This window comes from Aedes albopictus, chromosome 2 (genome assembly GCF_035046485.1).
Source record: "Aedes albopictus strain Foshan chromosome 2, AalbF5, whole genome shotgun sequence".
NCBI classification, from domain to species: domain Eukaryota; kingdom Metazoa; phylum Arthropoda; class Insecta; order Diptera; family Culicidae; genus Aedes; species Aedes albopictus.
The window spans coordinates 42385735-42442359 of record NC_085137.1 but is presented as its reverse complement, the minus strand read 5'-3'; the positions used below and the strand labels follow the sequence as shown (position 1 = coordinate 42442359).

The window sequence follows — 56625 nt, the reverse complement described above, 5'->3', positions numbered from 1 at the left end:
GGCTTCCTTGTAGGCATAATCAAGTTGGCTACCGTGTAAGCTCATCCACTCCTCCACAACTGCAGACAAGTGGACTTCAGTCAATTCCACTTCTTTGATCGATTCAGCATAGATCTCCGGCGTAATATCGTCAGCAAAGCCGGCGATGGCCACGTCCACCGGGAACTTTAACCTCAACACCTCGTCAAATATGACATTCCAAAACACCAGACCCAGGATGGAGCCTTGTGGGAGTCTTGAGGTTATGTGAAAGCCCTTCTGACCCACCTCTGTGCCGTAAACTAGTACTCGATTCTGGAAGTAACTTCCAAGAATCTTGTTCAAGTACCCGGGTATTCCCACCAGTGTCTTAATTTGTCAAATTACAGTCATCCCAACCGACGCCCAGAGGCTCTTGCGTCGTAGATTTGTTTTTGTTTTGATTATCGCCTCGACAACCGATGAAAAATTCATTACCTCGCTGTCTGCTGAATTTTTACCACGGACTGATATTCAAAGTCAGAATATTCATCTTCAATTGATATTTTTGGTTTAAGCACGATTTAAAAGCAAAAAGTGCTGCTGGTGCATACCATTCACTTAAAGCAAGCATAATTACTAAAATTAGGGCAACATATCGACATTTGCGTGCTCTAAATAGTCCAAAATCACAAAAAGTCATTTCCAAATTAAAAAAATCATATTCATATTCACCGAGCTCGGACTGAAGATCAAAACAGAACTTCAGCTACAGTTGATTACACTACGAAGCGTCGCTCTCATTGTCTTGCTTTCTCTTTGTCATGTTCATTCTCTGTGTCATGTTGGTGGGAGACTGCATTCGTTTATTTGTGTGCGTTTTCGCACTGATTGAACATCATTGGGCTGAATTTTTTAGGCACTGATTCCCACACGCAGGAGCACATCGGTAATAGCCGTCCAACTGGCGCTATTGAACGCGTACCTTAAATCCAGAGTCACTACTGCACAGAATCCAGCTTTCTCGGCGGCCTTTGTAACCGACAAGATAGCGGCTACGGTCCACCTTTTTTTTCGGAAATCGAACTGGTTACTCGAGAGATCATTAACGTTTTTTTTTTCGAGCACCTTCCCGCAATGTCGATCAAGCATATTGATATATATGCCGATGGGTTTCCGGGTTTCTCCACCTTCGGCAATAGAACCAGGTTCAGCCGCTTCCAAACCTCTGGGATGAGTCCCTCGTCCAGGCATTTCTACATAGCAGACCTGAACATCCCGGGCAATCCGTCTGGACCTGGGGCCTTACCTACGCTAAGGGACTTTGCTATCCCCGCTAGTTCCTCAACACCAGCTCCAGCTCCCAGCTGTCTTACGAAAGATGGCCAAGGACTAGGGTCTTGACTCGGAAAAAAGTCCCTCGATAATCCCCTCCAACATCTCTGATGAGACTACTTTGTAGAAGTCATTAAAACTCTTGTCTTGGCCATCAGGATCCTGTCGGCATCACGCCACGGATTCGCATTGGCACTCTGACAAAGACCCTTAATGAAGGCCTTTTATCTTGCTCTTATCTAAGTCTTCAGCTTGACTTTGGCGACGGTGAACACCACCAGCCGTTCGTTTCGCTCTTACTCAGTTCGTGTTCGCTGCATCCTCCACCTAACCCGTACATCCCATTTCTAAGGTGGACTTTTGATATAAAGAATTTAACTGCACTACTCACAATTGTAATCTTGTAATGACGTGTCTCACAATTGTAATCTTTATAAAAATTGATTACTAGCATGTCCCTTTAAGAATAATTGAAAAAAAAAACACTAGTGGAATCATAGGGGAAATTCCTTGAGGAATGTCAATAAACCGAATAGAATCTTTGAACGGACCACAGTAAGAATTCTACCATGAATATCTGAAAGTCTTCCTCAAGATTTCCTAAGGAATCTTTGAAGGAATACTAGGAGGAATACCTGAAGCAATCTTTGCAAGAATCGCTAAAAGAATCCTTTACAAAATCCCGGAAAAGATTCTTGATAGACTTTCAACAGTAATTCCTGAAGGAATGCAGACTAGAACATTTGTCAGTTCAAGATTTTTTGAAGCAATTAAGGCACAAGTCCCTAAAGAAATCGCGGAAAAATTTCCTAAATCTCTTAGAATTTTGAGAGGAATCTCAGCTGGAAGCTCGACTGACAGAATCACAGAAGAAATTCTCGGAGGAATTACTGAAGAAATCCTGAGAGAAATCCCAAGAGAATCCCATGGAAAAACCGATAAGAATCTTTCAAAGAATACCACCAGGAATTCCGGCACATTTACCTGAAAGAATTACACTAGGATTCTTTAAATATCATAGAAATCTTGTAAAGAAATCCCTGATAAAACTCGGGAAGAAATTTTGAAGGAATCCCATCAGAAATTCCGGCACGAATTCCTGAAAATCAAAGATTGCCTGAAGAAATATCGGCAGAAATCTAAGCTCTTTCATATTCCTTTTCGGGATAAATCCGTAATGGAATAACAGCAGGAATTCCAGAAATAGTCTTTGAAGGAGTTAAATTCCTGAAAAATGCTAAATAGAACAACTAAAAGATACCTTTTAGGATTTTCTAAATCAATCCCTGCAGAAATCTTTGAAGAAATCTCATGAGCAGAGCCACAGCAGTTGAAAAAAGGAAAGGAATGCCTGAAGAAATCCAGGAAAGAATTCCTGAAGACATCTCGAGAGAATCCCATCTTAGGAGCCGTCCACAAATGACGTAACGCTCTAAGGAGAGGGGAGTATGGCCGAGCGTTACGGTCTATACATTTTTTTATGATTTTCATACAAAAAAGCGTTACGGTGGAAGGAAGGGGGTTCGAAAATGTTGAATTTAGCGTTACGTAATGAATGGATGCTGCCTTATCTAATCCGTACTGTTTCACCGTCCACCTAACCGTCTTTTCTGTCATCTATCCCAAACCTCTATTCTTTATTATTTTACTGTTGGGGTAATTAAGTCACTGCGTCCAATAAACTGAACTTTTGGGGTATACGCTCTATCCTAGTAGATGGTAGAGCTTATGGTGAAGGATCAGGTCCTAGGGCAAAAAGTAGAGTTGAGGACTATAAATTGTTAAACATTGTCAGGATTCCAAAGCAATATTTTGTTTCGCATAGGAAATGAAGCTCATAGGTCATAATAATATGTAATCGTTTATAGCCACCAAGTAAACCAGTCACAAACTATATTGTCCACTATGAACAAGGTATTGATGTGAAGAACATCTTTTCTGAAGGAAGTATTCTAAAGTATTGCTTAATTCTGAAGAAATCCACATCAAAAGGACTGTCCTCCTATTTATAGGACACTGAGCGTTCGGAGCAACTGTCCTATTAATAGGACGCTAGGCGGATATGGGTTGAGTCAGATTTGATCCGCGGTGTACTTCATCGCAACTGTGTTGCTGCTGTTCATGAAAATATTCTAATAAAATAGTTTTTGTTAAAATGACAATTAACATCCTTAGCACATCAAGTTACTGAAATGATCTTCTAAAATCCTCATAGTTTCAATAAAGTTCCGAGAAGCATATTGGAGCATATCTGGGAGTGTTGGAAATAGGCAAACGATTTCCTTCCGTGTTTAGTGAGTCTCGAGTTCTCCGTTGAATAGTATTTGGATTTCGCTATATTCTGTCACTGAGAACAGATTTAGAATGGTTGAAGATAAACAATTGTTATGTGATGTCATATAGAAAAGTTACTTCGTTGAATATTGTAACGAAACTGTTGCTAATGGTGTAATATTGAAGATGTCAGATGAATCGCGTATTGGAAGACATATAATGGAACTAAAATGTAAGTTTTGAAGCAAATGTTAGTACTATTTAAATGAATAAAATATAAACTATTTTCAGTCTTGAAGCTGCCAAAACAGTATGCTGCTTACGAGGAGTTTCGCTCCTTCCAATAAATCGCGTTTCTAACAGGGAGCATATCCATACATTGTTAGCCTCTTAACCAGCCAGAAAGTTTCATTTGTGATGGGGAGCGGAACTTTTGATTACTTGGGTAGCATCGTTTCTCATCGTCTTAAAGGCATCCGAATACTACGACACTCCATTGTTAATGACAAGTCACCCTTCTCGCGCTCGGCACCAATCTTACTTTGACTTCTCATCTTTTCCTAATCCACTTGGATCCAGGGATTCACGGGATGTCTTCCCTCTGACCCACCGTAACCTGTGGTGGCTGAGGACTTACCAATGGCATGTGTGTAAACTACAGAGATTTGATCCTCCAGCTCCAAAATCGTGCACGCTGGCACTAGCGTTGGGCAATTTTTAATCGATGTTCGCAACATCGATGTTTTTGTTCCGATTAATCGATTTTTTGAATCGATGTTGAAGCCCCACAAAATCGACCGAATCGATTTTTTGCATTCGATTTTTCTTTCGATTAAAAAATATTAAATTTCTTTTTTTTTTCAGAATACACTGTATAATTTTACCATTAAAAAATCTAAAAAAATGTAAATATAAATCGAGGTAAAATGTACATGAAATCAAAGTACATAAAATCGAGGGTCTATATAATCTAGGGTCCACTTAATCAAGGTTTACCTGTATGTCTCAGGTTTCTTGGGAAATCCCAAGACTAAGTGAATCTTTCTCAGGAATCCTTCTTATGGTCTAGAGAGTTCCTTTCAGGGTTCTATCGCATGCTTCTCAGGGTTCCGTACTTTTTTTTTTGAGAATCCCTCTCAGGGTTCTGGGGAAATCTCTTTCAGGATTCTGATGGGATGTCTGTCAATACTGTAGAACAGACGCGCCAACTTGGTAAAATTATTGGGGGGGCAAAGCCTGTTTTTTCGGTAATTTTGTATGGGAAAATTCAAAAATCGTCAAATATTGGGGGGGCAAACCTATGCTTGCCCCCCCCCCCTAAGTTGGCGCCTATGCTGTAGAAGAATTTCTCTTAGGATTCTGGATGTATCCACTTGGAAGTTCTGGGAAAATCCCGAGGATATACTTCTCTCTGGATTCAGAGGCAATTCATCACAGGATTCTGAGACAAACCATCACATGATTCAGGGAGAATCAATCTTGGGAGTCTGAGGAAATCCCTCAGGATTCTGAAAGAATTCCTCTAAAGTTTCTGATCATTATTCTGAGAGAATCCATCTCAGAAAACTGGAGTTATCTCTCCAAGGATTCTAGGGAAATTTTAACAGAATACAGGGAGTATTCCATTGGGAGTGTCTTTCTCTTTTTACTGGGATAAGGTCTGTCAGGATGATCATTTTCAGCATTTTGAAGGAATCTCTCACAGAATTTTAGGGGAATCGTCAACATTATGGAACAGTCCCTTTGAAAATTCTAGAAGAATTTTTCTCAGCAGTATTATATGGGAATACTTATCAGAATTCTAGGAATCTCTGGATTCTAAGGGAATTCATTTCACGATTTTGGGGTATTCCATACCAGAGTTCCCTACCAAGGGTGAAATCTATTTCAGGATTCTAAGAAATTTCTAGATGATCTGGGTTGATTCCTCTAAGGATTCTGGAAGATTCTCACTTAGGATCCCACTCGGAATTGTAAGGAAAACTTTCTCAGCATTCTTAGGAACTTCTCTCAGACCTCTTGGAGAATCATACTAAACATTCTCAGAATTGTGGCGAAATTCCTCTCAGAATTCTTAGGGGAACCCATACAGGATTCTAGAGGCATCCTTCTCAGGATTTTGCATAAGACTCCTTTTAAGATTCTGAGGGAATATCACTAAGTATTCTACGGATACACTTCCCAAGATTCTCTGAAAATTCGGTTTTCTGGGGTGATCCCCGTCAGGATTTTAGGAAATTTTCTCTCAAGATTCTGGGGAATTTGTCTCATGATTCTGGAGAAATTCTTGGGATTCAAGGGCTGTATATTTCAAGATTCTAGGTCACTCTATTTCAGAATTATTAATTATTGGGCAGAATTCTCTAGATAAATTTGGGTTTTGAAGAATTCTTCGCAAAGATTTTGTGATTCCTCTTAGGGTTCGGAAGAAATCCTTCTCAGCATTCTGTTTTCTGTATTCTGGAGCAGTTTCTCCCAGAAATCCCTTTCAGGATTCTGGAACAATCCCTCTTAGTAATCAGGGAAAATCCTTGACATGATTATGGGAAGATTCTTTTGAGATTCTGGTGTAATAATTTAAAGTATTCTAGAGGAATCACTCTCAGAGTTCTAGGACAATCCCTTCCAAGAGTTAAGGGAGTCCTTTCAAAGATTCTGGAGCAGTGTCTTTCAGGAATCTGAGGTAATTTTTCTGTTTTATTTGGGAATACCTCCCAGAATTCCGGAGAAACCTTCTCGGGGTGCTGGGGAAGTCCATTCTATAAATTTTCGTAATCCCTTCCAGGGAGAATCCTCATCAGATTTTCGGAGAAATACCTCTTAGGTTTCTAGATATATTTCTTTCAAGAATCTGATGATGCCTTCTATGATGCCTCTCAGGATTCTGGGGGAATCACTCGTAGAGTTCTGGGGAATACCTTTTGGAATTCTGGTAGAGTTATTGTTAGCATTCTAAAGGAATCTACCCCAGGATTTTAGGGAAATTCTGGGAGAATACTTAAAAGGATTCTGGAGGCATTCTTCTCAGGATTCGGGGGAAATCCTATCTCCCAGAATTCTCAGATTTCTTCGGCAATCCAGTATTTTGAAGGAACCTTTCCCAGGATTCTGGAGTATTCTTTCTAAATATTCTAAGCTACCCTTTTCAGGATTCTGGGGCATTCAGCTTAGAAGTTCGAAAATCTTTTTTGTGAGAATCTCTCTCAGTATTTTGGATGAATTAATTTTAAGAATGTGGAAGATTCGCCCTTGGATTTCCGCTCAGGATTCTGGAACACTCCCTCTTAGGATTCTGGATCATTTTGAGAGAATCCCAAGGGTAAGCTTTTCTCAGATTTCTGAGACAATCTATCAAAGGATTCTGAGACAATCGGGGAATGCCTCTCGGGGCTCTGAGACGATATAGGTATGGAGTTATCACTTTCAGGAAAATCAGAGAGAATTCCTACCAAGATACCAGAAGAGTCTTGCTTTTTTTCGCTCATGATTCTAGTGTTACCATTTTCAGCATTCTGAAGAAATCTCTCTCGTAATTTTAGAATTCAGAATTCTAGAAGAGTATCTTTCAAGATCCTGGGGGAGTTTCTCTCAGCATTCTGCGGGAATTTATCTCAGTACTATATTGGTCCTCTCTCTCCTCTTCTTGGCGTAACGTCCTCACTGGGACAAAGCCTGCTTCTCAGCTTAGTGTGCTATGAGCACTTCCACAGTTATTAACTGAGAGCTTCCTCTGCCAATGACCATTTTGCATGTGTATATATCGTGTGGCAGGCACGAAGATACTCTATGCCCAAGGAAGTCAAGGAAATTTCCTTTACGAAAAGATCCTGGACCGACCAGGAATCGAACCCGTTACCCTCAGCATGGTCATGCTGAATACCCGTGCGTTTACCGCCTCGGCTATATGGGCCCTTACTATATTGGTATACTTCTCAGAATTCTGGGGAATCTCAGGATCAAAATATTTTTCTTTTGATTTCATTTGTTTTGCAGAATGCACTGTCTCATCGTTTTTTTTTTTTCATTTTCTAATCAGAGTCGCGATTCTCAAAAATCGATGTCTCAGCCAAATTTGCCCAATGCTAGCTGGCACGCGCACGTCATTGAAGCTGAGGGGCAAATGGGTTGTAGTTATGTGCATGACCAATGGTTGCAATCCCCTGCTCTCTTCAAGCGTTCAAGTTTACGGTCCATACAAATTTCGAAAATTTTGTGTTGAAGAAAGTCTACGAGGACGCCAAATTTGAGCCTACGTAGTTGCCTTGCGAGCGTTGCCAGGTAGCTCCTCACTACGAGGAGAAAGGCCAGAGGTCTGAGATGGCCAAAAATGAGTCTACGTAGTTTATAGACATGGACAGCACCCAAGCATTCGTATCTGTTCGTATCTACATATGTATTTATGATAAGCATTCCCATTGTTCCTAGGGCAGAATAAGTAATCGTTATTTCACAAACCCAACCTAGTTCTCCCATAGCTTGGGAGATCCCCTGGGATTTTCTTCGACTGACTGTTTCATTGAAACAGCATTCTCTTTATCGGCTCTTGTATTTGCGTCATATAAGTGGCTGATGGCGATCATGACATTTTATTTACATTACATTTGAAAATATGACCACAAAATTCAAGCTGGTATGAAGCCACCAAATAGCATGCATCCCACTTCTCTAACTAATTGATTTCCGTCGCGATGATGCCGCGGTTCACCCTGCATTCCATGCTTGAATCCATGTTTATTGCCAAATCAGATAGCACCGTCGTCGGCTCGACCGGCGTGATTGATTGCTTTTGAAGTCGTAAATTAAGCTATCGTTTCAGTCTATCAAGATCTAACGATCTCCTTTGTAAATTCCCGCGGTTGCTCATTGTCTTCAGCATATGTCTGGCGAGCATAGGGGAATAAGGCATAAAATGTAGACGTGGGCATTCGCTGGTAAAATCTTTTGTAATTGTGGGCAAACAATATTGAAAACTACTATTCCCATTCAAACGTTTAAAAAGGAATACTCACAATTTTGAAATAATCTGAATCAATCACCTTCCTACCCTACAAGTTCAAACGGAGCCAAGCGTCCCGAAGGGAAACGTTCAACTCGTCAAAGGTTGCCCCATTAATCTTTCCAGTGTAACAGACCCAATCTATCTATCGAGTATTCCTCTTGGAGAATATTGCAAAGAGATAGAAAGAGAAAGAAAAAGGGCAAGTGTCTCATTGTGCACGAAAGCCATTAGAATGCTAGTAAAAAAACACGCTGAGGTGTGGTTCCATCGTTCATCAACTACCTATCTACCTGCTATTCTTGAATTCTCAGCGTGTCTAGGACTGTGGTAGACGAAGAAATGTACACCGAATCGGCGAGAGAGACGGTGGTAACAACTTGATTGATTGCAATTTCGATTCAAACTACTTGTTTGGTATAATGGTAGGTGTCACTCCGGTGAGTGCGACATGACGCGAAAGGTGTTTCACTAATGACAGGTGTAAGTCAGATCTTTAACAACTATATATGCGTATAAAGACAGCCTAATAGGTATTTCCTTTGGCGGCTTCAATGAATTGGATGTTGTTTGATAAACACTAGAATTACTAACACTATTTTCATACCGAGCCCCTTGGTATAAAGTATTCGGTTCTACTTATATGGATAGAAATAAGTTTGAACTAGGAATCTTGCTTAAGAGTAGACCTTTGACCTGGTTTTCACAAACAAGTCCATATAAGTATTCTTATGCCTTCTAGCTGTATCGAATCTGCAAATAACTCCAGATCATTTGATCTGTCATCACAAAAACTAAAATACGTTAAATTTTGCGTTAAATATTTCTTGAAGTTTTACCTATATTTCATAACCAGATTCAAATCACAAAATTCTTGCATGGCCAAACATCCAGAGACCTCACACATTCACCGTCCCAATCTACCAATACTTGGAATATCCCAGTCCGTATCCGTATCCGTGTCCGTATCCATGTCCGTACGGGGCATAGTTCCACAGACCTCCATCGACGACCTTGGTGGTGGACACAACAGTCGGAGCCCAAGCATTCGAGTATCCGTAGCTCTTTCCGTAGGCTGGCCATGCACCGTATCCGTAGTGTGCGTTACCAGACCAGTACGGGGGCCAGGCAGCTCCAGTGGTGGCAACTGGCCATGCGTTATCGTACGCCACTACGCCAGCTGTGTAGGGAACCACGGGAGAAGCCTCGGTGGCAATGGCCATCAGAAGGGCAAGGGCTGCGATTGTGAACTGTTTTTGGGTAAAAATCATGTTAGAAGAAAATGTTTCACGAGTAATCGAACCAAACAAACCTTCATTTTAGAATGATACAATTTTCCACTGTGCGTTGGAAGCTCCAGGAAGTGTTTGCAGAAGCGTTGCTAGCTAACTGATACTTCTAACTGACTCCAAACTCGGTTTTATAGTCGAAAAATAGTGAACGTTACTCGATCACATCGGGTTCAACCCATATAAATTGACTATTTTTCGATAATTGAAAGCGGAAGGCATATATTTGGGTGAAGCTTGAATGATTCTTCAGGATTGGTCTATAGGTACCACGAAAACGTCGATAGTTGTGAAGTTGTTAAGTTCCCGACAATCTACACGTACGCATGAAGAAGACGGTGGTCAACGAAGCGTGAATCGTATTTTGATGTGTCGGTTTGCTGGACACAAGGGGCAAACAATAACGTTCATAATTAGTGAATTCACCTTTTGACATGGATGGATCCACTAATTATTAATTAGTAAGCACTTAGATACTTACTACTCATTTGGAATAGGGTTTCATTCGCTCATAGGTGTGGTAATAGCTGAAATCTGCTAGTTTTTGAATTAGAACACGATAGTACCAAGGATAGTACTAATCGTGCCTACATGTGTACAATATTTTATGAGAATCGGTTCAAAATTGAGCAAAAACCATACCCGTGCAAAAAAGAATCGGATGTAGTGTTTTTGAGATTGCAGGAAATGTTCGCATATGTTGTGTAGTTTTCTTCGTCAGTTAGATGTCAGCTAGACCATAGCTAAACAGTTTGGGAACGTCCAAAAATAACGTTGCATTTTTTAGCCGATTTTTGCCCCTCCCCCCTCGTAGCATATTTGTCCATGCCTAATACATATATGGCTCGCTCCCCTCTAAAAAGCTTCATCATTTATGGACGCCCCCTTACCTTACTACGCCACCAGTTGCCAACTAGAGGTACAAGATGATTCTGTTGGTAGCCTGGACGGGATGGCAATAAGAAAACAACGATGGACGGATTAACGGGCACGACGACGATGAGACAGGGACATTAAATGGTTTATGTCGCTGACAGAGTGTGAAGGACTGTTTGAACAGATCTACGATTCAGAATGCTAAAGGATATACACCAAGAATTTACCGAATACCCTAATAAACGCCTCATTGGATCCCCGATAGTGTTTCGTAAAAAAATACGAAGAAACTTTTGCAGGAATTCTTGAAAAAACTCCTAAGGAATTTCAAAACCATTTCAAGGTGAAAACGCTGGAGCTATCGCAGAAGAAGTTTTCAATGGGATCTTTATTTTGGGTACTGTTGCAGAAATGTATTGAAACTTTCAAAGAACTTTCAGAAAGAGTCGCTGGAGATATTTTGAAATAATTGTGGATTATTTGTTACTATTTGGGAGGTTTACCCTATAGCACTATTAGACCAAGCCCACTCGTGGGCTTCATACTACACACGCAACAGCACGTCGTTAACGATTTTTAATTTCGCTATCCACCCATTTTCGCACCGGTCGTTCGTTTCCATGTGAGTAAAATAATGATCGGTCGCCTTTGCGAACCGGTGGTCTCTATTCTATCCGTACCATTGGTTTTTTGCACTTCTGTAAATCATCGCAATATTTTGTGTATTTCTATAGTGTTATTGCAAATCTTATTCAGTACCGTCGTTGGGGGTGAGAATGGGTCAAAAAAGGATACTCAAAGATTGTTTGTTAAATAACAAATGCAATTGAAGTCGGAATAACTTTTTATTTGGTATGTATGGTAATAAAAGTTTAGCAAGAAAGTATCACATTATATGAATTACGTACTTAACTACAAATGATTGAAAATTGACCCAATCTCACCCCTTAGAGGGGGTGAGAATGGGTCAAAGTATTCGAAGTCACCTATCTAAGAATATAAGTTAATTTTATTGATCATAACTAGTAAATCTATTTAAAATACAAAGTTACCATGACGAATAATAATCTAGGTAATTTTAAAAGATGATAAATCCACCTAAGAGGGCTAATACAACCGAAAAAATGGTTGAAATTTGATAGAATAACGTTTGTATGTTGTATCGCCATTTTTAGCCACCATAATCATCCTCATTTAAGGTTTCAACCTCCAAGAGAGGAGGGAGGAAGATTACAATGAGGGAAGGACGCATTGAAAGATTGATTGAAAAAAAAAATGATATTTTTAGTATACTGCATAAGAAATGTTTAATTAAGTCCTCCGTTATAAACTCTTACACATGATCAACATGATCAACATGATCATTGGCCTCTCAAGATAGAGGGTCGTTCAAATATTATGTTATACAACATTTCACATTATTGAACCCTCTCTCGCAATAACATTTAAACGAATATGCAGTACACTAAAGGCTAGATGGTGATTAGAGGAGCTGTCCAAACGCATGAGTGTATTTTTATAAATGATTTTAGGCACTAAACGTATGAACACACTGCTTGACGCTTCTTCGACATATTTTCGAAAAAAAAAAGTGCTTTTATGAAGATACGGTAAACATGGCACCACTTTAAAGTCAATTGGGGACTGGATAACAAGTTGAATTTTTAGTTAAGGTTATGTGCAGTCGATAACTTGCTTGACCCAATCTCACCCCCATTCTTAATATTTAGACATAGGGTCGAAAATATTGAATTTTTAAATAAAAAGTGCATTGACAGCCCACTTTTTTCGTTGCATCAACCAGGTAATATCTACAGCTAACTACTTATAAGAAAATTTATGGTTAGGTGCTTGTGTGGAACATTGCGAAGGAGAAATTTTTTCAGAGTGATTTACTAGTAGTTTCATCACATAAGTTTAGCCACAAATTTAACAAAAAACGATTATTGCTAAACATCTTATTCTGCATCATGATGTTTAAAAACATCTCCTCTTTGAAATAATATAAAGTTTCCAATATAAATTAGCGATAGTTGACGAGTTATTTCAAATTTTATGTTTCTCCATTTTGACCCAATCTCACCCCCCAGACCCATTGTCACCCCAATCGACGGTATAATAATCTGTGCTCATATTTTGAAAGAAGGGGTTTTGGATAAGACTGAAAACAGTTAGTAAAAATTGAACTCAAATAAATAATTCCCTTGGAGATTTGTACTAGTTTTGGTGCGTTTAAAGATATCATTTTCTCAATAATGTATGATTGTATTTAACCCCGGAATTCAAGCCATCTTTTTTTAAATTATATGTTTGTTGCTTACTGTATGACTTGTAGGTTGAATTTTTATCTAAAATAATATCCATCTCTTCGATATCCATGTTGCCTTTCTCGCAAGAAATTTATCTGAATTTGAGATTTTGAGCATCTTTTTTAATAATTAGGTTTATTGAATAATTACATCCCTTGCATTTCCAACACATTTATAACATAGTTGTCTCCTTTACAACTTCGCGTAGGTCAAGATTCATGAATCCTGGTCATAGTAGAAACTGTCTTCTAACAGTCTGCGATAAGTTTGCGCAACCTTTTTTCATTAACGTGTATTTTAACATCAGCTAATTCTATACTCAGTCACAACCTTTTAGTTACAAAGCATCAATCGGAAATATTAATATATAATGCGATTTTTTGGATGCTGGTATATGAATAGGGCCCATATAGCCGAGGCGGTAAACGCACGGGTAGTCAGGATGACCATGCTGAGGGTGACGGGTTCGATTCCCGGTCGGTCCAGGATCTTTTCGTAAAGGAAATTTCCTTGACTTCCTTGGGCATAGAGTATCTTCGTGCCTGCCACACGATATACACATGCAAAATGGTCATTGGCAGAGGAAGCTCTCAGTTAAAAACTGTGGAAGTGCTCATGGAACACTAAGCTGAGAAGCAGGCTTTGTCCCAGGAGGACGTTACGCCAAGAAGAGAGAGAGAGATATGAATATTTTGTTAGAAGCAGATTCTATGCGCTTGAAGTAGACTGCGTATTTGTCAAAGTACATAATGAGCCCCCTCTCCTTTTTGGCACTTCATACAACAATTGTTGTATTGTAACATCCAACACCTTGCTTTTTCTATAACGAGGAACCTACAATATGGCAGTCCTGCACACCGCCTATTTTAATTGATGAAACTTGGCAGCTCGACTATTTTTTTTTAGATTTTTGTCGGTATTTCAATGACATCTGGATTGAGTAAGGTACAGTCAAAGCATCTTTGAAAAATCGTAACTACTCTTATCTAATCTCATACATACGCAGCCAGTACGGAATCACCCTGGAAAGCAATCGTGTTACTTTTCTTCTCAATATTGATGCTTGCAGCATATCAGAGATATGACACATGCATCAAAAGTGTGGAATTAGCATTTAAGTTAAAATACACGTTAATACAAACAAAAAAACATGCATTAAAGCGGCCAGGTCTACTGCGTTGTATTTACGCGCAAAGATGATTCTTCGAAATACTTGGAGTACAGAATATTTCTTTCGGCAAGGTACTTCTCGAATTTACAGGGGAGGAAGGATGCGTGGACATATTGTACTAAACGATCCAGATTACATGTTGATGAATATGTTTTAAATATATCAAAATGTGGATAATAGAGCTATGAATAAATGTGTAATATTGGAAAGATCTCCCCAATTGTTGGGTTGTTTTTATAGATCTAATGTCGAACCTCCTATTCTGTATGATCGGTGTTATTCACATGGGGTCTTCGCAGATTTTTTTCTGTTTTGCCCTATTGTTTCTACAAGGGTGAAGTTACCCATTTCGCACACTTTCTTTATAATGTCTCGTTTATTTAATTTATATTTTTAAATTTATATTTAATAAACCACCCACTGACGACCACCATTTTCAAAAACAGCAATCAAACCAAAACTCCTTTGCCTTTTTCGAAATATACACGACAAAATGAAAGGCGGGGCACAGCTCTTTCAAAGTGGGGGATCTCAGCCCGGAAAGTGAAGAAAGAAAACCTTGTGGTCACTTATTACCGTCAAATGGTATCTTTTCGGATTAGAAACGCACATCTTCTCACCGAAATCTGAAACGGATGACGATAATTTTGGAACTTGTCGGAACGAACTTCGCGAGTTATTTATTTGGATATTTTTCTGAATGTGCGAAACCAAACTTTACTTGCTGCGTAGAAACCACGGCTCAAACATGTACGTGTTAAAATAGCAAAACTCACTGAATCACTATACATTTCTTCAAATATTAGTTTCGAAACGATCGGCCGAATCAAAAACTAAAGGTGCGATTATGGACAATCGTGACTATTTTTAAGAGAAAATCAATACATTTTCGTTATGCATGATCCTAAAATTGGCGAAGAAGGGAAAACTTTATTCATAACATACTTGAGCAAAGCTTGTCAATTTAAACCTATTATTTTTCTGCGTTTGTATTGTCACTCTATCACAAATGTATGTCAGACAATTTGTTGTGTTATTCGTGTAACGATCTATGATATTATTTGGTTGAAAATTTCAAAGCAAGTAAAAATAAAAATTTTAATTATTTGATGCAAACTAAAATAAATTCCTACCTATACAAAACAAGAAAATCATTCTCTGGAACCTATATACCTGGCAACAAATCCATACTCATGTTCTTTCGTCTCCTCTTTACGCTACCCAGAGAGCTAAACGCGAGAGAGCGCACGAGCCTACGGATAGAGACCGTACTTTGCGTGTCTCTATATTCTAAGCGCTGCTACGAACCGTACGTAAACTTTTCGCTTTCGAGCCCTACTTAGCAGCGACCAGTGCGGTTCGCTTCTTTGCTCGGGGCTCTACTTAACGTTAAAACGCTTAATGGAGCCCATGAGTGGGCTTGGTCTTAGAGCAGCAAAGAGAACAAGCAGAGAGATTCATACTGCTGTTCGGCATGAACTATTTTTGCACGGCTACGCAGAAGTGCCATAAAACGATATTTGTTAATCCATGTTTTGTTTTTTTTTTTTTCAATCAGAATTATGTTTTATGTACTAGGGAATGGCGCCACTTGGGCGGTGGCATCTATAATCGTCTGTTTTCCACTATAACTCAGTCAAATTTGAACCAATTGACACAACTTTTTGAATGTGGTGAGATAGGTATAGTATCTACCCGTGTACAACATTTTAAGTGAATTGATTCAAAATTGACTGAGTTATAGTAGAAAACAGACGAATATAGAAGCCACCGCCCAAGTGGCGCGATACCCTAGATTAAGAATACAATTCCCCTGCGCTTCGATTCAGAAAAGGGTATGGGCGCGTTCTGTCAACTTGGTCGAGGCAGATTTCTTGTGAGAACAAGTTGCACACGGACATTCAAAAGTGCCTGAACGAAAGATGTTGCTTGTGAGGATCACTTGAAGATCGGCTGGAAGATCATTCTTTTTTTTAGAATATTTGCGCTCGTCTATTTGTTGCTCTTCGTGTTCGTATATTTTAAGTTTCAACTTCAACTGAGTTTGATGAACGCTGCTAGTCAGCAGGGATGATCTTCGCATCTGCATCCGTTGAACCAATCTGAATGGCCGTCGTGAAAGAATCACCAAAAGCGCTACTAATATTTCTTTTCTATTTTCATGTACAGTAAGGACCCGATTTTGTCAGCCCCATTTTGCGACGAACTTTTTGCTCTCATTATCTTACGGTCACATTTTTAGCAATTTATTAATATTTATCATCAAACTACTGCCGAGATGTAGAACATGAAGGAATAAAAAGTTTGAAAAACTGTTTGAGTTTTTGAAGAGAGCAAAAAATGTGTTCCGAAAAGGGGCTGACAAAATCGGGTCGCTTATGTATCTGAGTATCATGAGTGATAGCAGTAAGCAGGGATAGCAGTGAAAAATGGAAGTAATGCAGTACGACAGTGGTGCATTGCTGGTAAAAAATATCGCTGGAGATGAGCATTGTTTGTACTCAGCCATGTCTAAGACGTGCGCCGATGCCGAAGTGTCAGGAAAGGAAACATGCATAAAGCACTAATCTACAAAATCCCGGGAAAAAGTTGAAAGACCTTTTTTCACGTGGAAATCCAGCGGTAGACAAGCGGTGGATATGGACGGATGTTCGTTCACAGTAAAACCACTCAGCACTAAAATGTGTAAGCCCTACTCATAAGTGCATAATTTCCAGACCACACAAAAATGTGTTACAGCTACACATTCTCAAAAACAGCTCGTACACTCGTCTAGATGCGAAATGTCGATATTTTTTTTTTTGTTTTTCAAGGTCACTAGTAAACCTAGCTAGATTGCTGTACAAAATTTTTTTGCGAATTTAACGATTTTGCAGACACAGGAGCTGATTTTGTGAATGTGCAAGGGTTACACATTTTTGGTGTAGTCTGGAAATTATGCACTTTTGTGCTGAGCGGCGTTAGCGTGTTGGAATTGGAAGGACATTGGTAATAACAGAGCCGAATTTAAGAAAGCGACGAAGCGATTGTAAATAGCAGGAGATGGTAAAGTTGGACTACGAAGACGATTTGTTAGAAACCGCAGACAGCAAATGACATAGGCTTATCGTATTTCGATGGAGATGGCGATGAGGATGGAAGCAAGCGGGAACAACCCAACATAAACATCGATTCCATCAACTCAAAATTGGCTTGACGCATGCAACCCCGAAGTTGGGTGGAAAGAACTCACTTTTGGGTAGTTTCGTCTCTCCGTGTAGTAAGCATCGGTGAGAACAATCATCATGACGAGACAGTGAATGTGTTGCTGGCTCATTGAGGAGAGGAGCTTTGGTGGAGCCAGTCGCCTGTATTGCGAGGTCCCGTATCATGCTAAGTGATTCTACTGCAGTTTGCTAAGAATGTCGGAAACGGATTGTTATAGTGAGTTGCGTAATATTCACATTGGCGATCCTGCCAGGAGTGCATCATAATTTATTTCAAGTTAATCAAAAAGGTAGGTAGAATCACTTGGCATGTAAACAGTGAGAACAAGTGGATTGTTTGTGTATGTGAAGTGTTTAGTGCTACCAGGGATGGCAAAAATACTTTTTTCTCTTTTCCGTTCATCGATACTGGCAGTAAAATAAAAACAAAACAACGGCAGCACCAATACCATCAGACGCCGCGCCGATGGCAGTCAAGCAGACGCTTGACGGGTTTCGCTTCCCCACGAAAATATTTATGAGCAGTCAAGATGAGGCGGGTGATTGCGAAAAATGTCAAATATTTTCAACTGCTAATAACTCATTTGTTTTAATAAATAATTTTAATCGATTTCCACAAATAGCTAGAGCACACTCTTAGCTTTGTGAAGCATGTAAAGAAGTTTGTCTAGAAGCGGTTTGAAACGCATAAAAATGCGAAAACAGTTTCGAACAGTTTGAGTTTGGCTGAGCCTATGATGTTCGTGTGGAAAAATGTCAAATGTACAGCCGGTAACCGTTTTTTCCAGTACATTTCTCATCCCTGAGTGCTACAAACGCGACGAGCTGAGAATGCGGAGTAGTTTTTTTTATCGAGCCGTTGTGGATGTGTATGCAACGGTTTGAGCACATTCACATACACCCAGGCGCGGTGGTATGGTTGACTCTCGTTGTCGACTGATAGCACGTGATAGTCGTCAGTCGATCCCTGCGTGCATGCTTGATCATGTTATTGTTCGGCACTTGTGATCACGCTTTCGTAGTAAAGGCAAACAAACGACGTGGTGTGTGTGGCAGCAGATAAGGTAATCGGTAATTGGGAATGGAGTCGTTAAATACTCGCGGTAACTCGAGGCTGGTATGATTGGTAAAACAAGGTAAGCATAAACGGAATTTTCGCTTTGGAGCGAATCAATGGCATGTGGAACCGCCGAAAATAATTCTGCACAAAGAAAATGCAGGGACGTGTAATGAAAACCGTCCAAAGAAATAGCGTGTTGGACAACCGCCGAAAATTGTTCTGCATAAAGAAAATGCAGGGACGTGTAATGAAATGTCGAATTTAGCGTTACGTAATAAATAAATGTTCCCTTATGTCCACCACAAGTTTTACAAACGAGCACTGGGACAAAAAGGAAGTAGAAGTGGTCTTCATTTTCAATAAGCGGGTTTATAGATGCGGATTCCGGATCACCGGACAATTCGAGAGCTTTATCGACCCGCTAAGCAAAATACGACCGTTTCTAAAAACGGACCATTTGATTCTAGATTCAACAAAACATACCGCTGCAGACGACCAGCTTTTCGAGTTTCAACCAACAAATTGCGTAGTGATTCTGCCTCGGGTATTGTAAGTAGGCTATTTGCCTTTAATAGGTGATATGGAGCATGTGAGTGACTTACCTGAGTCTCATCCCAGGGGCACCTAGCCGGATGAGAGTGAGTTTGGGGAGCTACGATGGCCCACACCGTCGTTGGTCGCTGGGTTCTCTTCGTTGGCACTATTCACACACGCACTTTACTCAATACGGCGACCCTGCCGAGACGTCACACATCGGAGTACTTCCGGTTTCGGATCAGCTTTTCGTCATCAATTGGTCTTTCTCACTGCTTAACACACACGGTCCGCCGGGGAGGTCTATTCCACGAGGCCCATCGTTTCTACGGGGTATCAAAATCCTCACTTCCCGTTAACGCGGTTCACTATTCTCGCACTGTCGAGAACGCGCCAAAGGGGAACACGGATCTCTCGACACTAATCGCACACGCGGTCTGGTTGAGAGCCCTATATCACGAAGTTACTCGTCCCTCCGGGGGATCGCAATCTACACTTTCTAAAAACGTGGTGTCCTCTTCTTCCGGACACTGGGTTATCGCGGTCTCTGGGAACTCTACGGGCTTGGCGGAGCACCGGATCGAACACTGTCCCAAGGAGCTATCACCCACGGTCTCGGGTATATCTCACGTACTTCGCTTGTTCGGTTTCACACATCAAACTCGCACCACAGCTCAAGGCAAAAAAGACCTTGGCTTCGGGGTTGAGCCCGGATGCTGCCTTTTCAACCCGTCTAATTTTTCGGTGCACTTTCTCGTCTAATTCACACCGATTCGCCGTCCCATTATTGCAGCGAGAGCCGGCGTTTTTATGGAGATGAGTGCAGTAACGATGTTTGAAATGGGCAATTTTATAGGGAACTTTAACAATTTTAGGCCTAACTCCTAACACAAAAACAATTTACAAAATGTTTATATATATTTATCTTTATGGGACATGCACATGTAACAGTATATGAACAGACGACTACGAATGTTCCCAAAGTTTTTCTGGGCGACAGTTCACAATAGGGAACTTTCAGTGAAGTACTAGATTTTTAGCAGATTTTTTTATGGTTAGATGGTAAATTTCCGTTTTTGCTACGACATTAGGCAAAAAGCGTGGGTATTGTGATTCCTTGCCTTATTTAATGTTGTTAGAACAAAACTTTGGAAAAGTTTGTTGCAAGAAATGGAGAAAACAATCACACAGTTACCCAAAGTTTTGCTCAAACAGTATTAAATTAGGCAAGGAATCACGGTAGCCACGCTTTTTGCGTCATTTCATTGCAGAAATGGAGAATTCACCTACTCACCATACAAAAACCAGCTCGTTACAACAATCTAGTACTTCATTGATTGCGTCTTAATAGTGGAAATTCGTCCTGTTTTAGGCGCAAAATAAACCGAACATGTTTGTACACATGTCGTTTTTTAAAGTTTGGATCACTAACTTTGTTAAAAATTCAGAGAATAGGAATAAAATGTGATATATGCCGGGGCCCGTGGCGTAGTTGGTCACACGTTCGCTTCATATGCGGATGGTCATTGGTTTGATTCCCAGCCCCGGCACTTGCAATTTTTCGTCAGTTGCTTTTCCCCCGAGAGCAACTGACACTGACCCTCTTCTGAGCCCCATGGCTCAAACGGACCTGTATACTTGGACATCGGCGAACTGCTACTCATAATGGACCCCCAATCGGACTGGAAAGGAACAACGGCCATCCATCATCATCCTTGTGCTCATCATTCTACTAGGTACAATGTAGAAAAAGTGAAAAGCAGCAGAAAGGCAACCAGTTCGATAAAGTAGAATAGAATCTAGGCGCTGTACAAAATGTATGTGCAGCTGTCAATTGAAATTGCTCACGTAGTGCCCCAGTGGACAATAGAGCTGTAAATTAGGTTAAGTGATTAAGAATAAAAAAAAATGTGATATCATCTCGAGAAAAGTGCTCTCTTAGTTTAGGAAAATATGCAATTCCGAAGTGAGCCTTAATTCATTTTTATTTTCCATACTATCGTTACAATTTGCTGGGAACTGTATTAATATTCTATTATAGAACATTTATCATTGTGGAGCGGACCTGGTGTGATGGTTAGAACACTTGACTATCACGCCGAGGACCTGGGATCGAATCCCACTCCCGACAAACTCACAAAATGTGAGTTCTTCCTTCGGAAGGGAAGTAAAACGTGGGTCCCGAGATGAACTAGCCTAGGGCTAAAAATCTCGTTAATACAGATAAAAAAAAACATTTGTCATTGGGAAATCTGATAAATACAGCTTAAGATCTAAATTAACTCTTCACATTTCCATCTACAACATCCAGAAATCGAAAGATCTGAAAATTACTGCTGAAGATCAAAATCAGTTCTTTCACACATTCATCTACAACATCCGAAAATTGTAAGATCTGAAAACTACTATTTAAGATCAAAATTAGTTCTTTAAAGCACTCATATACAACATGGCGGGACCAAACCAACACAACTACCATGACTCGCAAATACCTTGGAAAATGTAGAACATGATGCTCTTGTTATCTCCTATTTTCAGATATGAGTCGTAGTGCAGTGGCAATGTCATTAATTATGCTCATGAATCACAAGGTCATAAGTTCGATTCTGGTCGTGGCCATTTTTATTTTTTTTACTCCAATCTATCTGTCAGATCATTTTATGATATTGGTTTGATGTGATACAGTCCAGATCTCCCCAGATAGTAGTCTGATCTTATAATATCAAAATGAGATATTATTATGTTCTTCCTCATACTAATTTTTGATCTTATTTTTGATCTTTTATGTCTTATGTAAAACAAATCAATAGCTAATTATGATCTTGAGTACTTCACTGAAGAATATCAAATGATGATATTGTTTTGATTTTTACTTCTACTCGGGTTTGGAGCCCATTTGAATTGAAGAAAGAACACATTTAGTAATTTTTGTGCAGTATCTATAAGAGTGAAAATGCCAAACCATCACAACTTCAACGTTCAAAAATTACCTATGTTTTCAGAATTTTGAAGTATTAATATATTGTTGATAATCGCTAAAAATTTCATTCATTTCGGTTCACTGGTCTCCGAAATATGACATTTGAAAAATTAGTTGTCTAAAAAATAGTGTTCTACAAGAACGATTCTAGCTTCGCGTAAAATTAATCAATCGAGCTAAAAACTTATACCAATGATGCACATATGATAGATTGACAAACAGTCAAAATTTGAGAATTTTTGATGCACTCTATGAAAAGTCACAGCATGCTGATTTTTTTTGTGGAAGAAAAAAAAGTTGCATATCCCAAACATTTTGGCTACCCCCTGTATGAGCAAAATTTTATCTGAATTGAAAAAGGTCGCTTGTACGCGACTCGTACGTTAAGCTGCGCAAATGCTGTATGTTTTATTGTTGAATTTTTTATTTTTAGCTGATTTCTGTTTTTTTATATGGTGGAGACAAGATGACTTTAGAGCGAGTATAGGCGCTTAAGCCTTAGGCATTAGGGCCAGGGCATACGAAATAAATGTCATTGTCCCATCCCTGGAAATTATACTACCATGGACTGTGCATTAACCATCTTAGCTACGCCACTCTCAACGGTTATATGTACATACCCCATCCCACTGTAAATAAAACGGTTGGTACACTTGTCCCCGTTTCTTCCTTTATCATATTAAAAAAAAATGCGTCAATTATGTTATTCATACGTAGGTAATCTAATTATCGCTAGTTTTTTAACCATCTTCAAAACCATTAGTCTGCACATTGGGCCTGGCCGTTTTAATATTTGTATCACATCACCCCTGATATGCTGCAAATATTAATATTGACAAGAAAATATCTGAAGCATTTCTGAAATTTCCAGGATGCTTTTCAATACTGGCTGTGCAAGAACTAGAATAGAATAGAATAGAATATGGTGGAGACAAGATGTCTTTGATCATAGAGAAACAAGAGTAAAACCATCCCTCAGGTTATTTTGAGTTGGGTTCTATACTTATAAGCAAAAAAAGCATCTGAACAAAAAAACAACTACCCTTCCTGGATCCATTTGATCTGATTTCATTCCGCTTCGTCACCAGTAATAGGTACCTACTAGGCGCCCGCGCTTTCGGACAACTGAATTAATCCAGTTTCTATCCCGCATACCTACCGGCGTGGCGGACGGGTGGCCCCCGATTATTGCGATCTCGCCGAAGTGCATGCATGCATGCGAGCTGCAAAAACCGATCGACGCGAAAGCCGCGCTACACTCCTGGAGGTAAACCAGTATGTTGGTTGGTTGGTTTGATTTGTTTGGTGTACGACAATCTACACATTAATGGCTGTGTTCGCGTTCTGTTGTTTCTTCATGTGCCAGGTTGCCAACAGGTAGTAGGTAGCGTTGTTGGTTGGTATACCTTTATCCAGTCCGGGTCCGCACTGCTGTGGTGATCGAGATCGATAAACTGATTGGAATTCCACGCCATCGTCGTCGTAGTCGTCGTCGTTGTCCGCCCGCGTTCAAATGGTTCTACCGGGTTTCACCAAGCGTGGCGATTTATTCTGGGTGAGGTTCAGAACGGCGATTCTATTATGATTGAGGGCAGGGTGAAAAACGACGCGATACATATCCTGTTTGGCAGAATTATATTTAGCGATGTGGTATTTTGATATCTAGCTCGATGACGGCGTGATTTCTTACGCAACTGTTTCAACACGTCTGAAGAACAGGATCCTGGTATGGGTCTTTATCCTAGATCTTGAAGAAGTGTCAAAAAAAGTGGACGCGGTAATGAGTTGCTTAATTTATTCCCCATTCTGCAGTTATCATTTCAGAACATTTCAGCAGGATTTTAAATGTCAATGTTATTTGAACACAAATCGAACTAAGCAGGTAGGGTCTTGTACCATTTGGGCAGGTGCACCTATTTTGGTCACTTATCGCTATAACTAAGTCAATTCAAACCGATTGACTTGAAATTTTGTATAGACTTAGGCTCGTACAGTATCTAACTCTGTACAAAAATTCAAGTTAATCGGTTTGAAATTGACTTAGTTATAGCGGCAAGTGCCCAAAATAGGTACCCCTGCCCAAATGGTACAAGACCCTAATTGGTATTTAACCACCCATATTCAATATGAGTTTCGCCTTCCTTGGCGGTATACCTTAAACTGTAATATAATTTGAAAAGGTTCTGAAAATCGTAATAAATCAAAAATTGTTATATGATGATTATTGGAACATCTTTTAATCCTTTTCAAGTGAAAATGTAACTATCTGTTGTCCAAAAATCAATCTACAAATCTAAAAGTTTGGTTACAGAGTTCCTTCACACAAAGAAGAGAAGTATCATTTTCTCGCAATACCTAGAATTGAAACCAACAGTTTATCACTCGCTCCCCTGAGTAAAATGGATTAATTTCAATCTAATTGACATGCCGATAACCACAAACAGCTCGGGAACAGGTATTGCCACCATTTTCTAGGCCACCCTCGCCGGTTGTTGTCGGTCGGTTTAATCTACATTCAGAATGCAACAAAGTTACCTCCAGGGTATCACCCGTTTTCGCATTCAGCTGAAGCTGGAGTGGCAACCTACAACGGGGTACAATCCGCACCCAGAACAGGTTCCCGCCTGCACCGCCAACAACCGATTGAACCATTTGAGCACACTCTTTTCTTCTATGTCCGATCCCTTGGGCATTGTTGAGGTTTTGAAATACTGCGGCGGCTAATCAGTGGTGAAAAGTTCAATCTGACTTTCTTGTTGATCTGGTTTCTGAAATGAAGGTGGTGGCGGTGGCGCTACGCCCTGACCTATATAGTGACCGCAGCAGAAGAAGAGGTTGTCGCCGGGTTCCCACGATAAATCCAGCAGAATTTATGTAACCGCACGAACGTGGGACTTTGAAGAACTGGTTAGGAACGGGTGTGGCCGTTGCATGATAAACGCCCATGTCACGAGGTACAGTTCTGGACTGGTCAGCAACGGACAAGAATATGATTACGACCAGTGACACAATCTGTCTTAGATGGAAATTTTACATGAGTCATATTGGTGGTTATGTAATTTTTACGTGATAAAACAGGTATGCAAATGGATTTTACTTAACATGATTCATGACACGATTCATGAAGTATGTTCACAGGACTTAAGAAGCTTCATCAATTCATCAGAATGAATATATCCCAAGTAACATTTTAAGTTTTGTTCGGTTCTGTAAGAGATCTTCATGACCAATTTGATAAAACTTGCAATAAAACTGAATCATACATCAAAACCTCTTGATAACCTCTTTAAGAGCATCTTCCGGCTAAGTGGACCACTCTCTGAGAGTTTCTGCAAACCGCATTAAGAGTAGCAATAAAACTGTTTTGAAACCCAATTGAAACATTTTCCATTTTCAGAAAGATAATGGTTGTTGTTTTTTTCTTCAACATGAACTATGACAGCTCAAGATGCAAAGAAGCTTCTTCGATGGCACGTAAAGTTCAGGAGAATATATCATTCGTAAGTAGAAAGTGATCATTTCAAAATAATATTTTAGTAATTATTGTGTTGGTAAGCTTATGCGCATTCAATTTTACCATGGATATTGGGGCTGCAGAAACATAAAACTAATGCGCTTCGAAATTGGTGAATATTCTCATCTTGGAATGAAATAAATCAATTTGGTAATTTAGTTAAATTATCCCGAATCATAATAAAACTCGGCTGAGAGAGTTAATTTATGTGAGCATGTTATGGAAATGGCGGCAAACTATCAATTCTTTGCTTATTTGAGCAAAATTAACTATGTTTCATTCACCTCAGCTAATTCTTCAATACGGCGACGACCAATTAGCGAAAATAAAACAAAAGCAAGTTTACTTTTATGATGACCACAATAAACCTAGCAGTGTCGTAGTTTCTGCTTTTCCACCAACAGATGTCGTTACTAATCGAACAGATCGCCATCTGTTGAGAGTTTGAACAGTTTTGTTGTGGTAATAATTAATGCCAGAAGGTTTACATATCAGAGAGTTTTCGGGTTAAGTACGGTTCCTTTGAATTCCACTAAGAATTTGCATCCTTTGACAGATACGTATTTCGACCTCAACTGTAAGGTCGTCTTCAGTGTCTTGTACTTGACTCGACTGAAGAGATCCATCGCATTCTAGGGTGCCTGTACCAATTATGGCACTACTTAAGGAAAACTTTTTGTACAAAAATAACGAGAAGACCAACGAATGTCAACACTATGTTAAAATATAGCTTAGTTTCCATACTTTACAGGAAAAATATAGAAACAGAGCCAAAACTTCTTTTAGTATTTATTACAGCGTGTGCCAATGATAGGAACCCTGTACCAGTTATGGCTACATTTTTAACTTCGGTTCCTTTTCGCACTATTTACATGCATTCCTTATGGGATTAGCCATAACTGGTACACTATGGCTATATTAGGTGCAAGGAAGCCGAAATTTTAAGGAAAATGATTTATTTCTATCATCATTTGAGCAAAATGTGGAGTTTAAATGAGTGCAACCATCTTTTGTGAACGTCATCTGTTGTTCACAAGTTTTTTCTTGTTGATTTACATCGTAAAATGGTGAAAATCAACTATGGCGAATAATTGGTACTATAGCCATAATTGGTACACTTACCCTACACGTCTCATACATCATAGGTAAAAATAATAGGTAGTTTTTTTTTTTTCCTCCCGAGCATGCAAAAACTTATATCTATATCTGTCAAAGGATGCAAATTCTTAGTGGAATTCAAAGGAACCGTACTTAACCCGATTTTCTTTTATTTACAGATATTCCCCTAACAAGCCCAGGTTAATCATCATCAGAGTTTTGTTTATTCTTAAAATCCGGATTTATGGATATCTTGGTATACAAACATTTTATCAATGGTTTTCATAAAAGTAGTCATAAAACTGTGAGTTTTTTTTATTGCTGTAATAAAACCATATTAAAAATTAAACAAAACCAATCAGCAATGGAATTGTTACTTGGGATGATTTGTAATCTATCGTGTTCAGCAAGTCTTCTGAAAAGTTAATAGACAATATCAAATTAGTCTGCATATCCTAGGTCATCCAAACTGTTCTTGAGTTTAGATCCTAAAGTCTACGGGTGTTACGGTAACTTCTATAATTAAAAGCTACGATTTGTAATCTATCATTTCCAGTAAGTCTTCTGAAAGTAACAGTGGCTGTTTTTATCAACTAAGCTTCGTAACAGTAAGGAAACCCGTAATACCCCAAAAGTATATAACATCACTTATTGTTCCGCTAACTACATTGCTAAGTACAGTGGATTAACGTAGTGGCAAAAGCTATTATCACAAGTGTAGACCTGAAGCTATGGTCTCAGGAGTAGTGTTGTTGATCTGGTATATCTTGAAACTATCTCGAAATGACTCATGATATGCCGGAGGGATTACAGATTACAGTTTAAAGCTCAATAGGGGGATTCACTTAACAGCGTAAACTGATTAAACTGATTAAACGTCGCGATCACCAAGGCAATCTTTGATTATTCCATTCGAAAAATCATGAAACATTTCAATTAAGCAGAAAATCATGGCTTACGCAGCATTTTAATCTGTTTAGTGAGTACCCCTATTGTGAGAATAACTACTGTTACTATCAAGAGTTAAACTTCAGAATAGTGTGGACGACCCTCGATGTTCCAAAGGTTCATAATAATATATAATAGACTCTAGGTTGGTTAAGTCACCGTGATTGGTTATAAAACGTTACTCAGTATGTCAGATATAGCTGATGTTACAAGTGTAAACCTGAAGTTCTGTACTCACAGGTAGTTTGGCTGACCTGGAACATTCCCATAGTGTCTCTAAATGACATTTGAGATTTCAAAAGCTTCGCGGATCTCAGCAGATTATGCAATGTTGTTATTAATGATGAAAACACATAAAGTTTTTCTTGTAGATTTGAAGGACTTCACTGAGCAGTTTGGACGAACCTGAATGTCCCAAAGGTTTAATATAAAAGTAAACTTAAGATTGGTCCTTACGGAGAAATATGCAACGTTACTCAGATTACACAAGTTTACAAAATAAAACGAAAGTCGTGAAATTCTGTCAACGACCAAAATTTTTGAAGCACAATTTAGTGCTGATTTCGAAACCGACCTTCAAAAAATTATTAGTTAAACAGTTTTTGAGTTTTAGCTCAATATCGAGTTTTACAACTTTTCAAAATATGTATTTTACTAAAATTCAAATATATTGCGTTTTGTTCAACCAATTTTAAATCTTTTTTCATCAATTGAAAGCTGAATACAATACCCTTCGATCATATGAATACAGGTTTTGCGTCAGATTGATGAAATTCAAGATATTGTCGAGCTTTAGGGACGATCTTCTTAAATTTTAGCCAAATTCCCAAAATGTTTTGAAGAAATGTATTTTTTCAATGAAAAAAAACGACTTAAAAATTCTTTCTCGACGTTTAGTTGACATATCATATGTAGGCGAGTTACAGTAAAAATTTCAGCTCAATCGAAGCATTGATTACGGAGAATGAGATGTTTGAAGTGAACAACTTTGCTTAAAAGTAGAACAAAAATCGATTTCAAATCATCAACCTTGTATGGAAAGTCGAAAAAATTTCCGCTCTACTGTAATTTTTTTCTTTCACGTTTTCGAACTCAGGGCATGATTCTACACCAAAAATAATCATCAGCTTACCGAGTTCAAAAATGCTGTAAACTAGTGTTATCAGATATGTATGGCTCTTGTTACGAGTGTAGACCTGAAGTCCTTAACTTCAAGGTAGCTTGGTTTTCCTGGAATATCCGTGTGGTGCCTCTAAATGACATTTGAGAATTCAAGAGCTTCGCGGTTTTTCTTGTAGATTTGAAGGACTTCATTACTGAGCAGTTTGGACGAACCAGAATGTCCCAATGATTTATCTATCTATATATATAAAAATGAGTTTGAAGTCCCTTTGAGGCAACAAAACTCAAGAACGGGTGGACCGATCAGCATGACTCATGCATGGTTCGATTCGTATTCATGGCGGCTGTGTTTATATGTACAAAAAGTTACGAAAATCCACTAGAAAAGTAAAAAAAATGATGAAATACGGATTTTTCATGAGCCGGGAACAAATTCAGCGTGATCAAAATTAAATCAATCTAGAGTGCGTTGCTGCGATGACCTCAACAGTTGTCAAACCACCACAGCTTGGCAAGACAAAGTTTGCCGGGACAGCTAATAATAAATAAAAATGGAATGGTGTTTGTATGTCACGAATAGGCTCGGGAACGGGTTAACAAATCGGCTTGATTCTTTCACTGTTGCATTCCGCCAGGGCTCCGACGTTTTCGTACGAAAAAATAATTAGGAAAAGTGACCGGGAAGGCAAGAAAAACGGGAAAATCTGAAATTCCATTATGAGGGGCATTTCTTCATGGAACCGGATGTCAAAAAACAGAGTAGGCAGGCAGGACGACGTTTGCCGGGACTGCTAGTTTATAATAAAAAGAGTAGACATCACATTAGTCCAGTAACCACAGATTAATATACAATAGAGTGGGTCATCGATTATATGGAAAAATGAAAAATTCGATGGTATCCCATCAGATCAAAGCATTTTTGATTTCAGGACCCAACTAAGTGTGCAAAATTTGGGCACGATCGGTTATGTCTACGTTTTGCGCATCGCGTTTGAAGTTTGTATGGGATTTTACATGGAAAAACATACTTTTTTGCATTTTTCCCATGAAAACTCGAATTTTTCTATAACTATGTAACCGATAAAGTAAAAACATAGCCTAGGATGTCCTGAAAAACTTTGTCGAAGACCGCGAAGTGATCTGATGATGTTTATGAAAAAAGTTATAGCGTTGGCATTGTTGCCGAAACAGCATGATTTTAATGCTATTGTTAATCCTTTACATGTTAAAACATAAGCACATGCATGCGGTTCGTTGGTTATAACTATTTTCACAACCACCGGATCGCTTTGCGGTCTTCAACAAAGTTTTTCAGAACACCCTACCCAGACAACCAGGCATCGCATAAGGATGCACGCTGTACATCGTTCTTCTTCTTCTTCTTCTTCTTCTTGGCGTAACGTCCTCATTGGGACAAAGCCTGCTTCTCAGCTTAGTGTTCTATGAGCACTTCCACAGTTATTAACTGAGAGCTTCCTTTGCCAATGACCATTTTGCATGCGTATATCGTGTGGCAGGCACGAAGATACTCTATGCCCAAGGAAGTCAAGGAAATTTCCTTTACGAAAGGATCCTGGACCGACCGGGAATCGAACCCGTCACCCTCAGCATGGTCATGCTGAATACCCGTGCGTTTACCGCCTCGGCTATATGGGCCCTGCTGTACATCGTATAAAGTACTATTTCAAGTCAATATCGCATATATGTACGGCTGAGGTCTAGGCTGAGGGACAATTTTCATCGTATATGATGTAATTTTTTGAACTTACTGCGATATATCTGGTAAAATCATATAAGAGTGCAAATTAACTTTCATAATGCATGACTACCCAGCTAACACAAAGTCTTACATGATGTTGACTAGGATGCCAAAGTGGAGGCCATATGCGTACATGCTTCCATTTAACCGCGTGTAAAGTGTGCGTATATCGCCTCCACTTTTGTATCCTATTCAACATCATATACGATCGTGTGTTGACTGGGAACATCGTAGTAGACGATATTCCGATGTTTTGTTGCGACGAACTTTGCTTATTCGCAAAAACGTGCGAGTAAATTGACACTTGAATTCGCATAATTGCGTACTACGATGATTATACGACTTCGCTTGGTGCTTTTCTAATTATGTCAGTTTAACTCGCATTGGTGTACAAACAAAATCGCATAAAAGTGAAATTAAACTCGTTCAAATGTACATATAAACTCGCATAGGCTAGAATCGTTAACGTTGGCATATTGCGATGTGATATGTGATAACAATGAAAGAGGTGCTGTTGGAGTGGCAAGAAGCAAAAAAAAAAGTGAAAAGTCATCATTATGGTTACAAAACAAATTACAAAGTCATCATTTTTGTTTTGTTGACCTTATAATTAACAATGAGTGGTGCTAGCAAGAGAGGAGTAGTGGTAACTGTGCAGGAAATCATGCTACATCATTTTGATTTCCAAAGAGGCTGCCAAACACGTACAGCGCACGCTATGTCCAAAGGGAAGTATTATGAAAATCGAATGTACCTCAAATGTTTTTCCATACGATCGTAGGTTTGGACCTCTAGTTTCAGAATCTGTGCGGTTTAAAAAAATGCATCTTGGGTTTTTCGATTTTTTTCGATTTGTTTGATTTTTTCTCCATTTTCCCATACAAATGGCGAAAAAAGTCATTTTAAGGTTAATTTCATCCCATATAAAAATGTATGGGAAAAAAACCCAAGATGGATTATTTTAATCGCACATATTCTGAATGTAGAGGTCCACAAATACGGTTCTAGCGAATAAACTTTGAGGTACATTCACTTTTCATAATACTTCCCTTTGGACATAGCGTGCAGCGCACGGAAACCAAGTGCATTCCAACAAGCACTGAGGTGAGTTAGAATGTCATGACATTTAATCAGTGTGTTTCATAAGTAGAAGGGCCCATATAGCCGAGGCGGTAAACGCACGGGTATTCAGCATGACCATGCTGAGGGTGACGGATTCGATTCCCGATCGGTCCAGGATCTTTTCGTAAAGGAAATTTCCTTGACTTCCTTGGGCATAGAGTATCTTCGTGCCTGCCACACGATATACGCATGCAAAATGGTCGTTGGCAGAGGAAGCTCTCAGTTAATAACTGTGGAAGTGCTCATAGAACACTAAGCTGAGATGCAGGCTTTGTCCCAATGAGGACGTTACGCCAAGAAGAGAGAGAGAGTTTCATAAGTAGTGTTTGGTGCTAAGTGTGAAGTGCGGCTCAATAATCCAAAGGTTACTAGTTCAATACTTAGGTGACAAGATTTTTTTGTTTCGAATATTTTTAAGTCGCATAAGGTGCTATATTACGTCGCAATAATACATACCGTACATCGCATAAGATATCGCTTCAAGTCATATAGCGTCATTATTTTCCCGTCAATGCACTATAGCGCCTCCACTTTTGTACGCATAAGGCACTTTTGCTGCATCTTATGCGATGTAACTTTACCGCATAAAAGTACGTATAACATGAACATAAACTTCATTATACATGTAAATTGGTTGTCTGGGTAGGCTATCATTTCACAGTACAGGTCGGACTCGATTATCCGGAGTCGCGTTCTGACGCTTCCCACATTAATATCTCGCAAATGGAATGCTGTAAAAAGCTGAAATTTTGACTGAAGAGTAATCAAACTTGCCGTGACAAAATGCGAAAATTTCAGCTTTGTAGAGCATTCGGTTTTCCATATATACGTTTGAGAAGCATCAGAACCTGACTCCGGATAATCGAGTCCGATCTGTATCGGTTAAAAAGTTTCAGACAAACTTTTTCAACTTATTGGGTCGGAAGTGCTTTCACATAACCTCAGGAGTCCCGCAAGGTTCCATCCTGGGTCCGGTGTTATGACGAGCTGTTGAGGTTGGAGTTCCCGGTGGAGGTGGAGATCGTCGGCTTCGCTGACGACATTACGCTGGAAGTCTACGGTGAAATGATCGGAAAAGTGGAGTCCCGGATGATGTTCAATAGCTCTGCTTCTGGCTAGTGACGCTACGTCTATATTACAGTATGGCGGCCCGGCTTGGGGCACGGCGTTAAGTAGCTGATAGGGCCAGAAGGGTAGTAATACCCTTACCTTCAGCAGGTCAAATCGTGTTGCACGTAAGCATCAGTTCTTGATGCTTGCGAAACAGTTGTGCGTGGGCGTGGGAGTTGACCGCCTTCCGAGGACAAAGGTTAGGATCACTCGGGAAACTGCCTAAGCATCAGCATGCTTTCTTGGTAGACTCTCCAAAGCAAGTCATCGATGTTCGTTGCTGCAAGCTACGCAGCTAGCCTTGGGGGTGTCATGTGAACTAGCCCCTCTCTGAAGCAATGCCTTCTTGGTGGTTCCGGAGAAACGTAGGCTTAGGCGACCATGGGAATGTGTGTAGTGAGTCGAAGAGAGAGTAGTCCTGACTTTTACTTTTGTTGTAGAAGATGGCCTTAGCCCCACACTACCTGTTCCTTCCCAGGTCACTTGATGTTCAGCTTATTAAATGAAACATGCATTTGGGTTTAAAGTAATTTTTAATACATTTCATAATTCTTTATCACAGAGCTAAATTTTACTCTCATCCATTCCTCGCATTTACCAAGTTTTGCCAACAACCACTTTTTCGCCTCCAACCGGTACCGCAGCCACATGAACTGATCCAGGAGTAACAGCCACCTGCTTGGACACTGGAACAACCGTTGTCGGCAGATATTCACCATGGTGGCCAGTCCATCCATGAACTCCAGCACCGTAGGTTCCCCACGGCAGTCCCCACGGGTACGCCGCCTTTCCCAAGTTGGCCTGCACTACAGTCTTGTGTCCACCATAGTGAGCTGGAGACCAGGCACCGGCGGCGCCATAGGGATAACCGTACCATCCATGGTCATCGTTGTTCCAGCTGTTCCATCCATTGTTCCAGGTGTTCCATCCAGCGGCGTTGTTCCAGCCGTTGCCCCAGCCGCTGTTCCATCCGTCATGGCCGTACGGCCAAGCGGAAACGGCACTCTTTCCATACACACCGTAGGCGGGCCAAACAGAGGTGGCAACGGGAACCGCAGCCGGAGCATATCCTGCTTCAGCAGCCGCGAAAGCCAGGGCTAGGAAGGCTATGAAGAACTGGGGAAAAGCGAATCAAAGTCATGGTTAGTCTTTTGTGGTAACAACGATTCTCAGATGTAACGAACCTTCATCCTGCAATGCTATTGGATTGTTTGAACTAAACTGACGTTGTTCTGAAAGGATGAGCTTGCTGTTCACTAATGACATCGTCTGAGTCTACTTCGACATTTATATCAAATTTCGGTAAACGAGATAAACAAGTGAATCAATTCAGGAATTGGACCTCACGAAGTTGGCATATTTAGGCAATAATTTGTTGGTTCATATACCCGCGGAGTCGGTCAACCATGACAAGGCGAAGGTGAAATATGTACACTGGTTCACTTTTCATTTTCGGTTAATTCTGTGTTGTTAGTGATTCTTAGCATATTGTTTTGGTGGTGTTTTACTTAGTTCAAGCGTTTTGGTGCTCGGTGGTTCATTTGAGTTTATATCTTAATAGTTTTTTTTATTATAATTGTTGAACTACTTTATCTAATTTACAGCTATTTTGCCCACTAGGGCACTGCGTGAGCGATTCTAATAGGCAGCTGCACGTACACTTTGCACAACGCCTAAATGTATTCTATTCTAATTCTACTATATCGAACTGGTTGCCTTTGCGCTGCTGTCACTTTTCTACCCTTTCCGTGGTAGAACGATGAACTCAAGGATGTTGATGTATGGCTCTTGATCCTTTTCCAGACCGATTGGGGTATCCATGATGAGTAACTGTTATCCGATATCCATGTTTTCGAGTTTAGGGTTCGTTAGAGCATATTCTCAGAAGAGGGTCGGGTGTCAACCGCTCTCGTGGGGAAGAGCAACTGACGAAAAATTGCAAGTGCCGGAGCTGGGATTGAAACCATGACCATCCACTTATGAAGTGAACCTGTAGCCACTACACTACGGGCCCCGGCATATATCTTCATTGTATACTATTCGGAATTCACAGTCTATTTTTTTATCTGTATTATCGAGATTTTTAGCCCTAGGCTAGTTCATCTCTGGATCCACGCTTTACTTCCCTTCCGATGGAAGGACTCACATTGTTTGAGTTTGTCGGAAGTGGGATTCGATCACAGGTCCTCGGCGTGATAATTAGATGGTTTAATTCACAGTTTATAATAGTATACAATTTATTTACAGTTAACTATAGTATAATATGCAGTAATCACAGTTTAAACCGATCTTCCAAAATAGTGTTCTAAACTGGCTCATTTCTCTAGGCTAGTCATAATTATACGTACATATCACTAATTCAATTGCATATTCAAACAAACCACATTACAATTTGCATATCCACCAAGCCGTTCCCTTCCCAACGCATTACCAGAACGTGCCTTGAGGCGATCGAATTTCTTACAATCGCTCGCAAAACAGCAATTAGTACTTGTTAGGTACCGAATAGCCCGACCTCTAATCCGGGTTCTTTGGACCCTTTTCGCCGCCGCTGCCGCCGTTCAAGAACCACCCGGCACCGGTCACTACCGGTTCTATTCAAACCTTTTATGTAGCTTCTACCCACCTCTTGCGCGCATAAATCAAATTCCAAACGAAAACAAACTAAAATGCCCAACCCAAGTTCGCCGTTTTGGCGTCACGTCGATCGCGGGCGTGCGCGCGCGGGAACGCTCACTCGCCATCGCGTCGTCGTACTCCTGCACTGACCATACTCAACATCACGGTTGACCGCGACCGAAACCGGAGCAGAGCAGCAGCAGAGCGCGAATTCAGAGGTAGGTAGAAGCGAAAACAATTTGACCAATGTGCTCGCTCGCGCGTACGGTAACAGTCTTTGTCCGCGATGGGTACAGTTTTCGTGGTCGTACGCCGCCATCCATACAGGGAGATAGAGAGGTGGCATATTTTATGGGTCTCAGATTAGGGGGGTTGGCTGTGAAGGCAGAGAGCAGAAGCAGAGCATGTAGCGCGAGAACGTTTCCTTGTTTCTTGGCGTGCTAAATTTATACAAGTTTGTGCAACAAGCTGGACTTGTTCACTGCCCAAGGAGAAATATTTTATGCCCTTCAATTTGGGACAGATTGCAGATTGGTGCCGGGCACTTGACATGTATGAAAGAGTTATGAACTAAGCATTGCGATAAATCTTGATTGTAACGAAGTGCCCAAATTCTAAACGCCTTAACAGCCTTAACAAAAAACCAAACTAGTATTGAGCAATTCCATCCCAAAACACGAAGAAATATACCATTTTCTACTCGATATTTTTCGATTTGAATAAGATTATGTGCATGCACTGAATTTCCTGAATTGATGATGATTACGATTCTTAATTCGACGAAATGCATTGTTATCAATTGTTGTATCGGCTCTACCCCATTTGGTATTAAAGCCATTTGGCATAATCAAGATTATGTAATTCTTCCCAAGAAGAGTATGCTTCGTATTACGCCAAATGGCCGTTGTGCGAAACGGCCTTTATGCCAAATGGCATTATGTTAGCCGGTGCTATGCCAAATGGCATTATGCCAAATGGGGTAGACCCGATTGAAGCGCTGTATGTTTTCTTTCTTGTTTTTTGTATTTTTTGTTAGAAGTGCGCACGCTCATGCACTCAAAATAAAAATAACGGAATCAATCGGTGCCGTAATTGCCAAGGTAATTGCTTGTTTTCGAATAGGATGAATATGGGAGCGTAAGATTATTCATGGAACTCGTACCCTATATTTGCTTCATTTCTGGTCAATTTTGGTTGGAATCGGCCGTAGATCGGGCTACATGCTACTTTGGCTGGTATGCTACAAATTCAAAACAATCGATAACTTCAAGGAATTTGATAAGATTAAACTAGTAAAAACATTGAAGCTTCTTGTTAATGCCTACGAAGCGGTCAAGTGACCAAAACGAGAAGTGAACCATGTACCCCGTGTATTTCACCTTCGCCTTCTCACGGTTGACCGATTCCGTGGGTATATGAACAGACGATTTATTACCGAAAAATGTAAACTTTCTGAGAAACAGCTCCTGAATTGATTCACCTGTCGATTTCGGTTACCAACATTCGGTATAAATGTTGAAGTAAACTTAGATGGTGTCATCAGTCTACTGCAAGCTCATCCTTTCAGAACATCATCAGTTCAGATCCACCGATCCAATAGCATCTCAGAATGAAGGTTCGCTACATCTAAGAATCGTTCATAACTCGAAAGACTAACCATAATTTTGTTTCCCTTTCCCGCAGTTCTTCATAGCCTTCCTAGCCATGGCTTTCGCGGCTGCTGAAGCAGGATACGCTCCAGCTGCGGTTCCAGTCACCACCTCTGTGTGGCCCGCGTACGGTGGCTTGTATGGAAAGAGTGTCGTTTCGGCTTGGCCGTACGGCCATGACGGATGGAACAACGGCTGGGGCAACGGCTGGAACAACGCCGCCGGTTGGAACACCTGGAACAATGGATGGAACAGCTGGAACAACGATGGCCACGGATGGTACGGTTATCCCTATGGTGCCGCCGGTGCCTGGTCTCCAGCTCACTATGGTGGACACAAGACTGTAGTGCAGGCCAACTTAGGAAAGGCTGCGTACCCTTGGGGATTGCCGTGGGGAACCTACGGTGCTGGAGTTCATGGATGGACTGGCCACCATGGTGGATATCTGCCAACGACGGTTGTCCCAGTGTCCAAGCAGGTGGCTGCTACCCCTGGATCGGTTCATGTGGCCGCGGTACCGGTTGGAGGTGAAAAAGTGGTTGTTGGTAAAACTTGGTAAATGCAAGGAATGGATTAGGGTAAAATCTGGCTATGTGATCAATGGAAAAGGAATTGTGAAATATATTTAAAATTACTGTAAATACCAAATACAAGTTTAATTCAAATTGAAGAACAGTAGGTGACCTTATCTCAGGGTCATCCACAACTACTTACTCAACAAGAAAAGGACTTTTTAAGTACCTTCATGCGTTATTCTTTCGGCTTCCATGTGCCTACAATATCCTTATGGCTCCACCATCCACCCTAGTCACGGTCGCTATGTGTTCCTAATTATCGAGTTCATCGTATCAGCGGACATCGAAAAACCGTGAGGTGCTGGTAACGGAACAGGATCAACCGCTGACTGTAATAGAACTGCGATTCCGCTCGCAGATCCTGTGCTTCGCCGTGACTTCTACGTGGACAACCTGCTAACTGGCTCCAACAATATGTCATCTCGTGCAGCTTATAGCGATGCCGGCTTCTGCAGGCATTTCGCTCCGGCAATGGTCGTCTAATAATAGACTGTTGTCGACGCCATTCCACCGGAGCACCGAGAGACTGAAACGCTGCACGATTTGGACCATAAAGCCTCCGTCACCACGCTCGGCTTACGCTTCGAGCCTGTTACCGACCTTCTGCCCTTCAAGCAGCCGGAGTGGAAAGAAACGGGAGATTCTGTCGCACATCGGCAGTCTTTTCGACCCTCTCGGACTTATTCTTCCGACCATCTCAAAGGCAAAAATACTTCTCCAAGGCTTGTGGAAGCTCCACCTTGACTGGAACACGCCAGTTCCTCCAGCAGGAGGATATTTAGCAGAAACTCGAAGGGTTTCTTCGGAGGCCACATACGGTTTCTCCATTCCATTTCTTCCTCTGGATCCTGCACTGTTTGGCTGCTCATGTCAAACTCAAAAGTGGACCGACTCTATCATCGTGCTAGACTGGCTCGCCGCAACACCGTCTACGTGGAAGACGTTTAGCTAAAATCCAGGTCTCACGCGGTCTGGAATTACGTTCCGTCGAAAGACAATCCGGCCAAACTCATAGCTCGTGGCAGGAAACTCGACGAGCTCTCTGGTAACACGGATCAGACTTGCTCGATGCATTACACTAAAACCTCCATTTAGGTAATGAGTCGGGACTGCCTAAATAGAATTTTTACCTAAATGGATTCATTACCTAAATGGATTCAGTTTATTACCTAAATGGATTACAAGGTTGCAAAGAAGTTCAACAAGCGAGAGTTACTAGGAGATTTAAAGGAGATCATGCGGAGTTTCAGATGGCTTTCAAGGAGTTTCAGGAGGGGGTGGGTTTCAGGAGGGGAGGGGCTTCAGGGGCGTTTTCGTGGGTTTTGAAGGGTCTTAGATCAGAATTGTCATTCGAATGACTAGCTGGGCACGAAACACGAAAAACCTTGCGAAAATCCCTGCAAAATTCCGCCAGACTGAAAAATGATTGAATGTCGGGTCAAAGTCGGGTCAATTTTTATCGTATGTTGGGCCATTGTTGGACCAACATCGAACAACTGTTGAGTCTATGTTGGGTTTGGTGGCCAAAATAAAAACAGGTGAATGATAGGTTGATGTCGGGTTTGACGTCATCAATGCACAGTGTTCGAAATCGATGATTTTGCGATCAAAATTAAATAACTTTTTTTTATGTTGATTCTAGAGGTTTGGCGTGTTCTACAAAGTTTTCCTGCATGTAAAAAGGCGCCTTCTGATAAAATGTAATTAATGATTAATCCCCCTAGAAGTGAGATAAAAATTTTATTTTTTCAAAAAAAAATTTTAGAGGTTTGACGTCTTCGGCAAAGTTGTAGCTCATAATAAGAGAAAAAACTTCGTAGAACATGTCAAAGCTCCACCTCTTACGGTTTTCGAGATATGGAGCGTTTTGTGCGAAGTACCCCCAAAACTAGTTTTTTTAGTGTCTCTTTAACAGATAAAATCCTACAGTTTTGTGACCTTCTACAAACTTGTTCAGAACGTCAAAATACACATTTCTTCCGAAGATGTCAAGTCATTATATTCTAAAACAAAAAAGTTATAGGCAAATTTATCATATTTAAAGGTGTATTTTACCTTAAGTAACTATTTCCGGCGCAAAATGGCGCAGATGGCTCAGTCGGTAGGTGAAAGATTAGACTTTTTGCTATCTCTTGAGGGTGGAAACCCTCGTGGGCAAAAGTGGGAAAGGTGTTTTAAATACAAGGCAAAAACGTATTATTATGCCTGTAATACTGTAAAAATATATAAAAAATATAATTAAGATGCCCGCAGTAATTTTTAATGCACTGTGTTGCTTCCAGCAGAATATTTACAAAGTTTTTGCAGAAAACAGTGAGTTTTTATCAGTAATAATTGGAAAATCAGTAGAAAATATTGTTATAATCCGAGAGTTATAACTAAAGCTAGTTCTAAATAAAAGTATTTGAATTTCTTCAAACTTATGACAACATATGCTCAAACGATTGACTACCTACCCAATAGTCATACAATTGAATGGCTATAATGGTTAGAATAGTAAATGCGTTTTGATAAATACCTTCGCAGTTCTAATTGGCTTGACACTTCCATATTCTGAATCTGCATGCCAAACTGAGCCGAAATTCAAATTTTCATTAATTTTAGTGCCCGGGACCCTATTTAAAAATCAATTTCAAGTTTGTATGAGAGCGATTTGTCGAATCACCCCTTGTCGCATTTTGTACTGGGCGGAGCAGTCAAGCAGTTGCCCAGCTGTCAAAAGTTGATCGAAATATCTCTTTGAAGTTGATTTCAAGTACCGAAATAAAGTTCTTAAAATCTGAAAAAAAATATAGTGGCTCAGAAAATGGTGCTCTTTCGTATAAAATAAAAAAAAAATCAATAATTTTTCCAATATTTAAAAACACTATTAATTGGCTTCTTTAGCGCTGTTGAGATAATTTCATATTCTAAATATGCATGCCAAACTGAGCCGAAATCCAAATTTTCATGAATTTAGGCGCCCGGGAACCTATTTTAAAATCAGTTTGAAGTTTGTATGGGAGCGATTTGTCGAATCACCCCTCGTCGCATTTTGTACTGGGCGGAGCTGTCAAGCAGTTACCCAGCTGTCAATAGGTGATTTAAAAAAATCTCTTTGAAATTAATTTTGTTGTGGTACCCAAAGTTCTAAAAATCTGAAAAAAATCATCGTGGATCAGAAAAAAGTGCTCTTTCGTATAAAATCAAAAAATCTAAATATTTTTCTTAATTAAAAAACCCAATTGTAATTTCGCACTCCTCAATTCATATTTTGTTGATTTTCTGATGAAAACAAAGCAATATATATTTCAATTGCTCCCCAGTTGAAAGTGAAATTCGTGAATTACCCAAAAAGCTGTTAATTTGCTATCGGGCGAATCAAAGCTTCTCCTGATATTTTCCGATACTGTGTCCGAAGTTGAAAAGTCAAACAACAACATATATAACTACATGAAAAAAATCTACTCTGTGTTTTGATGCACATCTTGAACTGTTTAATATTTCCTCTCTCCTATTCTTAGCGCTACATACACACTTAATTTTGATTACCGAGTTCGGTAATTTTTTGACGAGATTAAAACTGCTGAGCACCGAACTCGTTCAGCAAAAATGCATTGTTTACTTTTTCCATACGATTTTGACAGTTGTTTTACTGAGCCTCAGTAAAATCGATTACCGAAACTACCGAGATCGTACTGCTGTTATAATCTCGTCAAAAAAGTACCGAACAGGCAATTCAGAAATAAGTGTGTAACTTGAATATTACCTCGAAAAAAAACTTCAATCAGTTAATTTTAAAGTAACTTTAACAGAAATTACCTGAGCATCTGATAGTTAACAATATGAATTCAAAATCATCAAAAAATATTCTGTTTGGTAAGCACAATGCTCAAAAATGTTGTAAAATATTTCCGGAAATTACTCAATGCAGTAAAAACTACTGCGGGCATCTTGATTATTATTATTTTTATTTATTTTTCTTGTATTACAGGCAAAATAATAAGTTTTTGCCTTGTATTTAAAACACCTTTCCCACTATTGCCCACGAGGGTTTCCACCCTCAAGAGATAGTAAAAAGTTTAATCTTTCACCTACCGACTGAGCCATCTGCGCCATTTTGCGCCGGAAATGGTTACTTAAGGTGAAAGTACACCTTAAAATATGATAAATTTGCCTATAACTTTTTTGTTCTAAGATATAATGACTTGACATCTTCAGAAGAAATGTGTATTTTGATGTTCTGAACAAGTTTGTAGAAGGTCACAAAACTGTAGGATTTTATCTGTTAAAGCTACACTGAAAAAACTAGTTTTAGGAGTACTTCGCACAAAACGCTCCATATCTCGAAAACCGTAAGAGGTGGAGCTTTGACATGTTCTACGAAGTTTTTTCTCGTATTATGAGCTACAACTTTGCCGAAGACGTCAAAACTCTAAAATTTTTTTTTGAAAAAATAAAATTTTTATCTCACTTCTAGGGGGATTAATCATTAATTACATTTTATCAGAAGGCGCCTTTTTACATGCAGGAAAACTTTGTAGAACACGCCAAACCTCTAGAATCAACATAAAAAAAAGTTATTTAATTTTGATCGCAAAATCATCGATTTCGAACACTGTGCAATGCTGGAGCTAATATCAATGAAATGAAGGAAGGATGGTTGATTATCTCAATTTCAGCTGGAAATGACGCTGGATACTGGCACTTTTCAACACTGCATGGGGGGGGGGTGTTTAGGAGGCAACATTGCACCCCCCCCCCCCACACATCCCCCCATACCCACCCCCTAACACCACTCACTACTTCTTTCCCATAAACCAATCTTAAGTACTCCAGCTGATCTGAACACAATCAAATTCCATTTAGGTAACGTTACCTAAATGGAGGGACCTAAATAGATTTTACCTAAATGGATCCTACCTAAATGGAGGTTTGAGTGTAGATATTCCGTGGCCAGTCCAGTGTCGAAATCAACCAGTCTTAAAGGCCGCAAGATCGTCGCTCTTCACGCCATCGAAGACGACCCGTCCTGTGATCAAGTTCGCTGCTTCGGATCGGCGCCCTCATTCGTCGGTTCCGTGAGAACTGCCTCCGCCACAAGCAGCAACAGCAGCGTGTTGTAGGCCCTCTGACCGCAGCCGAAATCGACCAGACCCAGCTGGCCTTGATCCGTCAGGCTCAGCAGGAACACTTGGAGAAGGAAGACTGGTGGACGCTGTGACCCGCCTTGGCTGGGTTTTACAACGCTTCTATTTCGAACGGCGAAAAATACCCAATTTTTTACCGGCCAAGCTTCGTTTGACACTCCATGCTTGTCCTAGGTTGCTGCTTTTATCCCTTCGTCAGAAGTATTGTCCTCTTGGCGGCCGGAAACTGGTTCAAAAGATCGTCCACCGGTATGTAACGTGTGCTCGCGCTCGAGCAGCTGATGAACCAACTTCCTCCGGTGCGAGTCACTCAGGCGTACTCTTTTCAAAACGTCGGCATCGACCTCGCCGGCGTGCTCTACGTGCGCCAGTCCGCCAGAATCAGTAGCTCTCCACTAGCAAAGGTGTACATCGTCGTGTCTTTTTGCCTGGTGACAAAAGCTTGACCTTGTTTACGACCTCACCGTTCATCACAAGCCTCCGGCGTTTCACCAGCATGCATCTACTGCGACAATAATGCTACCAAATTAGTCGGTGCTACACGCGAATTGAAGGAGCTTCCTAAGTTGTTCCTGTCCCAACAACACCAGTAGTTCGTAGAACGCGAGTGTGGGGATGATGGGATCAAATTCCATTTTATTCCGCCGCGATCGCTATCATTCGGTGGCTTCTGGGAAGGTTGCGCAAAATCCTCGGCAATGCTCACCTCACGGAATCGCAGAAAACCGCCTCTCCCGCTAGTACAGCAGTTCGCTGGGCACTTCTGGTCTCGGTGGCACAAGAAGTACCTCGCCACCCTGCTAATTCGGTACCGCTGGACGGGCTATCTTGCCGTCGGTTCCATCGTCGTCTTCAAGGAGGAAAAGATTCCGCTACTCAATGGGCAGTTATCAGAACTATCCCCATGAGTTCTTATACAAATTTCTCATGATTTTATTTCAGCAATTTCTCCTGGGGTTTCCAAGAGTTGCTCCAAGGTTTCTTAAAAAGTTAATTTCAAAAAAAAAAACCCAAATTAATCCACCTAGAGGTGATAGTGCCTTTCTCGTCGTATATGTTCTCACGATCTTTCCGTCGACGTAAGTCAAAGTGTTCCTGAATCCTGATATTTTTTAAGAAAAGCAAGTATTTTATCAAAACCGACATTGAATTGACTTAAAACTTATTGATGGTACATACTCCGACGTTGTGTTCAGCGTAAAATCAGAGCTGAATAATATCAGATTTCTCAGTTGACTGCTTGAGCACCTTCACTAACATTGGGAGCTGATCAATATCAAGATGATACTAACAAGCTAAGGGGCTGTCCATTTATTACGTTAGGGGATTTTTACGATTTTTCGACACCCTCACCCCCCCTTGTAAGATTTTTTGTATGAGAACCCAAATATTTTTGTATGGAGCGTAAGATTTTTCAAACCCCCCCTCCCCCCATAAACCCTTACGTTATTAATGGAGAGCCCCTAAGTTATAAATTTTTACACATTCACAGATCACTTTGCGGTCTTCGATAAAGTTTTTTCTGCACATTCTAGGTTATATTTTATTGACCGTTAAAAACAAGATCGTAGTGAGTATAGTGAGACGTCTGTTTGTATGTGGGTTTAATATGTCAAGATTTCGTTCTCTTACACATATTTATCGCTTGCATTGATTTTATTTACTTTCGTAGTTTCGGCGAAGCATCAAACGCTGGTTGTGCAACCCTACTAGTAGTCTCTAACGTGGTTTGTGCCTATTTTCTAGTTAACCGTTCCTCAGGTTATTAAAAAAGCCGTGATGTGATGTGTCGCATGGTACATTTGGTTACTTTCCGGAACAGGTTCCGGAGCACCGCCGGGTCTCCCAAATATAGTCTGAGGCAATATCATTGCTAACGTTCATCAGGTTACCTAAAAAAACACGATTTGATTTATCTTATGCATGGGTACAAATCACTTTTACATTTGACCACTTCCAGTGGGACACCCAGAACTAGTTTCGGGACACTACCTGTTGTCTAAAATATGGTCTGAGGCTATGTTCTTACGAATCGATCATCAAAAAAGGGTCTCCAGTTGGCCTACAGGTTAAGGCTATGAATCGCCAATCCGGAAACGGCGGGTTTGATTCCCGTTCCGGTCGGGAACATTTTCTCGACTTCCTGAGCATAGTGTATCATTGAACTTGCCTCACAATATACAAATTCATGCAATGGCGGGCAAAGAAAACCCTTCAATTATTAACTGTGGAAGTGCTCTAAAGAACACTAAGTAGAAGAGGCCAAGGCAAATGCGATCGTCGAGCTATAAAGAAGAAGAAGAAGTCATCAAAAAATCTGCTATTTGATGTACTGTCAAACCCAGAGTTCATCACTCCTTAATAAGACACTTTTTAACTTGTACCCCGCTCATTCGAAATTTGTTGAATTAAAAAAAATGATCAAATGTCACAGTGTATTACTGTAAATACGAATGATACAATATTGTGATGTTACTTACACCCGCAGTGGCTCCTCGTGCAGCTGCTACTTCCGAAAGTTCTAATTTGGTGCATTCCGACACCTGATCCGTTTGGTGATCAACCGCAGTGAACCTCGGAAGCCAACAATCGTAAAATGTACAAGCTATCAATTCGTACCACCACAATATCTGTAAGATTTGTGTTCAAAAACAAATCATACAATCTAAACAAAACTAAAATAGAGTTAGTTTATCGAATTGAAAGTTTATACAGGTAATTTGACAGCTATCATTGTCGAATTATCGTGGTTTTATGGTACGACACGCATGGATTTGATTCAATTTCACATTTACAACTTTCGGTTCACATTTTACCACTTACCGATTGTCCCTGATGTGGTCTTAAACTAGTTTCATGCAAATTATTAATCAGTTCTCCTAAAAAGTCGCAAATTGATGTAATGCATGTATGGGTTTGGTTCATTCGTGCATTTCACCAGTTCCGGCGAGGCACTCGCATCTGGTTCCGGAACACTACTGACCTGAGACTATTTTCTTGCTGACCGTTCGGTTCTGGATCACAACCGATTCAGATATGTTCTGAAAATATTTTCCTGCTTACTGTTCATCAGGATATCAAAAAAGCCACGATTTGATATGTCCCTTGCATGGGTTTAATTAACTTTTATACTTTGCCACCTCCGGCGGAACATCTGGAACCGGTTCCGATATGGTCTGAGAATACTTTCCTGCTTACTGTTCATCAGGTTATCGAAAAAGCTGTGGTTTGATATGTCACATGCATAGTTTTATTTCAATTTTATATTTGGCCACTTCCGACGGGACACCCGGAACCGGTTCCGGGACACAACCGGTTCAGATATGGTCTGAGAATATTATCCTGCTTACTGTTCATCAGGATATCAAAAAAGCCACTATTTGATATGTCGCATGCATGGGTTTGGTTAACTTCAATACTTGGCCACTTCCGCCGGGACATTTGCAACCGGTTGCGGCACACTACCGGTTCCGATATGGTCTGAGAATGTTTTCCTGCTTACTGTTCACCACGTTATCGAAAAAGCCGCGGTTTGATATGTCGCATGCATGGGTTTAGTTCACTTTTATGTTTGGTCACTTCCGGCGGGACACCCGGAACCGGTTCCGGGACACTATCGGTTCAGATATGGTCTGAGACTATTTCGACACTGATTCTTCATTAGGGCCTAACTGACATTTTCGATTTCTCTTCATCGATCCTCTCTTTGTGTTATTACGGAAAGTGTATTAAGTTTTCCAAAGATTTTTTGGTTGAAATGCGAAGACGACGACTACATCTTGCTCTTGAAACTAAAAGAATAATGATTATGTTTGTTTTGGTCAAGTTATTAGCGAAAGAGAGAGTCGACGAAGAGAAATCGATCAAGTCAGTTAGGCCCTTAAGAAAAATCATTGTCGATTTTTCTGCTTACCATTCATCAAGTTATCGAAAATGCCGTAGTTTGATGTGCCGCATGGATGGGTTTGTAGCGTTTTCATATCTGGCCCCTTCCTGGGGTACCGGTCCGGAACACCTAAATGGCCATAACTCCGGAACGGCTGGACCGATCTGAACCATTTTCAATAGGAAACAATGGGACCAGATTCCGCGTCGAATGAACCGTCGGTCAATAAAATCGGTTGAGGTTTACTGCCAAAAAGTGATGTGAGTTTTTTTGTACACACACATACACACACACACACATACACACACACAGACATCACCTCAATTCGTCGAGCTGAGTCGATTGGTATATAAGACTTGACCCCTCCGGAGGCTCTATCAAATTTTCGTTTTTGGAGTGAACATATAGCCTTTCGGTACACCTTGGTGTACGAGAAAGGCAAAAATCATAGGAATTTGGAGTTTTTTTTTTTCAACAATTCCTCTAGAGTTTTACTCTAGAGCTTTTTGAAATTCGAGAAATTTTGTGAGAACTCTTTCGGAAATGTTTGTTGGAATTTCTCCACAGGTTTTGTCGGGTATTGTATTATATTTTCCAAGATTCTGTCAGGCATTTCATTCTCAAGAGATTCATCTGAAAATTCCTCCAAAGGTTCTTCTAGGAATTCCTCCAGGGATTGGTTTGGATGGATTGAGATCATTCATCTGGGATTCTTTCCGAATTTTTAAGGAATTTCTCTAAAGATTATCTCAGCCAGTCCTGCAGAAATTATTTCAGAATTCATTCCTTGGTATTTTTCTAGATCACCAACACTCACATTCTGAAGGTTCCTGCTATAGTCACAAGCAGATAACTTATTGGTTCCTAGTGTGAGTGTAGCTAGAGTAGCATCCACGGGCGGTCAATCAAGACCAAGCTAAAATCCGGGAGAAATGCTTGAAAGCATTTCTGAAAGAATTCTGGAGGAATCTTTGGAAGATTTTCCAAAAGGATCTCTGTGCGATTTTTGGAGAAATATTTAAAGAAATTTCAGAAAACTCCATGGAAGAACTTTTGAAAATATCTCTTGTTTAAATGTCTGGTACTGGAAATATTTTTGAAGGAATCCCTGAAGGAATTTCAGAATGATTCGTGGCCGGAATTTTGAAATCAATCCGAAATGTTCAGCAGATCCCTATAGAATTAATCTTTACAGGAATATTTGCAGAATTCCCAGGGAAATTGTTGAAGGATTCCATAGAAGAAATTCTAACCAACTTCCAGGTGAAATACATGGGGAAACTGCTCTGGTAATCTTTGATGAAATTCTTAAAATTACTGGGGTAGCTTAAAAAAAAACAGTAAAAAAATCTTTGTGCGATTTTTAAAGAAACATTTAGAGGAATTTTTGAAAACCTCCATGGAAGAATTTTTGAATATATGTCTTGATAAAATTTCTGGTTTTGGAAATATTTTTGAAGGAATCACTGAAGAAATTCCGGAAGGAGTTGCAGCAGGAATTTTTAAACTAATCCGTGCAGGAATTTCTGGTGAAATGTTCAGTAGATCCCTATAGAAATCTCAGGGAGTGCTCTTGAATGAATCTCTGCAGGAATATTTGAAGAAATTCCAGGGAAATTGTTGAAGGGTTCCGAGGAGGAATTTCTGAAGAACTTACAGATGCAATACCTGGGGATACTGCTCTGGCAATCCTTGATGGAATTATTAGAATTATTGAGGTAATTTTCAAAAAAATAGTGGAAAAATCCTTTGGTGAAATACTTGGAGATTTGTGCATATACATGCACATGATTCCAAATAAATATTTTTTAGACATATGCTAATGGGACCTGCATCAAATTCCGTAAACGAGTTATTAACAAGAAACTGCAACATTTTGTAATTTTTTGGGGTGAATTTTGAATTCTTATAACAGGTGTATTTCATATGTTAATAATAAAATAAAGTTCAGATTGACCCGTATAAAACGCCTTAATGTAAGTAATGTCTTTGAAAGTCGCCCGGCTATCTAAAAAAAAATAACATGACAAATATTTACAAATTTCATTCACTAAAAGTGCAATATTTGAGCTTCTAGACAATATATTTTAAATCTTCTTCAAAAAATAAGACTAATAGTACTATCAGATAAAAATTTTGAAAATTGGAAAAAAAAACTCTTTTATCAACAAAAAAACTGTTCTGTTGTAAAAAAAAAACAAAATATTTCAAAAATCAATACCCTTCAATGTCTATAGATCTATAGAAAATACAAAAATATTGAAAAAAATCAGAAACTGACAAAATTTAACGAAAAATTATTTTTTTGAGAACTTTTATGAAAAAGGGTCATTTTTTATTTTTTGCCCTGGTGGCACCTCTAAATAATGTTTTAAAAATGAAATGTTTAATAAAAATACTACAATTATGCATATCTTTCTTAAAGGGCTGAGCACCTTGACTTTTCGAACGTCGTTTCTTTTTTTTTTTTGACAGCCTGAGGAGCTTCCGAAAGAAACTTTGATAGTTTTTGAGTTCGAATTTCTGGAGTATTTCGTGTAGGAATGCATGGAATTTTGGCAATCCATAGAATACTTTTCTTAAAAAAAAATTTGGACAAATAAATGGAGGGCAAATTTTGCAGGAATCTCCTGGAATATTTGTACAGGAGTCTCTGGTAGAATTTCTGAAGGAAACTTTCAAAAGAATTTTGTGCAAGATTTTCTAAGCGAAATTTCCGGACAAATTCCGAACTTTTGATTTTTTGACGGAATCACTAATAGTATTTTCATCTCTTTGGAATACGCTTCAGTTGATGATTAGAAAGAACCCCCATACGGATATCTCGGAAGAATCTATGGAAATAATCTGAGGAAACCCATAAATGGTATTTTGGAGAAATTGTGCGATAAATTTGCGGATGATCCGCTAGAGGAAATTCTAAAAATAAATAGGAAGATCTGAAGCAATTCCAAATATAAATTTCAAAAGGAAGCCCAGTAAGACTTTCTGAAAGAAGTTCCATGGAACAATTTTAGAAGAATTCCCAGAAAGGTTTTAATAAAGGAGATCCTAACTTAATTTCTGGGATAATCTCTACAGAAGTAAAGGACATGATGAATTTTCTATAGGCATCTCTGGAAGAATTCCAGTATGAATTCTCACAGAAATCTTCGAAAGCTTACCTGGCAAAATTCTTTAAAATTCTCTATAAGATTTTCTGAAGGAATCGCTGGAGAACTGTCTGAAGATATCCATGTATGGTATTCTAAATTTAAAAAATGAAAAATCTCAGAGAATCTAAATCTAAAGTAACTATTAAAGAAGTTTTGCAAAAAAAAGAATCATGGAGGGATTTCAGAAGTAGATTTTCTGAAATAATGTTGTGAGAGATTTCTACGCGATGGATGCGTGCGCGCAAAAAAATGAACCGCGTGATAAAAATCCGCGTAACTTCGAGAAATTAAGCAAAAAACATAAAGAATTTCTTTATGTGATTTGCTCTCGTAATCGTGTCAAAATTATTCGACCAAAGTACCCTTTCACACAAATCTAAACCATCACTGAGCTTCAACCAGGTTGATAAGATTGAACATAGAAAAACACCACCAAAGCAATTAACTAAGAACCTCTACACCACCGAAGTAACCAAAAACGAACCATGAAACAGTCAATTTCACCTTCGCCTTCTCACGGTTGACCGATTTCGTGGGTATATGAACTAACCTCTCAATTCGAATTATTATCGCAAAATGCCAACTTCCTCAGCTCCTGAATCGGTTCACCGCTGGTCGGTTACCAACATTTGGTATAAATGTTGAAGTATACTTAGGTGGTGTCATCAGTCACCTGCAAGCTCATCCTTTCAGAACATCGGCAGTTCAGTTCAATAGATTCAATTTCATCGCAGAATGAAGGTTCGTTACATTTGATAATCGTTCTTACCTCAAAAGACTAACCATGATTTTGTTTCCCTTTCCTGCAGTTCTTCATAGCCTTCCTAGCCATGGCTTTCGCGGCTGCTGAAGCAGGATACGCTCCGGCTGCGGTTCCAGTCACCACCTCTGTTTGGCCCGCGTACGGTGGTTTGTATGGAAAGAGTGCCGTTTCGGCTTGGCCGTATGGCCATGATGGATGGAACAACGGCTGGGGCAACGGATGGAACAACGCCGCCGCTGGTTGGAACACCTGGAACAATGGATGGAACAGCTGGAACAACGATGGCCATGGATGGTACGGTTATCCCTATGGTGCTGCCGGTGCCTGGTCTCCAGCTCACTATGGTGGACACAAGACTGTAGTGCAGGCCAACTTGGGAAAGGCGGCGTACCCGTGGGGACTGCCTTGGGGAACCTACGGTGCTGGAGTTTATGGATGGACTGGTCACCATGGTGGATATCTGCCAACAACGGTTGTCCCAGTGTCCAAGCAGGTGGCTGCTACCCCTGGATCGATACATGTGGCTGCGGTTCCGGTTGGAGGAGAAAAAGTGATTGTTGGCAAAACTTGGTAAATGCGAAGAATGTCTGAGGGAAAATTTGGCAATGTGATAAATGGAAAAAGAATTATGAAATATATTTAAAATTACTGTAAATATCAAATGTATGATTAATTCAATCCCTTCAATGCAATGGTGTCATTCAGGATTTATTGACATCTGTTGTTCTAAACAACATGTGTGCTCCGTACAGGTTCCAAAGGTCATTTAGGATGAGTGTACCAATTATGGCGCTACTTAAGGAAAGCTATTTATACAAAAATAACGAGAAGACCAACGAATGTCATCAGTAAGTGAAAAGCCAGCTCAGTTTCCTTACTTTACAGGAAAAATATAGAAAGGGAGCCAAAACTACTCTTCGTATTGATTACAGCATGTGCCAATGATAGGAACCATGTACCAGTTATGGTTACATTTTTTTTAACTTCGGTTCCTTTTCGCACTATTTGCATGCATTCCTTATGGGGTTAGCCATAACTGGTACATATGGCAAAAAAGAGTTCAAGTAAGCCGAAATTATAAGGAAAAGGATTTATTTCTACCATGATTTAAGGAAAATGTGGAGTATGAATGAGTGCGACTATCTTTTGTGAACGTGATCTGTTGTTCACAAATTTTGTCTTGTTGATTTACATCGGTAAAGGGTGAAAATTAACTATGGCGAAAAATTGGTACTATAGCCATAATTGTTACACTTACCCTAGTATTTGTCAATTTCACTGCCTAAAAAATGTATATCGATGGCATTTTTCTATAACTAACCAGCATTATTAGGTTTGTGCTCAGGGACTTCCACTTTTCCGCTTTCAGCGAAAGTATTAACAGGATTTTCAGCCCTAGGCTAGTTCATTTCGCGACCCATGTTTTACTTCCCTTCAGAAGAAAGAACTCATATATTGTGAGTTTTCCGGGAATGGGATTTGATTGCAGGTTCTCGGCGTTATAGCCACGTGCTTTAACCATCACACCAGGTCCGCTCCTCTCGCATGAAATCTTTCTAACTCAACTGTCTGAAGGATGGTAAAATTTCCGTCATATTATTTCGAACTGTCAGAAAACAGCACCTTAGTGGGCAACTGAATGGGCAACCGAGTGAAATTCTCGGTACGGTTTTTTGAAAATCGCAATTTATTTTTACGATATTTCAACATCCTTCTATCAGCTAAGATGAGAAGATTGCCCAAATACGACGAGGTTTCATGCGCTCAGTGCAGACAAGCCTGCCTATGGGTATCAGGTATTGACTCCAAATTCCCAATAAAATCTATTTGGGACATTTGTAAGGAAATATGAGGCAATGCGCCTAGCTCATACCCAAACGTTTTTCGTGAGCCTCCTATCGGGGCAACCCCCACACGCTAACGCCGCTCAGCACTAAAGTGCATAATTTCCAGACTACACCAAAAATGTGTAACCCTTGCACATTCACAAAATCAGCTCCTGTGTCCGCAAAATCGTTAAATTCGCAAAAAAAAATTGTACAGCAATCTAGCTAGGTTTACTAGTGACCTTGAAAAACAAAAAAATATCGACATTTCGCACCTAGACGAGTGTACGAGCTGTTTTTGAGGATGTGTAACTGTAACACATTTTGTGTGGTCTGTAAATTATGCAGGGCTTACACATGAGTAGGGCTTACACATTTTAGTGCTGAGCGGTTTTACTGTGCAGCTATTCTAAAGATCTAGGAAATTATTTGATTGACTGCTCACTGTCGTATTCATAAGGACTGTATCGGAAATTAACTACAAACGTTCAAAATGATCTATCTCGAAGCACGGTTGGTCTTTTTATTCCGGTTCTTCTATGAAATCTTCACAATATAGTAAAGTTTAGAACAGCTTGAAGAAATTTGGAAAATGTTTAGTAGTATTGAGAATATGGTTTTATGAGTACACCACACAAAATAACAATCTGTACAAACCATTTTTTTTTTTAAATTTAATTACCATTTCAATAATTTGTAGCGAAAAAAATTGTACGAGGAAAAATCAGGAAAATAATGATTATTACTAGCAGTTATGTACACATAACATATCACTCAATAGCGACTTTTAAAATTCTTATCCAACATTTAGAACAGGGGTTCCCAACCTTTTTGAGGTGGCGACCCCCTTTAAGAATTTTGAAAACTTCTGCGGCCCAATGATTTTTTAGAAATAAAAAATATGAACTAAATAAACGATAGCGAGTTATTTGGGTACAGCGGCGTAGCCAGAAATTTACTGTGGGAGGGATTTCCGACGATCAACGATACTTTTTTTTATTTGACACACATTTCGTAAATAGTAATGTTATTTACATTTAATTTGAGTGAGCTTAGAAAATGCGGCGCAACCGAAATTTTTTTTCCTTCTGAATGCGTTTTACTTATACCGAAAATTTGTTCCTCAAATTGTGGCGGTTGTAGGTTTGGTAGTGGTTACCCTAAAAATGGAAAATGGTTTAACGAATGTCTCGCTAAGTCCCTGTGTTTTCCAAGCCACTCCTACCCGAGCAAAAGGACATGCGTTACAAATACCATGCGAAGAGCAACACGTGCTCTAATACCTAAACTTGATATTGCTACGTTATTCTACGAAATGTTATAAGAACATCACAGTAACAGTTGAAGGTATTTGAGCAGAGTTTGGTATTGATGTAGTATTTGTTGCTTTAGCAGTGAAAAGAACCGAATAACAAGATTTTCTATTACGTCACAAAGTCATCAAACAAATGAAACATGTAATAACAAGAAATGTTATTAGTTTGTTATTCAATAACTTTGGAATAACAAACACAGCACTTGAAATTTCAGGTATGCATTCATTATTGAAATAACAAGACTTGTTATTTTCTAGGTGTTATTTATACAAAGTTTTGGTATTCATTTTTGTTATTTTGCCTCTTATTACCACCTAATGAAGGGCATATCAAGGTATGGTAGTATTTAATATAAATACCTCGATATGTTATTCACTTGTTATTTTCTTCTGCTCGGGTAGAGATAAGCGAAATTCGCAATTCTCCTGGAAACATACTCTGAAATATCCACAAAGACAGTTTGACGATGAACTACAACAGAATTCATGATTTTTGTTTGCTTTTTAAGGATGATGAAATTTACCGAAAAATGGAGTATTCTATCCAATACTACCATCATTTTTTTCTGAAAAAAAAATACGCTTATGAGTATAAAACAACATTTTCTTATCAAGTCAGAATAAAACTAATTTCACAATTTCTGTAAAAATAAATCTTAAATATTCACTAAAAATACTATGAAATGAAATCACTTTTTTGCTAACATCGCGGCCCCCCTGGGCTAGCTTCACGGCCCCCTAGGGGTCCGCGGACCACCGGTTGGGAACCCGTGATTTAGAATATGGTCTATACCAAAAAAACACCTACTTTTTGGTCGAACTTTGACGCTCTGTTTTAAATATCTTCAGAGGTTATAAAATTCCGTTCGCTGGTAAAACTACCTCTTCAATAGATTTAAGTACATACCCAATTGAAAAAAATGCAAATTTTCAACTTTATGTATTTATTTGCGTAATCGTTCTTAAAAGACGCATAAAAAAGAGCTCCTTAAAAAATGGGCTATTTTTATTTTTAAGAATTGCCCTAAACTGCAGAGGGATTTTTTCTTGATAAAAATATTTTCCTATATCATCAGCATTCTGGAAAAGAATATATTTGCGCAAAAATAAGAGAAAAATTGAATACTTTTCCACAGTTTTCGCAATTTATAACTTTAGGAGGTGTCCAAAATTTTAAAAACATGTGTACAATCTTTGAGATAAAAGCCCAAGTTAAATAATTATTTTTTGAAAATCAGAACTGCCATCCTTTATTTAAAAGATTTTTACAGTATCTCCAAAAATAAAGTTATGTTTTTTTTTTCGAACCGATTATTTTTAGGCAATTGTGAACGTTTATAGTTAATTTCCGATACAGTACTTATATTCATGAGAAATATGAAACTCTGCTCCCAAGGATCCTCTCGTGATTCCTTTATAGATCCCTCCAGAGATTTGCCTTGTAGTTCCAACCAAGATTTCTCCCGGGATTCTTCAGGAGTTCTTTCCGTGATTCCTTCAGGAATTCCTCCCAGGATTCCTTGAAGAATTACTCTCGGTATTCATTCAGGTACTCCTCCCGGGACTTCTTTGGGAAGTCTTTCAGGGACTCTTTCGGGAATTTGTTGTAGTATTCAAAAAAAAATCTCGCGAATTTTCTTGAGGAATTCCTTACGACATTGCTACGGGGAATTTTACCAGAACTCCTCAGATGTTTTTCACAAGATGGCTTCAGTGTCTCCTCCAAGATTTTCTTGCAGGGTTTCTTACGATATTCCTCCAGAAGCCGGATGTCCTCCAGGGATTTCTTCCGTTCCAAGGAAGTCTCTCAACATTCCTTCGGAGATTCCTACTAAGACTCCTCCTAGCATTTCTAGGGATCTCAACCGAAATTAATCTACATAAATATTAATAATTCCAACCATCTCAAGAAATTTCTTGTGATTTTCCACCCAAGATTTCTCTAAAAAAACATTCTTACGAGATTCCGTTAGGAATTTCTTCTATAGTATTCCCAAAGAAATCTCTTCGTATCTTCTTTGAAATATTTTGCTTGGAATTACGGAATTCATTAATTTCATTTCCTAGAACTGCTCTTGAGGTTTCTTCCTAGATAACTTCAAAGACGTTAGATTTCTCCCGGAATAACATCATCTTCAGGAATTTGGAGGCTTCCACTAGGATTTCTAAAGGGATTTCTCTCTCAATTTGTGTATTTAATCCTCTCTTAATTATTTCAGGGATTATTCCCGGGATTTCTCTTGGGTTTTATTCCCTGGGGTTCCTATTAAGATTTTCCTGGCATTGCTTCAGGGACTGCCTCTAGAGATTCCTTACTTACCTACCGGTAAGCCAACGTCCTGAGTGTCCTCTGCTGTACGTAGGAGTCGTCTCCATTCTAATTGGTCCATGGCAGTGCCATCTGCGCAGGATCCACTAATCGTCCTCTACTTGATCGACCCACCTAGCTCGCTGCACACCACGTCTTCTTGTACAGGTCGACTCTTAAGAACCATTTTAGCCGGGTTCCCTGTCGACTTTTTCAATGGATTTTACCCGGAACACTTTCAAGGATTCCTTCATGGATTTCCACTGATTCCTACCGGTTTTATTTGTGGAGTTTTTTCGAGTTTGTCTTCCAATATTCCCTGAGGGATTTCTTGAGGAATTACTTCAGAGTTTCTTTTATAGATTTCCGGATGTTTCCGGGTCATTTGGCCGAACGCCATTTGGCCGAATACCGTTTGGCCGAAAAATGAATGATGAACTTAAGTGACCATGACATTGTTTCCCGTCTCAGTTTATCTCAAAAGAACAGCCTATGATTCAAAGAAGGAAAAATCCTTGATAAAATATCAGTAGTTTCAACGCCAACTGATCCATGAATATCAAAACTAGAAAAAATAGCCTATGATTACAAGAAGGAAATATTTCTGATGACCATACTGGCTGTTAGAATGTCAAAAACTTCCTCTGATTTCTTTTGATCATGATTCGGCCAAACGACCCTTTCGGCGAGATGGCATTCGGCCAAATGGCACCTTCCGGATTACTTTTAGGTACACCTC

General features: G+C 39.7%; 4 protein-coding genes across 4 annotated transcripts; 2 read left to right on the top strand and 2 right to left on the bottom strand.

The window, feature by feature from the left end:
* Positions 1-9372: 9372 nt before the first annotated feature.
* Positions 9373-9963, bottom strand: LOC109421192 (uncharacterized). Its single transcript, XM_019695685.3, has 2 exons — positions 9876-9963; positions 9373-9813 (listed from the first exon to the last, which is right to left on the bottom strand). The coding sequence occupies exons 1-2, from the start codon at positions 9879-9881 to the stop codon at positions 9484-9486; spliced, it is 336 nt and encodes a 111-aa protein (XP_019551230.2). The 5' UTR covers positions 9882-9963; the 3' UTR covers positions 9373-9483.
* A 22750-nt stretch (positions 9964-32713) lies between these two features.
* LOC109432486 (uncharacterized) lies at positions 32714-33990 on the bottom strand. The gene is made up of 2 exons (XM_019708819.3): positions 33846-33990; positions 32714-33777 (listed from the first exon to the last, which is right to left on the bottom strand). The coding sequence occupies exons 1-2, from the start codon at positions 33849-33851 to the stop codon at positions 33256-33258; spliced, it is 528 nt and encodes a 175-aa protein (XP_019564364.2). The 5' UTR covers positions 33852-33990; the 3' UTR covers positions 32714-33255.
* Positions 33991-36747: 2757 nt separating this feature from the next.
* Positions 36748-37654, top strand: LOC115265826 (uncharacterized). Its single transcript, XM_029871775.2, has 2 exons — positions 36748-36895; positions 36964-37654. The coding sequence occupies exons 1-2, from the start codon at positions 36890-36892 to the stop codon at positions 37486-37488; spliced, it is 531 nt and encodes a 176-aa protein (XP_029727635.2). The 5' UTR covers positions 36748-36889; the 3' UTR covers positions 37489-37654.
* A 12635-nt stretch (positions 37655-50289) lies between these two features.
* Positions 50290-51078, top strand: LOC109421218 (shematrin-like protein 2). Its single transcript, XM_019695705.3, has 2 exons — positions 50290-50415; positions 50484-51078. The coding sequence occupies exons 1-2, from the start codon at positions 50410-50412 to the stop codon at positions 51009-51011; spliced, it is 534 nt and encodes a 177-aa protein (XP_019551250.3). The 5' UTR covers positions 50290-50409; the 3' UTR covers positions 51012-51078.
* The last annotated feature ends 5547 nt before the right edge of the window (positions 51079-56625 follow it).